The 72,089-nt window shown below is 49.0% G+C and overlaps 1 long non-coding RNA gene across 2 annotated transcripts; it reads left to right on the top strand.

Moving 5' to 3' along the window:
- Positions 1-23,912: 23,912 nt before the first annotated feature.
- Positions 23,913-44,618, top strand: LOC147124497 (uncharacterized). Of its 2 annotated transcripts, XR_015078383.1 has the most exons (3): positions 23,913-23,992; positions 27,534-27,599; positions 42,159-44,618. It is a non-coding gene; the product is annotated as an uncharacterized LOC147124497 (long non-coding RNA). The 2 variants fall into 2 exon arrangements; XR_015078382.1 differs by lacking the exon at positions 23,913-23,992 and having other exon boundaries at positions 24,624-27,599.
- The last annotated feature ends 27,471 nt before the right edge of the window (positions 44,619-72,089 follow it).

Genomic DNA, 72,089 nt, shown 5'->3' with positions numbered 1-72,089 from the left:
GTGGGGTGCTTGGGTTGATGTGCACTCCTTGCGCTTGGCGTCCATAGAAACATAGAAGATAGGAGCAGGAGTAGGCCATTAGGCCCCTCGAGCCTGTTCCGCCATTTAATGAGATCATGGCTGATCATCCAAATTCAGTACCCTGTCCCTGCTTTCTCCCCATATCCCTTGATCCCATTAGCCTTAAGAAATATATCTAACTCCTTCTTGAATATATTTAATGAATTGGCCTCAACTGCCTTCTGTGGTAGAGAATTCCACAGGTTCACCACTCTCTGGGTGAAGAAATTCCTCCTCATCTCAGTCCTAAGTGGCTTACCCCTTATCCTTAGACTGTGACCCTTGGTTCTGGACTCCCCGCCATTGGGAACATCCTTCCTGCATCTAGTCTGTCTAGTCCTGTTAGAATTTTATAAGTTTCAATGAGATCCCCTCTCATTCTTCTAAACTCTAGTGAATATAAGCCTAATCGACCCAATCTCTCTTCATACGTGATTCTTGCCATCCCAGGTATCAGTCTGGTGAATCTTCGTTGCAATCCCTCCATGGCAAGAACATCCTTCTTCAGATAAGGCGACCAAAACTGCACACAATACTCAAGGTGTGGTCTCACCAAGGCCCTGTACAACTGCAGCAAGACATCCTTGCTTCTGTACTCGAATCCTCTCGCTATGAAGGCCAACATACCATTTGCCTTCTTAACCGCCTGCTATACCTGCATGCTTACCTTCAGCGACTGGTGCACAAGGACACCCAGGTCTCGTTGCACTTCCCCTTTTCCCAATCTATTGCCATTCAGATAATAATCTGCCTTCCTGTTTTTGCCCCCAAAGTGGATAACGTCGCATTTATCCACATTATACTGCATCTGCCATGCATCTTCCCAATCACCCAACCTGTCCAAATCATACTGGAGTTTCTCTGCATCATCCTCACAGCACACACGCCCACCCAGCTTTGTGTCATCTGCAAATTTGGAGATATTACATCTAGTTACCTCGTCTAGATCATTAATATATATTGTGAATAACTGGGGTCCTAGCACCGATCTCTGCGGTACCCCACTAGTCACTGCCTGCCACTCGGAAAAAGACCCGTTTATTCCAACTCTTTGCTTCCTGTCTGCCAACCAGTTCTCTATCCAAGTCAGTCCCTTACCCCCAATCTCAAGTGCTTTAACTTTGCACGCCAATCTCTTATGCGGGACCTTATCAAAAGCCTTCTGAAAGATCAAATACACCACATCCACTGGTTCTCCCTTATCTATTCTACCAGTTACATCCTCAAAAAATTCCAGTAGATTAGTCAAGCATGATTTACCTTTTGTAAATTCATGTTGACTTTGTCCAATCCTGTCACTGTTTTCCAAGTGCTCTGCTATTACATCTTTTATAATGTACTCTAGCATTTTCCCCACTACCGATGTCATGCTTACCAGTCTATAATTCCCCATTTTTTCTCTACCACCTTTTTTAAAGAGTGGGGTTACATTAGCTACCCTCCAATCTATAGGAACTGTAACAGGACATTTGGATAATCATAATTTAATAGGACAAAGTCAGCATGGTTTTATGAAGGGGAAGTCATGTTTGACAAATTTGCTGGAGTTCTTTGAGGAAGCAACATATAGGGTGGATAGAGGGGAACCAGTGGACGTGGTGTATTTAGACTTCCAAAAGGCATTTGACAAGGTGCCACACGAAAGATTATTGCTTAAGATAAAAAAAATCACGGGATTGGGGGTAATATTCTGGCATGGATAGAGGTTTGGCTATCTAACAGAAGGCAGAGAGTTGGGATAAATGGTTCATTCTCAGACTGGCAATCAGTAACAAGTGGTGTTCCACAGGGGTCAGTGCTGGGTCCCCAACTCTTTACAATCTATATTAACGATTTGGAGGAGGGGACCGAGTGCAACATATCAAAGTTTGCAGATGATACTAAGATGGGAGGGAAAGTAATGAGTGAGGAGGACATAAAAAACCTGCAAGGGGACATAGACAGGCTAAGTAAGTGGGCAGAGATTTGGCAGATGGAATACAATACTGGAAAGTGTGAGGTTATGCACTTTGGCAGGAAAAATCGTAGAGCAAGTTATTATCTTAATGGCAAGAAACTGGAAAGTACTGAAGTACAAAGGGATCTGGGGGTCCTGGTGCACGAAACTCAAAAGATTAGTATGCAGGTGCAGCAAGTGATTAAGAAGGCCAATGGAATGTTGGCTTTCATTGCTAGGGGGATAGAATATAAAAATAGGGAGGTATTGCTTCAGTTGTACAAGGTATTGGTGAGACCGCACCTGGAATACTGCGTACAGTTTTGGTGTCCATACTTAAGAAAAGACATACTTGCTCTCGAGTCAGTACAAAGAAGGTTCACTCGGTTAATCCCGGGGATGAGGGGATGGACATATGAGGAGAGGTTGAGTAGATTGGGACTCTACTCATTGGAGTTCAGAAGAATGAGAGGCGATCTTATTGAAACATATAAGATTGTGAAGGGGTTGGATCGGGTGGATGCGGGGAGGATGTTCCTGATGATGGGTAAAACTAGAACTAGGGGGCATAGTCTTAGAATAAGGGGCTGCTCTTTCAAAACTGAGATGAGGAGGAACTACTTCGCTCAGAGGGTGGTAGGTCCATGGAATATGCTGCCCCAAAAAGCTGTAGAAGCTACATCATTACATAAATTTAAAACAGAAATAGACAGTTTCCTAGAAGTAAAGGGAATTAAGGGTTACGGGGAGCGGGCAGGAATTTGGACATGAGTCTAGGTTCGGATCGGTCATGGCCCTGTGGGTAGTGGAGCGGGCCCAGGGGCCGTGTAGCCTGATCCTGCTCCTATTTCGCGTGTCTAATTCTGTTAGATTCAGGAGGTGGTTCTGTGATAGTAGATTGGCGGTTAGGATCAGATCAGCCATGATCTTATTGAATGGCGGAGCAGGCTCGAGGGGCCGATTGGCCTACTCCTGCTTCTATTTCTTATGTTCTTATGTTCTTATGTTCCAGAGTCTATAGAATTTTGGAAGATGACCAGCAATGCATCTACTATTTCTAGGGCCACTTCCTTAAGTACCCTAGGATGTAGATTATCAGGCCCTGGGGATTTATCGGCCTTCAATCCCGTCAATTTCCCTAACATCATTTCCCTCCAAATACTGATTTCATTCAGTTCCTCCCTCTCATTAGACCCTATGTTCCCCGACATCTCTGGGAGGTTATTTGTGTCTTCCTTTGTGAAGACAGAACCAAAGTATGTATTTAATTGGTCAGCCATTTCTTTGTTCCCCATTATAAATTCCCCTCATTCTGACTGCAAGGGGCCTATGCTTGACTTCACCAATTTTTTTCTCTTAACATGTCTATAGAAGCTTTTACAGTCAGTTTTTATGTTCCCTGAAATCTTACTCTCATACTCTATTTTCCCCCTCTTAATTAATCCCTTTGTCCTCCTTTGCCGAATCCTAAACTGCTCCCAATCCTCAGTTTTGCTGCTTTTTCTGGCCAATTTATATGTCCTCTCCTTGGATCTTATGGGATCCCTAATTTCCCTTGTTAGCCACGGTTGAGTCACCTTTTTTGTTTTATTTTTATGCCAAACAGGGATGAACAAATTCTGTAGTTCATCCATGCGATCTTTGAATATTTGCCATTGCCTACCCACCATCAACCGTTTAAGTAACGTTCCCCAATCCATCCTAGCCAACTCCTGGCGAAGAGACTCAAGGTGTTTGGTGCCTTCCCGAATGCTTCTTCTCCACTTTGTGTGGTCTTGGGCCAGGGATTCACAGCAGTCAGTGGGGATGTTGCACTTTTTGAAGGAGGCTTTGAGGGTGTCCTTGAAGTGTTTCCTCTGCCCACCTGGGGCTCTCTTGCCATGTCAGAGCTTCGAGTAGAGCGCTTGTTTTGGGAGTCTCGTATCGGGCATGCAGACGATGTGACCCATCCATCGGAGCTGATCGAGCGTGGTCAAAGCTTCGATGCTGGGGTTGTTGACCTGAGCGAGAACACTGATGTTGGTGCGCCTATCCCGCCAATGGATTTGCAGGATCTTGCAGAGGCAGCATTGGTGGTACCTCTCCAGTGCTTTGAGGTGCCTGCTGTACACGGTCCATGTCTCTGAGACATACAGCAGGGCGGCTATCACTGCTGCTCTGTAGACCATGAGCTTAGTGCCGGGTTTGAGGTCCTGGTCTTCAAACACTCTCTTCCTCAGGCGACCGAAGGCTGCACTGGCACACTGAAGGCACTATCACAGCAAATAAGACATGCACTTCTGAAACTGGATACCTGTTAATAATGGATGAACTCTGTTCACCCAACAGATAGAGTTCCGATTCCAGTAAATATGTCATAAGGAACAAAGAAAGAAAAATAAACTTCAGTTATGGCCATGCAGCCACTGGCAGCGCTCCTGCTCCTCCTGGCCCCACAAAAATCATGTCAGGTTCCTACAATGGGCATAGGACGCAGTTTTAAATATTGAGATAGTGCACCTGCCTGTTTCGGGTGGGAGCTCTGGATGCCCATTTTGAGGCCTGCTAGAAAATGGAGTTGGGTTGCCAGTGGGTGGTATATTTAAAAAAAACAGTTTTTCTACTGTTCCATATTCCAGTGTAAATGGGGTGGTAGGCATACAAAGATCATCCCATATCTTTCATTTCTGTTAGACTTCAATTCAAAAGCAAAATACTGCAGATGCTGGAAATCTGAAATAAAAACAGAGAATGCTGGAAATACTCAGCAAGTCAGGCAGCATCTGTGGAGAGAGACACAGAGTTAACGTTTCAGGTTGATGACCCTTCATCAGAACTGGAAAAAGCTGGAAATGGAACAGATTTTTAAGCAAGTGCAGGGACAGGGAAAGGGGGGAGGTGAAGAAAGAACAAAAGGGAAGGTCTGTGATAGGATGGAAGGCAGGAGAGATTAAGAGACATTAAGAAAGATTAAGAGATGGTGCAAGGCAAAAGGAGATGGTAATGGGACAAGTTAAGAAACAAAAGATGGCTCTAGATGAAGTGTAAATGGCAGTGGCAGAATGAAAGACAGCTGCCATGTGGGAGAGAGAAGAAAAAAATCATTCAAGTCCGTCTCAACTTATGGAATGAAAGTTTCCATTCTCCCTGGAGCAAAATACTGGTGAACAAGAAAGAAAGGCAGAAAACAAAGTATTTTATAAGAAAATATTGAGGTATTTCAAAGGACCAGATTGTTTATGAATTTGACACCTAAAGAATCAGCAAACAGTCCACCCCTAACTTGTGTGGGTATCTCATGTATGGCATCAACGCTCTGCAGGCAACCATGAAGTATGTGGTCACCTCAATGGCCACTGCAGCTGGGCCCCATTCCTTGCAGGAATCTGTGAGACTATTAAAAACATCACGCAAGGATGCCCTTATTGGCAACAGGCAGCAAATGGATAGGGCCTCACTTGGATCATGGTTCCCCTACAGTTGCTCTCCCACAGATCAGTAGGTGTGCTGAGCCGCCGCTCGGTAACAGGAACAGTTGTGTTATGAGAATGAAACATGGTGACAGCAGTCCTGCACCCTATGTTGCTGATATCTCCTGTGGTAGCATAGATGGGCCCAGAGCCAAAGAAGTTCAGGGCTTCAGTGACCTTGACTGCAACAGGTAATATTGTGTTAGCTAATGCAGTTGGCTGCAGATCTTCTGGCAAGATGTGACACAACTCTGTCACTGCTTCCCTCAAGAATTGAAGCGTTCTTATACACTGCTCTTCAGGAAATTGCAGGTATTTTGATCTTGGCCGATCAACTCTATTGGAATGGTAGGGATTCCTCCAAGCATGTCTCCTGCTATTTACTCTCACTCCACTGCAGCACTGTTTGCTCCTTCTCATGCTTCTCCTCCTCTGATTCCAAGAAGGATCTCCATCAAGAAACAACTGTAATAGCAGAAGCCCCTTACCAGTTCAGAACCTACAATAACAATTATAAACAGTTTAAAATCCTTTCAGGGCAAAAAACATACAAAATAATTGTCTCCAAAAGTTCTATATAGTTTTACCTGAGAGAACTGAAGGACCCTTTAAATAGTGTTTAAAATTGCCACCTCAGGACTTGCATTGCCCATGGTTAGTGAAGAGGAGCAAGAAGTAACGTTAGTCAGGCAGTTAAGTTGGAAAAAGGATTGGACGGTTTCAGACGGAAGTTCTGCCCCCACGATTAATGTCCACCAGAATATCAGGCCAGTTGTAAAGGCTGCAGTAAGTGACAGGTGGACCAGACACCATGGGCTCGATTTTACCAGGCCCGAGGAGGTTGGTTTGGAGGTGTGTGAGTTGTAAAAATTGCAAAAAATGGCAGGTGGGTCCGATCCCACCTCCATCCCAACTCTGAGCAATTTTCCCACATTTGTAGTTTCAGACCCTGCTTCCATCCCGCCTCCAAGAGGCGGGACAGGCCCTTAAGGCCCTTAACAACCAGTTAATTGCCTCTATAATCCCATTTTGAGAGGCCTTTCTGATTTTAACACATTTCCCCCGTCCTGCACGTCTCCTCTGGAACATGCCAGTTAATCCTGGCGGCCTCACAAGTAGATTGATTTCTAACAGCTGCTGTTCCACCATTAAAAAGGAGTTTTCACCAATGATCATTTGCAGGTGGCAGAACTTTGTTGTCTCAGGTCTGGGGAACTTTTAACAGGCCTATTCATTGTTGTGGAAGTTTGGAGCCTGACACCCATCTCCAGTGTGACCTCCTGGGAAACCCCTCTCCCGACCTTTCCTTCCCTCCTGGGCATCAGATTCGGATGAAGACCAGCCGCAGCAGCAGCAGAACCCGCAACAACAGCACCACCAACAGCAGGAACAACAATAGGAGCGCCAAGCTGCTGCTCACCCACCTGAAGCTGCACAGGCCAGAAGGCGCCAGCGTGCGACCACATTGCTGCCCAGGATGCAAGGGACGCACTCATGTTGGCCAGATTTGCTTAGCCTGCAGAATCAAATACTTTTGCCTTGCACCTTCTTACCAGAGCATCGACAATGGACAAGAACCTACGGATTCCTATCATTATGACCACCATACTGACAATTGCAAGTCACCCTAAGCCCTCAATGTGGAAGTCCCATTTGCGAAATGACACAGGACACAACTTCAACAGGTTGCCATCAAATCTGTTTATCATCACAATTCAAGGATGGCTTGTCAAAAATCAATACAACAGAACACCCAAGTGACTACCCTTGTGACTACTTGTGCTTTATCTTCCTCTTACGCGTGCTCCTACGTGGTGCTTCCCCTGTGGCTTCAGCAGATGTGGAAGCCCCTTGCTCACTTTCTTGCTGCTCCTCTCTCAACACCTTTGGCGGGCGTCCTCTTGGGCTGCAAACCTGTGAGGGCTTGGCAACAGTCTGCTGCTCCTGCGGCTGTGCAGGGGCTGAGATGCCCATCTCAGTTGGGTGAAGACTCTGGTGGGGCTCTTACCGAGGGCTTTGAAGTGGCATGGTCGTGTGAGCACTTAGAGAGTAGCCCCCACTTCCTTGTTGTCTGCCACCAACATCCCTCTCATGGGTCAGCCCCACTTGAGAGCTAGCAAGTGGCTTGACAGCACCTTGCTGCAATTCAGGGGGGCCATGAGGACCCGTTTCTGCACTGGAAGTCCTACTCCAAAGGACTTCCATGAAGGTTTGGTTTCTATGCTCAATAGCTGACTATTGCACCTCAAGAGATGTCAGTCTATTCTGAACAATTACCATGTTTTCAATACCCTGGCGACTAAGCTCCCCCATGGCCGTAGCCATCCTCTCCTCTACCGCAGCCACCCTCTCCTCTACGGTAGCCAGCCTTACCATGGAGGTAGCCATCCTTTGCACGGAGGTTGCCATCCTTTCCTGGTGATGTGTTCATGCGCCAATGCCTCCACAAAAGCTCTGCTCATGTTCGCGATGGACTCCTCCATTCGCTCCACACTTGCAGCGACCCTGACCCTGGCGACTCCTGCACCTGTTCCTGGAGTTCCAGCACTGCTATCCTTTTGGATGGGCCCAGAGGCAGAGGATTAACATGCAGCTCAGCCGAGCTGGGAGAGTCCTGCACCCTCCGACATGGACTCTCCACTGCTGTCCCTGTCTCCACCATCTGCTGATGCTCACTTGTGATCTGTGATACACCAGGTGACAATACTACTCTATTTTGCGAAGGTCCCACCAACGTGTGAGTGTCTGCGCTGGTGCTGGGTGCGTTGAATTCTGCTGACGCTGCGCCCTCAGAGGTTGCAGCTTCCTCTGAGGAATCTTGAGGCTCAGGCTGTTCCTCCTGGACAGTGGGGACGGGGACTCTCAATGGTCCTGTGGGGGAGTAAAGGAAAGAGTTAGAGATGTGAGGTAAAGGTTGCATGCACATTGAATTGTGCAGATGATCATAAGTCAATCTGTTAGAGCATCAGAATCATTATCAGTCACTCATGCAATGTCAATGAGAGAGATGCTAAACTATTCTGTCACCAGCTTGCTGTGATGCGCCCATCTGTCCATCCCCCACTTGCGAATCATCCTCCACTCGACGATCTCCAGGGCCGCCTCCTCCGAAGTGGTGAGCTGGGCTATTGAGGGTGGCCCTCCTCCTGTCCTCACCCTTTTCCTCTTACTGTGGGCTCACTTTTCCTGCAATGAGGGACTCAAGTGGAGTTTGAGTGAGAATGAAGGAGTGAGTGTGGAGAATCTATAGCATAGATGCTTAGAAGGACACAAAGATGGAGTGAGGTCCCAAGACCAAGGGCCCTCCCTGTGTGTTGTAAGTTGTTGTCATAGCATCACAGTGATAGAGAGTGTGAGGGCTGCATTGTTGAATAGTTAAGTGAATGTGAACATACAGAGAGGGAATGGGTAAGACTGCAGGGATGTAAGGGTCAAGTGGGATGTGCAGGAGAAGGTTGACAAAGCAGAGTACTGGTGATGAGAGGCGATGGGGATCAGATTGAGGGTGAGGGGAATGTCATATGTAGGGGGTTTTGTGCCGGCATGTGTGCCCAGTCAGCTCTGCCCCTGACTGTCTCTGAGCAGTTCGAATTGCTCCACACCCCCTGGGTTCTAGACACCGGACGTAGGTACAGGCGGCGATACAGAAAATCGAGTAGACAAGTGGTTTGATGCAAGAAAACCAAAATTTTATTTAAAAAAGGCTGAATAAAACACAATACTACTGAGAATTACTGGTGGGTTGTGGGCAGGGGCTTTCGGGGGCGGGTCACAAGCTCAGTGGCATTTACTGGGATCGGGGAGTATGGGACCGCGCACACCATCAGGCTGGTATCCCACTTCATCCCCTCCCCGGCGTCTTGCCACTGCCGGTGGAAAATGATGGCTATGCCGGTGGGGCAGACCCTCTCTGACCCCCACATACAGACATAAATCCCTTGATCCGGTTCCCACCACTTGTCCCAGCACACACTTAATCCCCCGTGGGTCCCTGTAATCGTCCAATGGGTATTGTTCCCCAACCGTTCCCACTCGACTGCAGGGTTTCTCATATCCTTGCTCAGCTTTCTGAGCCACCACCACCTATCCAAAGGAATCTGTCCCTTGCACGTTAAACATACGCGTTTCCCTACGGTGACGCTAACCCTTGTGGTAACGACCTGTACCCTGGGGCACAGGAGGGAGGCCTCCCCATACGTGAACCCGGTCTGACTGGAGTACTGAAACGAATTGGACCCCAGCCACCCTGGCCACCTTCCCTCGTGGACGTAGACGGCGATCTTCTCCACGTCCCGTTCGCCACTTCCATCAGTTACTATAGGTGCTCTTTCTCCTGAGCACCCATAGATGTGGGATTCCTCCACGTCACCTCTCTTTCCAATGCTCAGTCCTATCAGGGCGAGTAGGATTACGCCCCCTTCATCCTGAAAATCATTCTGCAAAAAGATACAAGAACATATAGCCAGGTCCCGAGGAGATTCTCTGGCTTGGGTGAAGCATAGTCGGGTCTCGCGACCTCGACTCAAATACACACACTCTTAACAGATTACTACTTACTTAAAACTACCCATCACCTTGTTTAAACTTACACTAAACACCCAAACTTAAAAATACCTAAACTTGAATTACCTAAATTATATACATCCGCCGCCCGTCTCCAGGCGGCCAGCCTAATCCCTGTTAGGGCTGTGGCACACCGCTCCCTTCGGTGTGACTGCACTGTCCTGTACTTTCGGTCCCTCACAGCCTGTGGCTGCTGGCTGGGGACCTCTGTCTTCAGACCGATCCCTCACTCAAGGGGCGGCCCTTTTTAACGGGGAAGCCGGTGACCACGGTTTCCTTGGCTGGTGTGTCCGTGGGGACTTTCTAGGGACTTTGGCGGGTGGGGGTTTTCTGACTGGTGGGCCGTTAGCCCAAACCACTGCCCCCTCCGGTGCGGTCTGTGGACTTACCACTGCCGCCAGCTGGGGATCTTCTTCCTCAGGCTTCACCTCTCCCGAACCTGGGCTAGGGGCAGGTAACTCTTCGCAGCCAGTTGCTGCAGGCTGAAAGTCTCCACCCCCAGGTCCCAAACCTGGGTCCGGGGCGGGGTCTTCGCCCTCGGGTCCCTCCTCCTCTAAACCTGGGTCAGGGGCAGGGTCTTCGCCTTGGGTCCCTCATCATCTGGATCCCAGAAGAGTGGGGGAGTGTCCTAATCGATGGGCGGGATGGCTCCTCCCCTTAAACAAGCCACAACGCCTGCCTGCGCAGTCTGTGAACTTGTTCCCGCTGCAGGCTGAGGATCTCTATCCTCAGACCCTACCCCAACTGGCTGTTTACTGTTTTCGGGTTTAAACAGTTTACACTGATTAATGTAACTAGCAGCCTGCCTTAAAGTCTCGTCCGCTGCCCTGAATGGGCTTCCTATGGACTCCCCATCCTTTTGTCTTACTGGGACGGCCTTACAGACGGAATCCTAGGGGGCCTGGACCTGCTTTAGTTCCGGGGCCAAAGCTACCCCCTGTGTGCCTCCCTTGTCCTGGATTGCGGCTACCGGGCCTGCTCTACAGGGATCCCAGAACTCTTCTTCCCTGGCCCCCTACTTGGCCACCTCGTTGGTCCTTTGGTTACCCTCCCACGCGGTAAGGAGGGATCCCAAATCTATGGCCAAAGGTTTGGCCATTCCCCCAGCCTGCTCGTTCCCTGTAGATCCCATTAGGCTAAATGGGACCTTGTTAGACCTGGGTGAATTGGTCGGGTCTTCCGAATAGACCACCATGCTGGAAGCTCCAGTGTCCACTGAATATCTCCCCTGCACCGTCTCCACCCGCACCTTAACACAGGGCCTGCTCCTCTCATCGTCAAGGGGACACAGGTCGGCAGGCTGCGCCGGTTCTAGTCAGGGCCATGGGTTGGACGGGGCTGAGGGGGTCAGCGCACCTGTAGTGGCTGCTACCCTCCCTTGGCCAGTCAATATGGACCTCATGACGTCCAACACTGACTCGACCGTGGCGGGAGGGATCCCTGCCTCTACCTTTTGGGCTGGGGCTGTGGAGTTCTTTCCCTTGCTATCTTTCCAAGGGTTTTTGCACTCCTCCCTCCAATGACCATCCTTCCCACACCCGTGGCAATGAAGCTTGGTGCTGGGAGAGTTATTCCCTTCCTGATGCCACTCCTTCCTACCCTGTCCAGGTTTTACTTCATACACCTTCCCCTTAGGTGGGTGTGCATCGGTTCCCCTACCATTCTTATAGGCTAGGGTCAACTGTCCGATCACCATAAGTTCGGTGGTCAGGGGATTCCTAGGGTCAAACCAGCCTTGGCCCGGACCTGTGGCAATCTGTTTGCCACCAGGCAATGGAGCCAGTGGGCCAGTGGATCCCCATTCAGGAACGCCTGGTTAGGTGCCCCCGGCCAGGCACTCCGGTACACCGGCCATAACCTGTCTGCGAAGGCTTGCGGGGTTTCCCCTGCGAGCTGCACCGTCTTCTCCACACGGGAGAAGGGACTTCCCTCATTCATTCCCATGGACTCCAGAACTTCATCCCTGAGCTCCTCATGCCTGCACTGCCCCTTCTTACACTCAACAGAGAGGGATTGGAGGAGTCTACTCTCCAGGGAGAATAGCAGCATTTTGGCCTGCTCGGCGCCATCGCAGCCGTTGACGCTGGCTGCCTGCTCTACTTCCCTGAAGTGGATCGAGGGGTCCCCTTTATCGGAGCACTTTGGGATATGGCTCACCATAGCCCTAAGCTGTTGGGTGCTATAGGGTAATACGAACTGGTTTTGGAGGGGTCCCTCATCGTCACCATTGACGGGTGGGCCGAACCTCCGATGCTGGGCTGGGCACATCGGTCCCGGCTCCGGCCTCTCTGGCAGGGGCTGCTCCACCTCCGCTCCCACCTCTGACTCCACCCCCCCTTGCTGCCAGACCTTGCTGAAACCTGGCACTACGGGTGGTGGTCGTGAGACCTCCTGTTCCTCAACCGGGTCATCCCTGGGCACTACCAGTGATGTTTGAACTGTCCTCCCCTCATTCCCCATAAAATCCGCCTGGCCTGCCTTCGGGCTTATGAGGCACACCATGCCTTTTGCCTTCCTCAAGGCCAGGCTCAGATTTTCTATCTGCTCCTTACAAGGGCCATGATCCGAATCTTCAAACCCCTGTTCGCTCGCTAACTTGTAAGCTGCCTTTACCTCTTTTACTTTCTCCTCCTGTTCTCTCGCTTGCCTTGCTAGGCGGGCGTTCTTTTCCCGCAACCTTAACTCATTACCCTTGGCTTCGGTGACTTGGCACTATAGGTATTCCAACTGGGCCTTATGTTCTCCCATTAAATGCAACCTCTCCTGATTCAGGGCTTGCAATGCTACCAGTAACTTCTCCCCTGCTAGAGCCTTGTCCTGGATCTCCAGGGCTGACTCCTTTAACTCGGCTGCCTGTGATGCAACCAGCCTGTCCAAAAGCTGGACCTGCTTTTTGAAACACATCAGCCAGACTGCCTTCTCTAAGGACTTCTTGTGTTCCCTCCCCTCTGTCCACTTAGCTGCTGCATCTACCGGATGCCCAACCTTTAACAGAGTGGTGATCCACTTCTTTGTGATATTCACCTTGCTAAACACATAATCAGAAATCCTTTCCTCCATCATGGTTTGCTCATCCGAACCACTGTCTTCTATATCGCACCCCTGTTGCCGGAGTCCTGCCGCGGTCGCCATTTCTGTAGGGGGTTTTGTCTCGGCGTGTGTGCCCAGTCAGCTCTGCCGCTGACTGTCTCTGAGCAGTTCGAATCACTCCACACCCCCTGGATTCTAGACACCTGACTTAGGTTCAGGCGGTGATACAGAAAATCAAGTGGACAAGTGGTTTGATGCAAGAAAACCAAAATTTTATTTTTAAAAAGGCTGAAAAAAACACAATACTACTGAGACTTACTGGTATAGTTACAGGCATAAAACAATTAATACAATTATATGGGAATGAGGAACACATGGCACATCAAGGGAAAACAACTACATTAACAATCCCCTTATCCTTAATCCCACCCCTTATACCTAACTAGATTAAGCTATGAGGGGCCAGGAATTCATGCTCACCAATCCAAAACCAGTTGCTTTAATTGGGTTGGTTTTGAGGTCCGCTCTTGCTGTCCTTTGGGGTATCCCGTCGCTACGTGGTCTCAGGGCGCGGCGCTGGAGTTGTTGATGCGAAGCACCCTCCTTTTCCTCAGCTACCGTCGTCGCCGTGTCATGATGGGTTTTCTTCTTCTTCTCCCTCGGGCGGCCGTCGGCGGTAGTGTTATGGTTGGGGGTCAGTTGGCGGTTTTTACCGTCTAAATGATGTTGCTATCCATGCTTCGAATACCAGCTTATTCGTCACAACAGGATTCTACTGTCCATGCATGCAACGCCAACTTATTCACCAAATGCCAGCTTATAACTAGGCGCTTAGTTTTACCCCAATGCATCTTTCGCTGCCCTTCTCTGCTCTTATCGGTTTACCGTAATTCTTCATCTTGTTTCGTCTCGTCTGCCCGTTTGTGGCCTGTGTGTCCTGTGTGGTTTTGAACTCGGGTCTCGTTCTCCTCCCGCATTTGGCCCCGGTCTAATGGGCGTCCTTGGTTGTTGAGCGGCGCGGGGAGCGAGAAGAGAGCCCGCCACGAGGTCAGGGTGTGAGAATGAGAGGCAGCTGGCCAAAGCCACACGATAAGAGGCCAGAGCAAGAGTCAAGCAGGAAGAGCGATTGCCACTGATGGGCCTACAATTATACCCGATTCTTCATTCCTTATCTGTGCGCCAAATCAGGTCAGTCCTTTGTCTAACTTTTGGCGGGCTCGTTTAAACTGATTACAGCCATTTATTTTAACAACTTGCGGAGTGGTTGTCTCCGGGTCTAATGGCCCCGATGTCCAGGTTGTTTGTCATGGATGAAACTTAATTGTCCCCATCCTGACTTGATGGCTACTGTGAGCTGTTACCGATTAAATATGCAGAAACCTAATGGCCTCGACTTTAGGCCCATTCTGGCTCGATCTGTTTCAAGTCGAATGAATGCATATTCTGTGTTTACTTTGGCTGTCTGTCTCCACAGAGTCCTCCTCACAGATTCCTGCATTTTACGTTTCGTCTCCGGGCCTGCCTGTCTGCAGAGCCCTGTTTTAAAAATCCTGTCGGTTTTGGTCACGAGGTTACAGAAGCCATTTTGGGTTCCCTGTTTTTAATAATTTGTCGACACAGGGTCCCTTGATCCATAATTTCAGGGAACGTGGGAATTTTGAGAACCCTACACTTACTCACTTTTCCTGTGCGGAGAAGGTCATGAAACCTCAATTGCAAAATTGAGCCCTTTATTTTCCGCCTGTTACTGCCCTGTATTTGAGCGCATTGGGGTGGAAAATCATGCCCCATATAATATGAAACAGTAGGCATCAATGTCAAGCTGTAGTATAATGACATCATGAGAGTATTCACCTTGCATTAATTAATGTATATAATGCAGATGTTTTATGCAAAGATCCTGAGGGAAAAAACAGTTCATCTTATTTTCATGACAAACTCAATTAAGATACTTATGATTTATCTATGGCCAAAAGACTGCAAGATTATGGATTAGTGCTCCACTATCTAACAGGACCTTGAGTCATACATCATAAGCAAAGACAGTTCCAACAAGAGAAAGTGTATTTCACTACTGTTGAAATAAACTATTGATCTTCTCAACATACTATAACTCTGCCATGCAAAATTAGCAATGTCCTCCTATTCCATTATTCAAACATAAACTAATTTGTCAGTTTCACTCTTAATCCTGCCCTTCCCTTTGGTGAATTCAAATCATTTGCTTTCTACTTTAGTTTGTCTAATTTCGGGTTATTTCTTCTTTATTCATGTGTTTCATCTGATATTGCCTATGAAACTTGCTTCTGAAGCAATTTTACACCTTTTAAGGCTTGTGTGGTCTTCTGAGAGCTGAAAAATGCAATAAATATGGAAATATATTTTCTTAGTTTGGCATAAGCGCTATTAATGCGAGGCACAGATTAATTTTCTTTCTTGTCTGGGGTGTTAGACAGGGCTACAGTTACTGTCTAATTGGATATCAGTGGCATGTTAAATCGAGACTGCTAATATTCCTCCTAGGTATTATTTGAATCTGTGTCCAACTCAACTTCAACAATCTGCTTTTAAAGGGACATTTTTGCTTGCTTAAATAACATATGGCCTTCTCCACACCAGAAGTGGTTTACCAAGCTTATATTCACAAAGCAAGAAGGTGTCACTGTGCAACAGTATCTTGAAGGTCACATCTTTGCAACAGTTAAAAAAGGTCATTATTATTATAAAATAAGACTCCATTACTGGCTACCATTTTGAATATCCTTCAATTAGGCATAGAAATGCCTTGAAAATCTTACTATAAGGCTTTCTCACTTACATAGAATCATGTGAATTGATCTTGGTTGGTCTAACTTGATATTTATGGTTAATCTGTCAGTGATTAATAGTGGTGTGGGGGGGGGGGGGGCAGGGAGGTCCGGAGGCGTTTCCGATTGTGAAGAAGGAGGAAAGCACTCCTACCACAAGGAAACCTGAAATTTTTTTCAAGACTTACTTTTGCGGGCTTCTTTTTGCCCCACTCCTGCATGCTGCCAGCTTTCACTGGCAGCTCCAGCACAGGGCATCACTGCCCTGATCTGTAGATAAAAGTGTGTTGGAGTACGAATGACATCATCAGACCCTGAGATTTAAACATGAGGCCCCCGCCATGACTGCAGCAGGTAGCTCCGATGTTGCAGAAAACCTGGCAGTTAAAATTGTGGCAGGTGCGAATGTCGGGAATGTAATGGGAAGTGCCCAGCTGCCATTTTATTCATACGCCACCCCATTTCTGCCAAGCAGGAAGATTAAAATTGGCCCTATAGAGTTCCGTGGTGAATGGATTAAAACTAAACTTAGCTTCAGTTAGGGCTAACAGTACTAAAGGCAATCATGGGGAATATAGAAAGTATACATGGATACATTAGCCTAGTGGTTATGTTAATGGACTAGCAACTTAGATGTCGTGAGTTCAAATTTCACTGTGGTAAATTATGAATCTGAATTCAATAACTATGGTAATACATGTATACACATACATACATATATATAAATATATATATATATATAGCCATGCATAGTTCTCAACTCCTGTGCCCAACAGAAGAACTTTTCTGACTTCAATTTATCTATACCTGTGAGAATATTAATGACCTTTATCAAGGCTCACTCGTATCCTTCTCCAGAGAGTAAAGTACTAGGGTAGACAGTCTTTCCTCATAACATAGCCCTCTAATTTTAGGAATCAGCCTTTTCATCCTCCTCTGTACTCCCTCCAATAGTTGTATATCCTTTCTGTAGTATGGAGATCAAGAGGTGTGCAAGAACCTTTGAAAAACCACAAAAGTAAGGTAAGAGAAATAGTTGTAAAAGGACCGAGAGATCCCATATACCGGAATGCTATTTTAATGCAAGTGATCTGTTGCAAACGCAACATGAACCAATATGGTGTGACATTTTAAATTAATTATCAAAAGTTCCACAAAAAAGTGCTGTCAGGATACATGGGGGGAAAATCAACCTGCCTGCCACTGTAAGGAAACCATTAAAGGAAGCCTTTAAAGTTTCTCAGGAAATGGAGAATGTTCATATCAATACAATTGCACATATGCCTACCGCAATTCACATCCTGTGCTTGAAATGTGAATGAATAGGTATGCCCTATGTTGTGTTTGGTATGATTGATCATTAATGATATATGTTTTTCTGTAAATCTAAAGTGCTATCTCCAACTCGCCTTAAGACATGGGTTGGTAACTGGTTGGGAGGTAGGAGACTGATAGTGGGGATAAAGGGAGCATTCTCTGATTGGTGGGTTCCCCAGGGATTTGTGCTGGGGCCACAGCTTTTCACCATATATATTAATGACTTGGATGAAGGAATAGAGAATGTACATCCAAGTTGGCAGATGACAGTAAGTTAGGAGGCACAGTAAGATGTGTACATGGGAGCAGGAAGTTACAAAGGGTCATAGACAAATTTAAGTGAGTGGGAAAACCTATGGCAGATCAAGTTCAATGTGGGGAAGTGTGAGGTCATTCACTTTGGATGTGAGAAAGACAAATCAGAATATTTTCTTAATGATAAGAGACTAGGAGCTGTTAGATAGCAAAGGGATTATGTGTCCACGTACACAAATCACTAAAAACTAGTGCACAGGTACAAAAAGTAATCAAAAAGGCTAATGGAATGCTGGCTTTTATCTCGGGGACCATGGGGGGGTGGGGGGGGGAGAGGTTGGAATTCAAAAGTGAGGAAGTGACGCTTCAGTTGTTCAAAGCCTTTGTCATAGCTTATCTGGAGTACTGCGTTCAGTTATGGGCACCGAACTTCAGGAAAGATATATTGACCTTGGATGCGGTACAGCAAATATCCAGAATGATATGCTTAAAATGGGCTTAAAAGATTGATTTATGAGGCTCCCTCTTACCCTGGATGATCTGTCCTCAGCAAGGTTCTCATCTTCCTCCCCCATCACAAGGAATTCTGAACTTGACATGATGCTGAGCTTTTCTTCTGCTGCCTCTGTCTCTGTGGGGTTTTTCGGCTGGAGTTCACTCCCCTTGTGCATCTGACCCTATGTCCTCCCTTCAGTCTTCACTATCCATATGGCCCCCTTCTCCTATCCTCTTGCCCTCTCTCAAAAATGTCATCAAAACCTGCCACCATGATATCAGCCATCTCAGTTTCTCTACTCTTATTTAGTTAAACTCTCTCTGAACTTGCAGTAATCTGTTTCATCAGATCAACATCAATGAACCTGCTGACAAAAATGGTACCATTGTTAATTGACAGACAGACATCTACTTCACTGAATTTTATTAACTATGCTTCCAATTTCCAGCCATTCCTCACCTTCACATGGTTCATCATTGATTTCTCCCTTCCCTTTCTGGACTTTCCTCTCTCTAACTCCAGTGATGGGTTTTCCGCTGATATACAATACAAGCCAATGGACTCCCACAAATACCTGGAGTATGTTTCTTCCCACCTCATGTCCTGCAAAGACTGTATTCCATTCTCCCAGTTTCTCTGTTTCCATTGAATCTGCTCTGACTCGACTTTCAGGCTACAGACCGACCCTTTACAGGAACCAATACAAAAACAAAAAGCAACCTAACTCAAAGTTGCGCGTGCCCCTTTAAGTAGCACTGGTGGAAGGTCCGTCGTGCAGCTGAACACACGTTCAGCTGTGTGTGCTTTGGAGGGTGCGTACAGTTGAATGGCGATGTTGAAAATAGCAGGTCGTGCGTCAAATCACATCACGATCTGCCTCATTACCATACTTTTGGCAAACGCAGGCAGTGGCCATACTACCAGCCTGCACAAAATGGTGGCTACCGTGGCCCATGCCGGAAGTTGGGGGATGTGAGAGGGCCGCCATTTTTTGCCGAAACCGTCCTTAACAACTGGTGCTAAGATGCCGAATTTCCCTGCCTCTGCGACTCAGATTATTCAACATTTGGGAATTGCCACCATAGAATCTCAATCAATGTCTGAGGAGCTTACACAGAATCATAGAATGGTTACAGTGTAGCGATTCGTGTAGATCGCCACTAAATAAGAGAGTTTGACTTCGATGAACTATTAACAAGTTGTTTATTTACAGGAACAGACTAATTACATCAGGTAAGATGGCAGGTAAGATGGCTGACTGTAGGAGCACCGTGGTATAGGTCTTGTCCCAGCGGGGACTCCACGAGGACTGACTAGAAGTTTCCCAGCTCAACTGCCAGCAGGTTCCGAACCCAACTGCCAGCAGGTTCCGAACCCAACCGCCAGCAGGTTCCGAGCCCAACCGCCAGCAGGTTCCGAGCCCAACTGCCAGCAGGTTCCGAGCTCTACTGTTGGAAGGTTCCGAGCTCTGATGTCATGACGCCAGAGTACAGGAGAGAAGCCTGAGTATAGTAATAGACACATACAGTAAGGTAAGTTAAAGGGAATTATGTATCTCAATGTAAGGGACAACCGGTGGTACCGCCACATAGGCCCCCCCAGAATTCGCTTTAACGAAAGTCCAAGGATGAGATGGTCTGACGAGCTGGTGGTCTTGGCGGTCGTGCTGTCTTGGCTTGGCGAGCGAGTTCCAAAGATGCTGCTCGTGAGCGGATCCTTACGCACGTCATGGTGAATAAAACGTATCCGTCAGGCGAAGGACCATAGAGACGTGCGAAACAGCAGGCCTTATCAGAGTGACGGGCAGATTGGGCGGACGCGGGCGATGTCTCCGTTGACTGGTGAGCGAAACCTTCAGGAGGCTGGAATGCACGGAACAGTGCGTGCCATAATGCTACGACATTAACAGAACGGAGGGTGAAAAGTTGCTGTGTTGATCTGTGATCAGAGCAACTTCCACGTGTTGATCGCGGCCGCAGGATGCCCGTTGGACCCGTCCTCGATGTATACAGCTTCAATAGACATTTGCATTTGTTAAAAGGGAAAACTGGAGAAAGGGCGGCAACGGTCCAGGTTGTTGTTGCTTTCAGGAGGGGTTAACTCTGCCTGGAGGGCGGCAACACTTGTAACAGTTGTAGATTTAGGAGAAAACAGCCGGGAGGGCGGCACGCTTTTGTTCACGCCGAATCGTGTAGTAGGTAACACAACCAGCAAGCTGAAGGGCTGGTGCGTCGTCGGCGGAGAAGGAGTCGTCGGTGTTCACGAGGGATGGGTTCTCGTGGTTCGCGAGGGATGGGTCCTCGTGCGCGAGGAGTGCGTCCTCGTGTTTTGCGGGGGTGAGTCCTCGTGGTATCTCCGCAGGGCATGCTCCGATTTTGTGGACCCGAACATGCTGTACCCCACGCTTGGAGAGATGTATACTTGCTGTTGCTTTGGACGTAGAGGCGGACGATCCGTGTGGCGGTAGGAAAGACGAGTACGGGGACCGTAAGCAAGTGCGTGGTCGGGGCCGCATCGATGTTCTCGTCGAACGGGGCTTCTACCTTTATAAAGCACGAGGGAGACTGTGGCTCCCTGGATTGCGGTAGCGACAGCAAAACGGCTGGTGCTTCCATGGCGTGCTTCTTTTGTGAAAATTGCTCACAAAAAAACGGGGTCCGGTTCAGTTTTGTCCGTGTCAAACGGGATCTGCTCCAGACTGCGCTTACCTTGCGAATACGTTCGCAAAGACGGGGTCGCCTTTGGAGGAATTGGTGTTAGGCGGTTGCTGTTCTGTGGTTGTTCGTCGGTCGTCTTCTGTGAAGACGAGGGTCAGGCCGCGCGTTGCTACCGTGAAAATCGTTCACGGATACGGGTTCACCAATTGTAGCGTTGGAATTGATGAGCTCCCGTACTCACGTCGTGGGGTCACCAATGTAGCGATTCGTGTAGATCGCCACTAAATAAGAGAGTTTGACTTCGATGAACTATTAACAAGTTGTTTATTTACAGGAACAGACTAATTACATCAGGTAAGATGGCAGGTAAGATGGCTGACTGTAGGAGCACCGTGGTGTAGGTCTTGTCCCAGCGGGGACTCCACGAGGACTGACTAGAAGTTTCCCAGCTCAACTGCCAGCAGGTTCCGAACCCAACTGCCAGCAGGTTCCGAACCCAACTGCCAGCAGGTTCCGAGCCCAACTGCCAGCAGGTTCCGAACCCAACTGCCAGCAGGTTCCGAGCCCAACTGCCAGCAGGTTCCGAGCCCAACTGCCAGCAGGTTCCAAGCCCAACTGCCAGCAGGCTCCGAGCTCTACTGTTGGAAGGTTCCGAGCTCTGATGTCATGACGCCAGAGTACAGGAGAGAAGCCTGAGTATAGTAATAGACACATACAGTAAGGTAAGTTAAAGGGAATTATGTATCTCAATGTAAGGGACAACCGGTGGTACCGCCACAACAGCACAGAAGGAGGCCATTCTCTGCAAGAGCACTTCAGCTATTCCCACTCCCCCCGCCCTTTCCCTATAACTCTGCAATTTTTTTCCCTTCAGGTACTTATCCAATTACCTTTTGAAAGCCATGATTGAATCTGCCTCCACCACGCTTTCAGGCAGTGCATTCCAGATCCTAACCACTCGCTGTGTAAAACGTTTTTCCTCATGTCGCCTTTGGTTCTTCTGCCAATCAACTTAAATCACCAATCATCTTCTGCACAGACTACAGAAGAGAAGGCCAACAGGTCACTTCAGTTGAAGGCCTTTCCACATGATAACCTTGCAAAAAGGAAAAGCTACTCTCATTTATACCTGTATAGCAAAGAGGACAAAATCAGCCACAAGGTGCACAATTTGTTCCTTCAACACTCTTAACCCATACCCTTGAGGTAAAAAGAGGGGATACTGATGATTCAGCATATCAAAATACATAACTACTGTTGTGTCAAATGCTTTTTTGTGCAACCTCATACTTTTAATTAAATAGATTCATTTTCTCCCCCTTGCCCTCTGTTTCTTCTGTTATAGCATCTGAACATTAACTAAAGCCATCTCTGAGTCTTCATGATATCATTGATTGGCAAGGGGAATTACAACTGAACTTGCATGGTAATGAGGCAAGAAAGCATGTAATCACAGGGAAATAATGTGCTTTGTGGACCTATGTTTAATGTATATTTTAGTTTCTATAACTACAATTTTATGCATTTGTGCTACAGAATATATAATCAGGTATAAACAATTGAGGATTAACTTTTTTCCCCACATTGAGAAAGTAGTAGTCAAGCGACTAATTCTTATATATCTGAGCTAAAGACTTGTTCAATATTACTTTTGTAATGTTTCCTACATTACAACAGTGGATACACTTCAAAAGTACTTCATTGGCTGTAAAAATGCTTTGGGACATGAAAGATGTTATAGAAATGCTAGTTCTTTCTATCTTTCTAACAATGAGTTATTGAGCCCATTCTTCCCACAAGTACCACTCAGAGCTATGACAATTGATTAATAGCATTAGGTACATAGAGGTATTAATATCTGGGTATGAATGACATATACCTATTGATACTGGATATTACATGTATATATTAATGCTTTCCTCTCTAAAGTCCATACATCAAAGAGCAACACCCACAATCATGAGTTGAAGAGTAATAATAGAATCAGAATCTTACAGCACAGAAGGAGGCCATTGGGCCTGTCATGCCTGTGTTGGCTCTTTGAAAGAGCTGTCCAATTTAGTCCAAGACTGCAGCTTTTTCCCCATAACCCTGAAAATTAGTCCTCTTCAAGTACATTTTAAATTTATAACCTCTCGATACCAACCCACTTGCCAGAAGAAACAGTTTCTCCCTACTCACTCTATCAAAACCCCTCATAACTTTGACAGGTCGCTATTAGGTCTCCCCTTAACCTTCTCTGCTCTAAGGAGAACAATCCCAGTTTCTCCAACCTCTCCACATAACTGAAGTCCCTCAGCTCTTGTATCACCCTGGTAAACCTCCGCTGTACCCGCTCCAGGGCCTTGACACCCTTCCCAAAGTGTGGTGCCAGAATTGTACATAATCCTCCAGCTGAGACCTAACCAAAGATTTGTGAAGGTTTAGCAAGACTTCCTTGTTTTTGTATTCAATGCCCCTATTTACAAAGCCAAGATTCATATGCTTCTTAACCACTTATCAGCTTGCACTGCCACTTTCCAAGATTTGTGAAAATGCACCCCCAGGTCCCCCTGCTCTTGCTCCCTCCTCAAAATAATATCATTTAGATTGTACTGGCACTCCATGTTGTTTCTCCCAAAGTGCATGACTTCACACTTTACTGCATTTAATTGCAGCTACCATGTGCCTGCTCATTTCACCAGTCCCTCTATGTCCTCCGGAAGCCTGTTACTCTCATGCTCACTATTTACTACATTGCCAAGTTTTGTATCATCCGCAAACTTTGCAATTGTACTCCCTATACCCAGGTCCAGGTCATTTATATATAACAAGAAAAGCAATGGTCCTAATACCAACCCCTGGGCAACCCCACTGCATACTTCACTCCAGTCAGAAAAACATCCGTTCAACACTACTCTCTGCCTCCAATCCCTTAACTAATTTCATTCCCAAGTTACCACCGTCCCTTAATACCATGTGCTTCTATTTTCTATTGCTAAACAATTTTTTGCTATCAGTTCTATCTTGTGCAGTTCAATCACAGTATATTGCACTCCGAAATTCAGTTCTGCTGCTATTTTCTCTGATCATAGCTCCACTCCCTCCAACATTTATTTTAATATTTTCCCTTACTGACACAATGGGTTGAATCTTAACTCCTAAAACCTGTGGGTTGGGGTCCAGTCAGAGGCTAAAATTCAAAGCATCTGCAACAGGAACCCAACCTGCCTCGAACCCACCCACTTCCAGTTTAAACAGAGGCAGGACGAGGAGCGGACGACCAATCTGGTCGCAGGAGGTGGGTTGGTCATAAAAATATTATAATGAGGCTGCGTGCCATCATTTTAACAGTCATTCTATTTTTAATTCACGTCGGCTGGGTTTCCTAGGCCTTGGAAACCCGGCAAGTGAAAAGAGGCGAGAAAGGCTGAATCCATGAGGTAAGTGCCTTTACAGCACCACTGCTTGTGGGCTAGGAGGAGCAGGAGTGTTTCCACCAAGCCCATCAGGCTTACCAGTAAAGCAACCCCCGTGATCTGTCTGCACCGACACCCCCCCCCATCGGACACCCTACGACCACAATCGGACCCACTCCCCAGCATCAGAATCCCCGACCACCATCTTCTCCCCCCTGACCACCATTGGGCCCCCCGCCCCCTCAATCAGACCGCCCCTATAATCTGACCCAGCCCCCGTGATCAGAATCAACCCCCCTCGTGATCGGAATCCCCTGCGATCGGAACCCCCACCACGATTGGGACCCCGCTGCGATCGGAACTAACCCCTTGCGATCGGAGGGGAGGATTTTCCTACGGGAAACCCAGAAGCATGGGTTTCCCGCAGGTCCTGCCAAATTTAACAGCAGGACCTATTTTAAATATTTTCAACAGGCTTCCCTCCCGACAGCCAGCCAGATTAACGGAAAGCAGGGGGGAAAGCAGCCGGTAGCGGATGTCAGGTAAGTCCGACATTGCGGTGGGGGCGGGTGAGTTGGACATTACAGGGGGTGAATGGGACATCGTGCGGGGGGGGGGGTGCGTGGCGAACATAGCGGGGGTGGAATCGGCTGATTGCGGGCGTCCCATCGTGGGGCGTTTGAAAGGTAAGCTTGGTGTGCCATGGGAAGCACGCCTGCTCCTCCTGGCCCACAAGCAGTGCAATAAAGGCACTTACCTCATGGATCAAGTCCTTCTTGCTTCCCTCCATCTGCTGGGATCCCCAAGGCACAGGAATCCTGGCCTGTAGGTGTTAAAAATAAAACTTGAGTTAAAGTGGAGGCACGCAGCTCCTTAAAAGATTTTAGTGACCAACCCGCCTTCTGAGAGAAGATTGGTCGCCCACCCCGTCCCGTTTCCATTAAATCCGGAAATGGGAAAGAATGAGTAGGCACGTTGAAGGCAGGTTTGGGTTGGGCTTCCTGTTTATTTTCATTTGTAACCCCCCACTGCCTCTTCTCCACTCACCCTGAGGGGTTAAAATTACCCCAATATAACTAAAAACATGATACGGGTGAATGTCAGCATGTATTCTTCCAATCGGCTGTTATAACTTTGGCAGAAGGGCCCCGGAAGCCCTGTAAAAATGGCATAACTACTGTTACAATCAACAAGTGGGAGAACCCCCGCGGGAAATTGCCCACTAATATTTAGACTGAGTTTACATGTTAATGAAGGATTCTACCAATACTTACAGGCAGAAAAACATTTTAAAATGGCATAAAATGTGACATGATGCTGCTGTAGTGCTGCCAAGTTCCAACATAGGCCAACGTGGGACCTACACCTTAGCACACAAGTAATCATAACTTCATGCATGCATGAATACAAACAACTTTCAGGGCATTTTGGGGAAGGCTTAGCCTGGGATGTTGGAGGCACTGAAAAAGCAGACTTTATTCAGGAAACGCTGATGCTTAGACAGCACAGGCACCAAAGTTGTCTACATAAAAGTGGCAACTATGTAGCTTCTGTGTTCAGGGCTCCAGTCTGGTGCTAAAATAACAGTTGGATTGAATAGCTATGCATTGAGTGCCAAATATACCTGGCAAAATATTGTTAAAGACTGGTTATGTTTGACAAATTTTAATAGAAGTGACTGTTTGGATAGTTAAATGGAATGCATTAGATGCAGTTTATATGGGTTTTCAGAAGACATTCAATAAGGTGTCTTACAAGAGGCTGTTAGAAAAATTCAGGCATTTGTTACATGAGGAAATATAGCAGCATAGATAGAAACTTGGTTGACTGAAAAGAAACAAAGAGTTAGGGCAAATGTTTATTGCTTGGACTGGAGGAGGGTTGAAAGTGGTGTACCTCAAGGGTCAGAACTGGATCCACTTTTGTTCTCGATACATATAGATTATTTGGAATTGGAAAGAGGGAGCAATTTTTTGATATTTGCTGGCAGCACAAAAATAGGAGTGGTGACAAACGGTGAGGAGAACTGTAAAAGACATAAGAAAGTCAGGTTAGTTGAACGGGCAGAATTTTTTGCTCCAGACATGGGCATAAGTTCTGATTAACAGAGGAGAGGAGAAAGTAGCTCAACTTCGAGACAGCATTTGACAATATATGATACTAAGGAGGCTTAGCAAAACTGAGGTCAATGGGGAGAGGGGGTTGGGCAAAAAGAAAACCATTCAGTGGCTCCATCTAACACAAAGGAACATGGTCGTGGTTGTCAGAGGCCAATTATCGAAGCCCCAGAACATTGCTGAAGAAGTTCTTGAGTGCAGTATCCTCAGCCCAACTATCTTCATCTGGTTCATTAATGATCTTCTCTCCATCATTAGGCAGGAGTGGGACTGTTTCATAATGATTCTGTAGTGTTCAACTTCACTCACAACACCTCTGATAATGAAACAGCCCATGCCAGCTCACAGCAGAATTGGGACAATCATGCAGGCTTGGGCTAATTAGAGGCAGGTAACATTTGCACCACATAGTTGCCAGGTAATGACCATCTTAAAGAAGGAATAGCCCAACCACCTCCCCCAAACTTAAACAAGAAATAGCCCAACCACCTCCTCCAAACTTAAACAAGAAATAGGCCAACCACCTCCCCCAAACTTAAACAAGGAATAGCCCAACCACCTCCCCCAAACTTAAACAAGGAATAGCCCAACCACCTCCCCCAAACTTAAACAGCACCACCATCACCAAGTTACTCAGCATCAACACCCTGGGGTCACCAACAACCAGGAGCCTAACTGGACCAGCCTTATCAACATGGTGCCTATAAAAGCAGGGCAGAGACTGGGTACTATTTGATAAGTGGCTTACTTCCTGACTCCTCAAATGCTCCCCACCATCTAAAATAATGAAGTCTGGAGTGTAATGGAATCAATGAGCGCAACAACACTCAAGAAACTCAAAACCATCCAAAGCAGTCTGCTTGATGAGTGCTGAAGAGATCTCAAAGTCTCTGTTTGAAGAATGGACTCAGTCGAGAATATTTTTGTGGACTCTATGGGCTGAGGGTGTTTTCCCTGTGGTGGGATCACCCTGTGCAAATGCGTGGGATACTGGTTTGTTAAAACTCCAGAGAATGCATGGCAGTTGGCTGTGACAAAAGAACTGTCAGTCATCCAGAATGTATGGGTTTGCCTGACAGTCCTGGAAAAAGGAAGGGGGCCATTGAACTTGAACTTATTAGAAAGGCCACTCTAATATGCAAAGCACTTCTCACCTCCATCTCAGAAGAGAAGCAGAACAATGAACCCACTGGCCTCAGCCAGCCGAAAAGGGGCCAGTTTTTTACCCAACACAAAGACCGAAAGATATGTTCCAGACTTAGGGCCATTAATCCGATCACGGAATACCCATGGGTCCGAGGACAACCCATCACTGATTAAGCACCGGAGTGCTTAGAAACAAAAGGATTTTAAAGATTGGCAGGAAAGATAGGGGTAGCCAGACTCCTATAAAAGATAGATTCTTTTCCACCATTCTCTCTCTCTCTCTCACTCCCTGCTCCAACAAGATCGAACTAACAAGAAGTACCAGAGAAGCCGACGAGCGGAGTGATCGAAACCGACCGCGTGTGGGGGTAAGCACAGTCTTGAGTGTCCCAAGCCGGTAACCCGTGAGCTGTAAGGGCTCAGAGTTTTCTCAGAAGTGAAGTTTTGGGCTATTCTGAGGGTGGGAGCTTCATTTGGTTCAGCCAGGCGAAGGGGTTTATGCGACTGGGTAATTCGTTCGTAGGGGTGGAATTAGAGTCCACCATAGCAACAAGGGAATTACTGCTTGTTATAGTCCCCAGTTTTGTACTGTATGTATGTTGTTTGTAACCTGGATTTTATTCTCCACAGAGACACTGATTTTGTTTAGTAGTGCATGTTTTAGCCAGTGTATGTTAGACCAAATAAATAGAAGTTTGATTTTTCACCGAAGCATTCCTGTCCGTGACTTATTTCATTTACACTCTGAATAATAATTCCTGGGTATAGAACTTTCGTAAGGCGGGGGCGATTCGAACTGTCCATCTAATAATTGGGCTAAGATCAAAAACCGTTTACATCTCTTGGTGATCAGCGGCAGAACTTGGGTTAAAGGAGCGTAGATCAGTCATGGACAGCGCTTCTGGCGAAAGATCCCAAATGGAGGAAAGGATTTCTTCATATGTGTTTAAGAAGGTTAATGTCGCTAAGAAGTGGGTGCTAGGCTTGTTGCGTGCTGAGCGTCCGGTGGACGCAGCCGCAGAATGGACGGAGGGCAAGGAACATAGGCGCAGCATTGAAAAGGCGATATGGCTCGTCTGTCTACAAAGGCAAGTGCAACTGCTAGATAAGCAGGTTGCTAAGTTAGAGGCTGAGCTCAGGGAGTCTGATGCACAGTCAGACACAAGGGCTGTAGTAGGGAGCAGGTTATGCACGGAGCTAAGGGATGAGAAGCAGGGAAGAATAAGCCAGGAGGAAACCTTCCATAACCATAAGAAGTTCCTGCAATGCCAGGTAACTGAGGCAAAGGGGAACGAGAGGATGGTTAGGGGGGAGAACGCTCGCTTGTCGAGTGAGGTAAAGGTGCTGGGAGAGCAGTTGAAGGATATTCAGGTGGCATACAGAGTCGCCAGCACTGGAGGGTTTGATATGGGTAATCATGGTCCTTGCCAGGAGCAGATCCGGAATGTGACCGATGCTCTATCTAAGGCCAAAGGGATGGTCTGCTTGGTAGCTCCGGGAGTGGCCCGGGTAGATGAGGAAGAGCAGGAGGGAGATAAGGAGGATTGTGAGGCAGAGGAGAACGCTCGACCACCGCCCGAAGTGCCGGGACCAGGACCCATGTGCCCTGTCCGGCAGCGGAAATACAGTGCGCCCATAGACAGTCAAGAGCAAGGAGCACTGCAGAGTGACTTCATGGTCCCGTATACAACCCCCCAGCTGCAGGCAATGGTCTCTAACCTGACCAAACTGACCAGCACAGGGGGCCCATCTGTCCATTTTACGGATGTGGGGCAGGTGGGGGGATCAATAATTGTAACGAAGCTGAGACAGCCAAATTACTTTTATTTTCCCTGGATAGTAGGTTGTACCAGTCGCTCTCAGCGGGTAGCAAGAGGGGACGGGGTATGTTAGAGGGGATAAAGGATGACATCCTAGAGGCTATGGGCCTCAATGATGGAAGTCCCTTCTCCCGAGTAGAAAGGACACCGCAGTCAGCTGGGGAGGCACCGCAGGCTTTCGCGGACAGGCTTTGGCCCGTCTACCGGAGTGCCTGTGCGGGGGTGCCCGACCGGGCGCAGCTGCAGGGGGAGCTTAGGGCTCATTGGCTGAGGACCCTGGTGGCGAACAGCCTGCCCAGGATCAAGGCCAAAGCAGAGGGGTGGTTCAGTTCCAGGGATCCCCATACCACAGAAGAGAGTGTGATCAGGCAGTTAACTCTTTCTTTTAAGAATGGTAGGGGTGAGGATGACAAACCAAAGGGCAGAGTACACGAGTTAAAGCCTAGCAGAGGCAACGTTAGAAGAGAGTGGCGCCAGGAAGGGGGTAGCTCAGGGAAGAAGCAGGGTTGTTATGGGTATGGGAGTAAAGGGCACTGGAGGAAAGACTGCCCGGTCTCTGACAAAAGGAGCGGGAAAGGGGATCCTCCAGCGCCAGTGTACAAAGCCGCAGCTGTGGCAGGAAGCAGCACTGATCTGTTTGCGGTATTAGTGGCTGCTCTCCGCGCAGCCTTTCCGGCAGGGCAGGGTAGGGTGGACGCGGCAGCAGGCAGCGTACTCTCATCCGCCCCGAACAATCCCGACCCATGACTAGGGGCTTCTCAGCCCGTTTACCTGTTCCCACTAAGTTATGATGCTTGGAAGAGACCGTGCGTGAAGATGGGGGTGGAGAAGGTGCAAGGGACCTATCTGCTGGACACTGGAGCTTCAAGCACCATTGTCTATGCGGATAACCCGACCACATCACCTCTATCGCACGGGGTCCCATATAACTTAGTAGGGTTCACCGGGAACGAACAGGCTGGGTCTTTCTCCATACCGCTAGCCATCGATCTGGGTACACTCCATACGGAGTGGAAATGTGTCCTGATGTGGTGGGAGTGGGAGGGAATAGGCATTTTGGGGGCAGACTTCATACTGGCCCACAAGATATTGGTATATTTCCGAATCACTGTCTTTGGGGGGCAGTATGCACGGGAAAGGAGGAGGTGGTAGTTATACCAGGGAAGCAAGGCAAGGGAACCGTGTGCACGATGAAGCCCAAGGGTAGTTATGACCTTGAACTTTTGGTCACTTCTACCCTGGCGGAGTACATAGCAGATGTGCGAGCCAACCTCGCGACATTCACTACACACAAGCACGACTGTGGGAGGGTGATAGGGGTGGAGGTCAGAGTAGAAGGAGACCCTGTGGCCCGACCACAGAAACAGTACAACTTCCCCAGAGAGGCAGAGGCAGATTTAGAGATGGCAGTGGGATCACTGGTTGAGCAGGGTGTGTTGAGACCCATAGCGACCCATATGAACTCACCGATTTGGCCAGTTAGGAAACCGGACAATTCGTGGTGAGCCACTGTAGACTATCGGGTTCTTAACAACAACATCCCAGTCTGTCCCCACTGTCGCAGCCGTAGCTGACCTGATCGGGAGTATCCCAGCATCTGCGAAAACATTCACGGCACTGGACATTTTGAACGGATTCTGGTCTATCCCTCTTAAAAGGTAGGACCAATATAAGTTCGTATTCACTTTCAAGGGTCAGCAGTACACATGGACCTGCCTTTCCCAAGGGTTTCACAACAGTCCTTCTATTTTCCACCAATGTATGGTTTAAAAGGGTTCAGCAGACCAGAGCAGCTTGTGCAGTACGTGGACGACCTGCTTTTGTTCTCCAACGAGGGGGAGGAGCATGGCCCACTGCTGGCTGAACTGCTGAGTCTGTTAAAGGAAGCTGGGTTCAAGGTTAAGCCCAAGAAAGCACAGATCAGCCAGCAGGAAGTAAAATTCCTCGGGCTGACCGTGCGTGCTGGGGAGAGGGCCATCGATGTGGCGAGGAGGAAGGCAGTACAGGAGCTACATGCCCCGACCACTGTAATGGGGGTAAGATCCTTCCTGGGACTCACAGGGTGTGATGAAATATTTCCATTCATCACTGCCTGTGACTGAGATCGGTTTCACTGTCATTTCCCTTCCCCCAGGCCTCATTGTATTGTGTACTGGAATGTGCTGTATTGTATACTGGAATGTGCTGTGTGTAGGGCTCCGCCCATACCTGGCCCCGTTTGTAAGCTAGCTTCAGTCTAGCCCCAGTCTCCAGAAGGATGACATCTCTCTCACTTACGTGTTTCATTCTAAGTTAATAAAAGCCTTGTTTTGTTCTGCTACCTTCGAGTCTCGGAATTATTGAGGCACATCAATTTTATTAACTTATTTTTCAACACTATGGATCAACTCCTGAAACCCGAACGTTTGGATTTGGATCAACATGCTCCGGACGCATCAGCACGCTTCGGACACTGGTTTGAGTGTATGGAATTCTTCCTGGACAATTCCGCAGCCGTCAAAGACGCTACGGACGCTGCAAGGATGAGACTCAGAATTCTGCGGAATTGGGTAAGCCACCGGGTTTACCCCCTCATCCAAGACACCGAGACGTACCTGGCCGCCTGCGACATCTTAAAGGCGCATTACCAGCAGCCGACGAATGAGGTGTATGCTAGGCACCTGCTCGCCACCCGCGCACAGCGACCTGGGGAATCGGTGGAGGAGTTCCTAAGCACCCTGAAAATGCTTGGCAAAGACTGCAAGTGCCGAGATGTAAAAGCCGCAGTGTACACTGACGAGCTTGTTCGCGATGCCTTCATCACAGGCCTCAGCTCCACTTACATCCGGCAAAGACTGCTGGAAAAAACGGGGTTGGACCTGAAACAGGCTGCGGACACCGCGCGATCCCTGGATGTGGCCCAGAGAAACTCGGACGCCTACTCTTCAGCCCGCGCCGTCCACGCCGCCACGTGTGCACCGAGGGCGCCGCCATCTTGGAAGGCATCTTCCCCGCCCGACAGCCCGACACCGGCTGGGCCCCGCTCTCCCCCCAGAAGCCCTACGACAGCCGCGACGCGTCAGGGACCCAACTGCTACTTCTGCGGGCAGCCAAAGCACACCAGAAACCTGTGCCCGGCGAAAGGCACCACCTGCTTTAAGTGCGGTAAGAAGGGGCACTTCGGGAAGGTGTGCCGAGGGAACACTGCCGGAAAACCAACCGCCGGAAAACCCGCCACCGCCGCGTGTGCGCCGTGGGAGCGGCCATCTTGGACGCCATCTTGCCCGACCTCGTGGGGTCCGCCATCTTGTGAGCAGACAGCGTGGACGCCATCTTGTATCGATCAGGGCCCTACAGTGGCATCGGTCACAGTGGACCAGACCAGGCCGCACCCGCTATCCAGATCAATGGTGGACATCGAGGTAAACGGGTGCCGGGTTAAATGCTTAATTGACAGTGGAAGCACGGAGAGCTTTATCCACCCAGAACTGGCACAACAACTCTCCCTAAAGGTGGTCCCTACTCAGGGTACCATCTCTATGGCTGACAAAACCCAGACATCGACCATTCTGGGTTACTGCACGGTACAATTGTGCGTTAACGGAACTGTATATGATAATTTTAAAGTATTAATCATGAAGAACCTATGTGCGAGCGTGATCTTGGGCCTGGATTTCCAGTGCAACCACCAAAGCATCACGCTCAAGTACGGTGGGTCCCAGCCGCCCCTCACAGTGTGCGGTCTGGCTACCCTGAAGGTAAAGCCACCTTCGCTATTCGCGAACCTTACCCCTAACTGCCGGCCAATAGCGACCAAAAGCAGGAGGTACAGCTGGGAGGACAGGCGGTTTATCGCGACCGAGGTAGACAGGCTCCTGAAAGAGCGCATTATTGAACGCAGCAACAGCCCGTGGCGCGCCCAAGTGGTAGTGGTAAGGGGTAGCGAGAAGAAACGGATGGTGATCGACTATAGTCAAACGATCAACAGGTACACCCTACTAGACGCCTACCCGCTACCCCGCATATCAGAAATGGTGAACCAAATCGCCCAACACCGGGTGTTCTCCACCATCGACCTCAAGTCAGCGTACCACCAGCTCCCTATCAGACCAGAGGACCGCCCGTACACCGCCTTCGAGGCGAACGAACGCCTCTACCAATTCCTCAGAGTCCCCTTTGGGGTGACGAATGCGGTCTCGGTCTTCCAGAGGGAGATGGACCGCATGGTCGATGACCACCACTTGCAGGCAACCTTCCCCTACCTCGACAACGTCACCATCTGTGGTCACAACCAGCAGGATCATGACTCGAACCTCGAGAGGTTCCTGAAAACCGCACAAAAACTCAACCTCACCTACAACGAGGACAAGTGCGTTTACAACACCACGCGCCTCTGCATACTAGGCAGCATGGTGGAGAATGGGGAAATCGGACCAGACCCCGACCGATTGCGCCCCCTACGGGAGCTGTCCCTGCCCAACACTCCCAAAGCCCTGAAAAGGTGCCTGGGGTTATTTTCTTATTATTCCCAATGGGTCCCCAACTACTCCGACAAAGCCCGCCCCCTCTTGAAAGCATCCTCTTTCCCGCTCTCTGCTGAGGCCCACGCCGCCTTCAAAAGCATTAAGCAGGATATTGAGCGGGCCACGCTACAGGCAGTGGACGAGAACACTCCATTTCAAGTGGAAAGTGATGCGTCTGACTTCGCCTTGGCGGCCACCCTCAACCAGGCGGGGTGGCCTGTAGCTTTCTTCTCGAGGACCCTCCAAGGGCCCGAGATCAGACACTCCTCCGTGGAAAAGGAGGCCCAAGCCATCGTGGAGGCAGTGCGCCACTGGCGCCACTACCTAGCCGGCAAACGCTTCACCCTACTTACCGACCAGCGGTCGGTAGCGTTTATGTTCAATAATAAACAGAGGGGGAAGATTAAAAATGATAAGATTCTTAGGTGGCGGATCGAGCTCTCCACCTTCGAGTACGACATCATTTACCGGCCAGGGGCCCTTAACGAATCCCCTGACGCCCTCTCACGAGGGATGTGTGCCAGCGCCACCGGGGATCGGCTACAGACCCTCCACAACGACCTCTGCCACCCAGGGGTCACGCGGCTGTTCCACTTCATAAAGTCCCGTAACTTACCCTACTCGATTGAGGAAGTTCGGTCCCTGACCAGGAACTGCCGCACTTGCGCTGAGTGCAAGCCTCGGTTCTACCGCCCAGATAGAGCCCACTTAATCAAAACTACACGGCCCTTTGAGCGGCTCAGCTTAGATTTCAAGGGCCCCCTCCCGTCCGTCGACCGCAATGTTTACTTCCTGAACATTGTGGACGAATACTCCCGGTTCCCATTCGCCTTTCCCTGCCCAGACATGACCAGCGCCACGGTCATTAAATGCCTCAACAGCCTGTTCTGCCTGTTCGGTATGCCGAGCTACATCCATACGGATAGGGGGGCGTCCTTCATGAGTGAAGAGCTACGCCAGTACATGCTGTCCAGGGGGATCGCCACGAGCCGTACCACCAGCTACAACCCCCGGGGTAACGGCCAAGTGGAGCGAGAGAACGGGACAGTATGGAAAGCAGTCACTCTAGCTCTAAGGACCAAGGGCCTCCCTATCTCCCGCTGGCAGGAAGTCCTCTCAGATGTGCTCCATTCGATACGGTCGCTATTGTGTACGGCCACTAATACCACGCCTCATGAACGAATGTTTGTCTTTCCCCGGAAATCCACCTCAGGCGTATCCATGCCATCATGGCACTCCACCCCAGGTCCGGTACTCGTGCGAAGGCATGTGAGGGGCCACAAGACGGACTCTCTCGTGGAGCCAGTACACCTACTCCACGCCAACCCCCAATACGCATATGTCCGGCACGCCGATGGAAGGGAGGACACCGTGTCCATAAAAGACGTCGCCCCAGCCGGCATCGACAACAACCACGGCAATAGCGGCAACGACGATCACAGCAACTCTTACCCACCCACTACTCTTTCATCACCCCCGGAAGAACACCGACCAACGGCACCCCCACCAACTACCCCTTCAACAACCCTGGCGGCACCCCCGGCAGAGACCCAGGAGGCTACCGGGGACACCCAGCCGACACCCGCGGCACCGCAACAGCCACGTCGGTCGCAGAGGACTATCAAACCCCCGAACAGACTAAATCTATAGAAGGGGTGAATGTGATGAAATATTTCCATTCATCACTGCCTGTGACTGAGATCGGTTTCAGTGTCATTTCCCTTCCCCCAGACCTCATTGTATTGTGTACTGGAATGTGCTGTATTGTATACTGGAATGTGCTGGAATGTGCTGTGTGTAGGGCTCCGCCCATACCTGGCCCCGTTTGTAAGCTAGCTTCAGTCTAGCCCCAGTCTCCAGAAGGACGACATCTCTCTCGCTTACGTGTTTCGTTCTAAGTTAATAAAATCCTTGTTTTGTTCTGCTACCTTCGAGTTTCGGATTTATTGAGGCACATCACAGGGTACTGCAGGGATTTCATAGGGGACTATGCCGCTACGGCAGCTCCTCTACTCTGGCTCCTCCACAAGGGAGTGGGTTGGGAGTGGGATGAGGACTGCATGGCAGCTTTTAGTCGTCTGAAGGGAGATCTGCAGACTGCATCGGCTTTAGGAGCGATTGTTGGGAGAAAGGAGTTATTTTTGGAGGTAGTTGCCACAGGGGACAGTTTGAGCGCAGTGCTGCTCCAGGAGCGGCATGGCAAGCCGAGGCCTGTGGTATACTCATCAAGAATCCTCACAGATATAGAGAGGGGGTACTCCAATTGTGAGAGGCACCTGCTTGCCACACATTGGGCCGTGAGGAGATCACAAATCTTCATGGAGGCGTCCCCGGTAACTCTCTTAACTCATCATATGCTCACTCAGATGCTTCTGGATGGGAGGATAAAGGACGGCACAGTGAGCAGTGCACGCATTGCTCACTGGACTTTATTGCTCTCTCAGATGAATTTGAGTGTGAAAGGCCTCTGTGAGCCCAAGCTCGCCGCAAATTTGATCTACTCAGGGGTGGCCCACAAATGTTCTGTTGAAGGGGTGTGAGACGTAGGCATAGGGTTTCGGGCTGCGATCCATCCCACGGGCCGCGAGATCTATGTAGACGGGTCCAGTACAGTGGTGGCCGGGGAGCGGCTCACTGGATGCGAGATTTTTGACCCAAAGGCAGGCATTGCCAAGGCCATTAAACTCCCGAGCACCATGAGCGCCCAGCACGCTGAAATGTCAGCGGTGGTGTATGTGGTTACCCACTCCGAAGAGTTCCCTACACCCTACATGATTTGCTCAGACAGCATGTTCACTTGCAATTCGTGTACAGAATATTTAGCCATTTGGTCTCGTCGCGGGTTCACATTTGCAGACGTGAAACCCCTAGCAACCAAGCCATTGTTGCAGCAGATCCTAACAGCGATAGGAACCCAGGGTGATTTCTATATCCACAAAGTCAAGGCCCATTCTAAGACAGAACCCCGTGCACAGGGCAATCAGCAGGCTGACGTGCTGGCCAAAGAGGGTGCTCGAACGGGCACGTTTTGGGATCCATATAGGTCGAGTCTGGTAGCAGTGATCAGAGACAGGCGTGGGACCCAAGGGAGTGCAGGGGTAGCATTGGCCCCAGACCTAAAGATGGTCCAGGCATGGGATCCCCCGGACGGTTTGCACCTGGGCAGGTCCGGGACCGATGTCCCAGGGGGAGTGTTTGCTAGTGCTCTGGGGGAGGGTTTAAACTAAAATGGCAGGGGGTTGGGAACCTGAGCAGGGAGACAGAGGGAAGGGAAAACAGGATAGAAGCAAAAGAAAGGAAGGAGAAAAACAAAGGCGGCAGTCAGAGAAATCAAGGGTTTAAATCAAACATGGCCACAGTAAATAAAAATTCTAAAAGGTGTAAGAGCGTTAAAAAAACAAGCCTGAAGGCCTTGTGTCTTAATGTGAGGAGCATTCGTAATAAGGTGGATGAATTAGCTGCACAAATAGAGGTAAATGAATATGATATGATTGGGATTACACAAACATGGCTCCAGGGTGACCAAGGCTGGGAACTCAACATCCAGGGGTATTCAATATTCAGGAAGGATAGGCAAAAAAGGAAAAGGGGTGGGGTAGCATTGCTGGTTAAAGAGGGGATTAACACAATTGAAAGGAAGGATATTAGCTCTGAAGATGTGGAATCTGTATGGGTAGAACTGAGATATACCAAGGGGCAGAAAACGTTAGTGGCAGTGGTATACAGACCTCCAAACAGTAATGCGGAGGTTGGGGATGGCATTAAATGGGAAATTAGAGACGCGTGCAATAAGGGCACTGCAGTTATCATGGGTGACTTTAATCTACATATAGATTGGGCTAACCAAATTAGTAACAATACTGTGGAGGAGGAATTCCTGGAGTGTATATGAAATGGTTTCCTGGACCAATATATCGAGGAACCAACTAGAGATCAGGCCATCTTAGACTGGGTATTATGTAATGAGAAAGGATTAATTAGCAATCTTGGTGTGCGAGGCCCATTGGGTCGGAGTGATCATAATATGATAGAATTCTTCATTAAGATGGAGAGTGAAGTAGTTGACTCAAAGACTAGGGTCCTGAATTTAAATCAAGGAAACTACGATGGTATGAGGCGTGAGTTGGGTAGGATTGATTGGGGAATGTCACTCAAAGGGTTGACGGTGGATAGGCAATGGCAAACATTCAAAGATCGCGTGGATGAACTACAGAATTTGTTCATCCCTGTTTGGCATAAAAATAAATCAAAAAAGTTGACTCAACAGTGGCTAACAAGGGAAATTAGGGATAGCATAAGATCCAAGGAGAAGACATATAAATTGGCCAGAAAAAGCAGTAAACCTGAGGATTGGGAGTATTTTTGGATTCAGCAAAGGAGGACAAAGGGATTAATTAAGAGGGGGAAAATAGGGTACGAGAGTAAGCTTGCAGGAAACATAAAAATTGACTGTAAAAGCTTTTATAGATATGTGAAGAGAAAAAGATTGGTGAAGTCAAGTGTAGGTCCCTTGCAGTCAGAATCAGGGGAATTTATAATGGGGAACAAAGAAATGGCTGACCAATTAAATACAAACTTTGGCTCTGTCTTCAAAAAGGAGGTTACAAATAACCTCCCAGAGATGTCGGGGAACATAGGTTCTAATGAGAGGGAGGAACTGAAAGAAATCAGTATTTGTAGGGAAATGGTGTTAGGGAAATTGACGGGATTGAAGGCCGATAAATCCCCAGGGCCTGATAATCTACATCCTAGGGTACTTAAGGAAGTGGCCCTAGAAATAGTAGATGCATTGCTGGTCATCTTCCAAAATTCGATAGACTCTGGAACAGTTCCCATTGATTGGAGGGTAGCTAATGTTACACCACTATTCAAAAAAGGTGGTAGAGAGAAAACGGGGAATTATAGACCGGTAAGCCTGACATCAGTAGTGGGGAAAATGCTAGAATCCATTATAAAAGATGTAATAGCAGAGCACTTGGAAAACAGTGACAGGATCGGACAAAGTCAACATGGATTTACAAAAGGTAAATCGTGCTTGACTAATCTACTGGAATTTTTTGAGGATGTAACTGGTAGAATAGATAAGGGAGAACCAGTGGATGTGGTGTATTTGGACTTTCAGAAGGCTTTCAATAAGGTCCTGCATAAGAGATTGGCGTGTAAAGTTAAGGCACATGGGATTGGGGGCAAGGTACTGACTTGGATAAAGAACTGGTTGGCAGACAGGAAGCAAACAGTTGGAATAAATGGCTCTATTTCCGAATGGCAGGCAGTGACTAGTGGGGTACCGCAGGGATCGGTCCTAGGACCCCAGCTATTCACAATATATATTAATGATCTAGACAAGGGAACTAGATGTAATATCTCCAAGTTTGCAGATGACACAAAGCTGGGTGGGCGTGTGTGCTGTGAGGAGGATGCAGAGAAACTCCAGTATGATTTGGACAGGTTGGGTGATTGGGCAGAATCATGGCAGATGCAGTATAACGTGGATAAATGCGAGGTTATCCACTTTGGTGGCAAAAACAGGAAGGCAGATTATTATCTGAACAGCAATAGATTGGGAGAAGGGGAAGTGCAACGAGACCCGGCTGTCCTTGTGCACCAGTCGCTGAAGTTAAGCATGCAGGTGCAGCAGGCGGTTAAGAAGGCAAATGGTATGTTGGCCTTTGTAGCAAGAGGGTTCGAGTACAAGAACAAGGATGTCTTGCTGCAGTTGTACAGGGCCTTGGTGAGACCACACCTTGAGTATTGTGTGCAGTTTTGGTCGCCTTATCTGAGGAAGGATGTTCTTGCCATGGAGGGAGTGCAGCGAAGATTCACCAGACTGATACCTGGGATGGCAGGAATGACGTATGAGACGAGATTGCGTCGATTGGGCTTATGCTCGCTGAAGTTTAGAAGAATGAGAGGGGACCTCATTGAAACTTATAAAATTCTAACAGGACTGGACAGACTGGATGCAGGAAGGATGTTCCCGATGGCCAGGGAGTCCAGAACCAGGGGTCACATTCTAAGGATAAGGGATAAGCCATTTAGGTCAGAGATGAGGCGGAATTTCTTCACCCAGAGAGTGGTGAACCTGTGGAATTCTCTACCACAGAAGGCAGTGGAGGCCAATTCATTAAATATATTCAAGAAGGAGTTGGATATATTTCTTAAGGCTAAAGGAATCAAGGGATATGGGGAGAAGGCAGGGACAGGGTACTGAATTTGTATGATCAGCCATGATCTCATTGAATGGTGGAGCAGAATCGAGGGGCCAAATGGCCTACTCCTGCTCCTATCTTCTATGTTTCTATGTTTTTATCCCGCCCTAAAGACTGTTCTGGAGATGCTGGCTAAGGGAGATACGGTAGAGGGTCCATACGGAGTGGCAGGTATTACTGTAATGGAAGGGATGGCTTTCAGAGGGGTACAGTGGGTAGTTCCGCAGCAGCACTGGAGGGAATTCCTTCAGTTGGCCCATGAGGGTCCAGGAGCGGGGCACCCCAGGCCGGAGACCACCTGGCAATGGGTGCAACAGGCAGGGTGGTGGCCGCAACTGAGGGAGGACATCCGCGACTTCTGCACAGATTGCTTGGTGTGTGCTGTAAACAACCCTGACCCCAGAAAAGGAAGGTATCCATGGGACACACTAGGAGAGTGAAGAGACCATGGCAGTCCATACAGGTCGATTATATCGGACCGCTGCCCACCGCTGAGGGGGGTTACAAGCACTGCCTGGTCCTGGTAGATGTGTTCTCTAAATGGGTAGAAGCCTTCCCATGCTGAACAGCCACAGCTTTGGGGACCACAAGGATTCTAGTGAGAGAAGTGTTCTCTAGGTGGAGGCTACCACAGTATGTGGAGTCCGATCAGGGGAGTCACTTCACAGGGGCAGTCATGCAGGCGATTCTGAAGATGCTATGTGTAGAGGGTAAATGGCATGTCACACCCAACCCTCAGTCATCGGGGATTGTGGAGCAGATGAATAGGACCATCAAGGAAAGGTTACGGAAGGAGACGGGAGATTCGCCTAGAAAATGGGCAGAGGTCTTGCCGTTAGTTCTGATGGGGGTCTGAGCCAGCCCATCTAGAAGCACAGGGTATTCCCCGCATGAGCTCGTGACCAGCAGGATCATGAGAACGCCCAGCCATGTACTGGCCCCGGTTCACACGGAAGGTCAGTTGAGAGAGGTGAACTGGGACAGGTTTGTTAAGAATTTGCTTGAGCATCTCAGACAGATCCATTGGCAGGCTGCCAGTAACATGGGGAAGCAACATCATAGAAATCGTTTATTGCTTCAGCCTCAGAGGCACCACGAGTGGAATGTCGGAGATCAAGTAATGGTTAGAAACTTCGTCAGGGTAGGGACTTTTGAACTGCTATACATGGGACCATACAATATCGTGGATAGGGCAAGTCCAATGTTATATGCCGTCAAAATGCCCCGACGCACTAAGTGGTTCCATATCAATCAGTGCAAGCTTTTTAACCCTGGGGAAAGAGCTGATAAGAGGAGGAAACAGCAGGGAGTGGTGTCCCATAATCTGGGACTGTGAGGAGCCCACAGAGGGACCAGTTGTTCCACCTGTGGGGGCAGGAGTGAGAAGGAGTGCCAGGGTGCCACGGCCGAGGGTGCCGTGAACGCCTCCTTACACATCAGTGAACGAAGGAAGCCGGAGTCATAAGAGGCCCAGGGTCGAGGAGACCTAGTGTGGCCACCCGGAGATGGGTGGTGCTGTACATAACTTCTTTCTCTCCTGTCTGTGGCCTTAGCTTGTCTGTATAGTTTGGATTTTAATTGTGTGTAGCTGTGTCTGGATAGGTGAGGCATCATCCAAGGACAACGTTGCATTCTGTGTGTTTTCAGTGAATGCCTAAGCCAGCACGAGTCACAGGGGCGACACCGAGGAATCGGTTGTCTTCGGCTGCACCAGCGGAGACGGACCAACCATGACCACAGTAGATGGCTCGAAGGATGGGGCGAGCATCAGTTTCCACGAGGGCAGATAGCCTGGATGGCTGGGGTCGAATTCCACCTGTTATTCCAGCCATGACGAGTTCACCTATGGTGAAGCGCCCATCTCATGCCCGAGAATAGGGGTTACCACCTCCCGGGCTAGGGTAACAGAGGGTAAATAGGTATGCCTTAGCTGTAGGGGACACATTCCACTGGGAAGGTGGTGGTGGCTCAGGAAACTGAGCACGGATACAGGGGACCAGACAGCTGACTGGGAAAGACTAAGTAACGACACGTACTGGACGATCACGGGTTCTCAGGGAGGAGTGAAGGTGTGTTGGGATACGTGGTGGAAATCCGAGGAAGGAATTTATGTGTGTATGTGGGGGTTGGAAAAGATCTGCCCAGCGGGTGTGTCGATCGTGTTTAGCAGGCGATGGCAGGACGTCGGGGGTGGGATCGGTTGGGATCAGAGTGTGGACTCCTGTGTAATCCCAAAACCCCTGAACACCATCAATGCCACAGAGCTCATCGCATACACCAGGAAGCCCCCGCCCAGAGCCCCGATGGTACAGACAACTGTAGATGGGTGTCCCACCACCACCAGGGGTCCAGGGAATAGGTTGGTGTTAATCCATACTGACAAAGTGTTGTTTCAGAACGTGCACCATGCTGTGGCATCCGTGATCCTGAACCTGACTGAAGTCCATCTACCTGTATGATGTCCAAGGAAGACGGAGAAGCTTTATGAAGCTCTGCTAAAAGTGATGTTTCAGGAATTTTATGAACTGGACTATGGAAATGTAGAGAAAGAACAGCTTTATAATCTGAATGTTGGGGATAGTGTGGGGTCCGGGAGGCAGAGAAGAGGGACCTGGAATGATGTAGCCACAGCGTTCAGTACAGGAACGGGTATTGTTAATAGTATGGATGATGCACAACTCCAGATGCAGATCACTGGGTTAAAGAACCAACTGCGTAAGATTCTAGGGGAAGAGAATACAGTGGTGGGTTCAGAGCTTCATGAGGACCAGGCAATGACTGTTCATTTAAAGGAGGTCATTGCGGAGCTGGAGAGGCACGCAAAAACTGTTAATGATTTAATACGGGAGGACAGGAACGACTCGGAGCAGGCTGCATGGAATGAGGTGTGTGTGCTGTATAGAGCATGGTTGCTGGGCGAGGGCCGCAGTAACCTGGAGGACCTGAGGCAAGGTCGCGTTCCTTCATGGTTAAGCAACAAGCATCTCGCCGCGCTGCACCCATATAGCAATTTGTTGATCCCGTGCCAGCTTCGTTTAGCCCCTGAAGCCTACCCTGTCCCTGTAGATTGCGGACGGTCCAATCATACTATGTGGAGCATTTCGGGTACCCAATTCCTTTTCTGCTGGAACACCTCACTGAGTTAATAAAAACCGTTGAGCTCTCCCAGAAACATTTTTACACTTTAGAACAAAAGACAGTAGAAGTGGGGGAGGAGATCAAGGGGATTGTCTCGTCACCATGGTGGGACATCGGTCTGAGTATAGAGATTCCCCCCTGGATTCGCATTGGTTCCCATGCATTAGTTATCATACAATTGTTGCTTGTAAGCTACTTGTTTTAGACCAGCTGCAGGCGACGGAGCCAGATGCTCCTAGCGCGGTGGCAAGGGGTGTTAGATCGATCCGAAAAGGTTTCATTGATTTATGTTGATGATGATGGTTTTCTCTCTGCCAAAGCTTGTAACGTACCAAAGTTCTGTAAGCAAGTGTATTGTATTCTGTTTATAGTTTTACATTCTGTATTGCGCGATGTGCGCTGTTGCATTTTTGTAATGTGTTACCACCTGTCAATGCTGTACTGTGTGATGTGCGCAGTGACTTTTTGGTAACATTCTGTGGATCTTATTAATGTTCTGTATTTTGACTTGAAGTTTGTCGGTGGGAATTGGAACCCAGCCATTTGAATGTGTCAAGAAGCCGTTTTGCTGATGTTTTGCCTTGGTAGAAGGGAACTATGACACACAGTAAGGGGTACAGTTCTGGGGTTTTTAAAACATAAAAACAGGGAAACAGCTTCACTTGTGGGAGACTTTGGCCTTTGCTCTCTCGTCGAGTGATGCTTTGTGGAAAGAAAAGCATCAAACAGGGGACTGAAGAGATCGCAAATTCTCTGTTTGAAGAATGGACTCAGTCGAGAATATTTTTGTGGACTCCATGGGCTGAGGGTGTTTTCCCTGTGGTGGGATCACCCTGTGCAAATGCGTGGGGTACTGGTTTGTTAAAACTCCAGAGAACGCAAGGCAGTTGGCTGTGACAAAAGAACTGTCAGTCAACCAGAATGTATGGGTTTGCCCGACAGTCCTGGAAAAAGGGAGCCATTGAACTTGAACTTATTAGAAAGGCCACTCTAATATGCAAAGCACTTCTCACCTCCATCTCAGAAGAGAAGCAGAACAATGAACCCACTGGCCTCAGCCAGCCAAAAAGGAGCCAGTTTTTTTCCCAACACAAAGACCGAAAGATATGTCCCAGACTTAAGGCCATTAATCTGATCACAGAATACCCATGGGTCCGAGGACGACCCATCACTGATTAAGCACCGAAGTGCTTAGAAACAAAAGGATTTTAAAGATTGGCAGGAAAGATAGGGGTAGCCAGACTCCAATAAAAGATAGATTCTTTTCCACTATTCTCTCTCTCTCTCTCTCGCTCCCTGCTCCAACAAGATCGAACTAACAAGAAGTACCAGAGAAGCCGACGAGCGGAGCGATCGAAACCGACTGTGTGTTGGGGTAAGCACAGTCTTGAGTGTCCCAAGCCGGTAACCCGTGAGCTGTAAGGGCTCAGAGTTTTCTCAGAAGTGAAGTTTTGGCTATTCCGAGGGTGGGAGCTTCGTTTGGTTCAGCCAGGCGAAGGGGTTTATGCGACTGGGTAATTCATTGGCAGGGGTGGAATTAGAGTCCACCATAGCAACAAGGGAATTACTGCTTGTGATAGTCCCCAGTTTTGTACTGTATGTATGTTGTTTGTAACCTGGATTTTATTCTCCACAGAGACAGTGATTTTGTTTAGTAGTGCATGTTTTAGCCAGTGTATGTTAGACCAAATAAATATAAGTTTCATTTTTCACCGAAACATTGCTGTCCGTCACTTATTTCATTTACACTCTGTATAATAATTCCCAGGTATAGAACTTTGGTAAGGCGGGGGTGATTCGAACCGTCCGTCTAACAATTGGGCTAGGATCAATAACCGCTTACTGGACTCAATATCCACCCCCTCCATGGTCTACTGTGACTGCAGTATGTACGATCTGCAAGATTCACTGCAGCAACTCACCAAGCTTACTTCAGCAGCATGTCCCTCCTCCGTGACCTCTATCGTCAAGAAGGACAAGAACAATAATGCTGTGGGAACGCCATCACTTCCAATTTCTCCTGCATTTGGATTTTTGCTACCATTGCTTCATTGTCACCAGGTTAAATTCCTGGAATCCATTTTGAATACCATTGTAGGCGCACCACCACCATAAAAACTGCAGTGGTTCAAGCAAAAATCTGACCATCACATCCTCAGGGCTCCCAGGAATGCGTAATTGTACAAGCTTGACAGCAGCACCCACGTCCCCGAGAACAAATTTAAAAAATGAAAAATTATGGGACTCAATTCTATTAATGGAGGCGGGCTGAGTGCGGGCCCGCTGCTCGCCGGCTTTCCGACTCGCTCCCGTCAGCCGCCTGTAGGGGGTGGCACATGAGCCCAGTCAGTTATGCCTCTGACTGCCCGTGAGCGGTTCGAATCGCTCCCACGCCCCTGAGATTCTCGACACCGGACTTAGATACAGGTAGTGATGCAGAAAATACTTGAGTAGACAGGTGGTTTGGATGTAAGCAAAACTCAGGATTTTATTAAACAGGAAAAGTTAATATAGTCTTAAGAGAAATTACCAGTATATATAATTACAGCAAATACAAATAACTATGCTTATACAGGGAATGGGGAACACATAGCACATCGAAGGAAAACAATTATCTTAACAATCCCCTTATCCTTATCCCACCCCCTATACCTAACTAGGTTAAGCTATGAGGGGCCAGAATTTATGCTCACCAATCAAAAGGGTTTGTTGGACTCAAAACAGCGGTGGGGTTCGGGGTTTGCTCTTGGTGCTCTCTGGAGCCTGCCGTCGTCACGTGGTCTCCAGGCGCTGAAAGGGCATTGTCCAGGTTCGAGTACCCCAAAGTTAAAGTCTCTGTTTGGGTACTTTACCTTGCAGGGATGATTCCTCTTCCTTGGCCGACAGTTTGAGTTTGTGTGAAGAGAGTCGCAGGTTGGCTGAGGCTGAAGGCCCGATGATTCGAAGCCTACCCTCAGTTCGTCTTCCTCAGTTGGTCTTCCTCAGTTGGTCTTCCTCAGTTGGTCTTCCTCCTCCCCTCGTTGCGTCCCGCCTCGCCTGGCCTGAATTGTCCATGTCCGCCTGATGCAGTGCCAGGGCGATTTCCAGATGGAGTGGGGAAAGGCATGGGCAAAGGCCAGGGGGTAAGCGCGGGATGGGGAAAGAGCGACAACCATGAGGGCGAGGGGCAGAAGAGCCTAGCAGAGAGCAGAGAGAAGAGCAGAAGAGAGCGAGATTGCTACCCGGGACCTTCAATTATACTCTTTTCGAAAACCCTTATCTGCACGCCAAATCAGGTTAGTTCTTTGTCTTAATCTTGACGGGCTATTTTAAATAATGGTAGCAATCTATACTAACTGTTTTTAGATGGCCGGTAATCGCATCTTCCAGCCCGATAATTGACTTGTTTTGTCATGAATGTTCCTTGACGGGCCTGTCCAGCCTCGATGGCTTTCTTAATCTGTTTCCGATTATATATGTAAGCTGCTTGATGGCCTTAACTATAGGCCTAACTGAATTTAGATTTGTCTCCAATTCGGTCTAATACATAATTCAAAGTCCTGTCTGGTTTCAAAATACAAAGTCTCTCTTCACAGAAACGGCAGCTTTGGTTTCGATCCACAAGCTGTCTGCGTTGCAGAGTCCAGTTTTAAAATCTCACAGGCTTTTTGCCACGAGGCACAGACGCCATCTTGGGTACCTTTTTTGATTTAAAATGTCCACGCAGGGTCCCGTTTATTAATAATAACCTTCAGGGAAATGTAGAAATTTTGCAAATCTTACACTCCCCCCGTGATACTTAAACTTCCTTGAAGTATCATACTTTTAAGGTGAGCATAATTTTTCTGACCCTCCATAGTCAACCTTCCCCTGTAATTACCTATCTAATATACCCACGACACATGCACTTCCCATTCCACGAAAATGTAGTGTACATCAGCATACAGAGAGTAAAATTACAGACTTTACACACACATCCAAGCATGGAGGGGGTCCAACACCCCTGCACCACTTGGTACACATATCTTTATTAAACCGCATCGCAAAAAAAAAGAAAAACCTTTATTACAAATAACAAACACAAAGAAACAAAAATCTTTAATCAAAATACAGGGGAAAAGACTTAAACCGGCGTATCTCCCTCCAACTTTACATAGTATTCCTTCCAAATCCTCTGGTTTCAGAATTCCGACCACCGACCTTTTCCCTTACACTGAATACAAACTAAATACAACACTATCCCTAACTGACAAACCACGAGAATGTGGGAAGCCAGTCTGATCCATGAAGGGACCTCTATATTATTGAAAATGTTCCACCAGGGTGGAGTCACAATATCCAATATCTTAGTCCCTATCTCTACTGTTTTCTGTTCGAGAGTGTAAAAATGTTTCTGCGAAACTATAACGGCTTTGATTATTTTGGCAAGGTTTTCAGGGAGAGGGGGAACCTCGTAGCCAAAGTGCGCTACGTACTTCTGCAAATTCGTAAAATTCTCCTTCACACTGAGGTGAACAGTGGAGGGTTCAGGAATGGGGACAATTCGCTCCTGGGCCACTTGAACTTCGGCCTCGGGTTTAAAACAGAAACTGCTGCCACTAACCAGACACCAGCTATGCTGTCCATGCTGGTAGTGGGACGCGCCGGTGGTGACACAATATGTCCCACCTCCTATATATGCTACCTGCAGGGGAACATGGCCTTGTGCCATTGCCTCCATGGTGCAATTTATAGGCTTTGCGCCAGCAGTTCTGAACCCACACTGCCATTTTGAATAGGCAGTCAAGTGCTGGGGACACAGGATTATGTGTGCTCCCCGGCTCCGGCACCCTGAGAGGTCAGTACCTGTCATAGCGTGCTCCCACTTTATGATGTAAGGTGGGACCGCTGTGAAACGAATGTGTGCACCCCCTTGAATGACTCCAATGTTCTCAACCCTGTATACCGGTGCGGGTCGGGCCGTCCTACCCATGACCGGCATCCTAACCATTACTGTGGTTGGACCGTCCACAATCCACGGGGACTGTGTAGGCTTCGGAGGCTCGCCGGAGTTGGCACGGGCTCAATGCATTCTCAAATGGGTGGAGGGCTGCGAGGTGCTTGTTGCTAATCCAGGAGGGGACCAAACCCTGTTTTAAATCCTCCCGATAACTGCGGCCCTTGCCCAGTAACCACGCCCCATATAACACGCACACCTCATTCTGCGCAGCCTGTTCAGAAGCATTTCTGTCCTCCCTTATGAGAGCATTTACCATCTTTGCATGCTTTTCCAACTCGGCTATGATCTCCTTAAAATGGACCGTCATGGCCTGGTCCTCATGCAACTCCAAGCCCACTACCTCGTTCTCATCCAGTGATATCATTTTTAACTGTGTTTTTAAACCGTTTATCTGGGTCTGCAGCTCTATGTCATCCAAGCTGTTGATGACAGAGGACCCAGTATTAAACGCAGTAAAAACATCATTCCATACTCCCCTTCTTTGTCCCCCTGCATTACCCAAAAATTCTCGGTGTGTGGTGTACAGTTCGGTCTTGTCCACGTGGGCAAAATCGAACTCGTAAAACCTTTTGAACATGTCCTTTAATAGGGCCTGGTAAAGCTGCTCTGTTTGTTTGGAGCACCACTCCGGTAAATGTACCTCAGTGAGATTTAAAATCACGGAGGCTACTGCGTAATGTACCCCCTGGTACAGCATCTGATCGGTGAGGACTAGTACCAACCCATTCCCTGGTCCCTTGGTGGCGGTGGGGCAGCCTTGCCTGGATAACCTCGCTGCCTGCGCCCTGGGCAGGGGCTTACGGGGTCGGGTTACCAGCTCAGTGGCATTGACTGGGATCTGGGAGTATGGGACCGCACACACCTTCCGGCTGGCATCCCACCTTATCCCCTTCCCGGTGTCGTGCCACTGCTGGTGGAAAATAATGGATATGCCTGCGGGGCAGACCGTCTCTGACCCCCATATACAGATATAAATCCCTTGATCCGGTTCCCACCACTTGTCCCAACAAACACTTAGTCCTCCATGAGTCCCGGTAATTCTCCGATGGGTATTGTTTCCAAACCGTTCCCACACGACTTCGGGGTTCCTCATGTCCTTGCTCAACTTTCTAAGCCACCACCACCTATCCAGTGGAATGTGTCCTTTACATGTCAAACATATTCGCTTTCCAACAGTGACGTTGACCCTTGTGGTAACGACTCGTACCCTGGGGCACCGGAGGGAGGTCTCCCCGTACGTGAATCCGGTTTGGCTGGAGTACTGAGACGAATTGGACCTCAACCATCCTGGCCACCTGCCCTCGTGGACGTAAATGGCGGTTTCCTCCGCATCTCGTTCACCGCTCCCATCGATCGCCAGGGGCGCTCTGTCTCCCGAACACCCGTAGATGTGGGAGTCTTGGACATCACCCTGTCTTCCTGCTCTCATCCCAATCAGGGCGAATAGGATCACAATCCCTTCCATCCCGAAAGTCTTTCTGCAAAAAGATGCAAAAGAACATGCAGCCAGGTCACCAAGAGATTCTCTGGCTTGGTGAAGCATGGTCGGGTCCCGCGACCTCGACCCACAGATACACTCTTAACAGATTACTTAACTTAAAACTACCCATCACCTTATTTAACTTAAACTAAAACACCCAAACTTAAGCTAAATAATTACACTTTACTTAAAACTCAACTTAAACTAAAACTATATACATCTGTCGCCCGTCTCTGGGCGGCCAGGCTAATCCCTGGTCAGACTGCGGCTCGCCTCTACCCCTGGCGTGACCGCACCGTCCTTCGCTGTTGGTCCCTCACAGCCCGTGGCTGCTGGCTGAGGACCTGTGTCCTTGGACCTCTCCCTGACTCGAGGGGCGGCCCTTGGTAACTGGAGGGCTGGTGACCATGGCTTTCTCAGCTGGGGCGTCCGTGGGGACCTTCTAGGGGCTTTGACAGGTGGGCCTTTCTTGCCGATGGGCCTTTAGCCTGAACCGCTGCTCCCCCAGGCTTGACCCCTCCCGAACCTGGGCTGGGGGCAGGTAACTTTTTGCAGCCTGCTGCTGCGAGCTGACAGTCTCTGCCCCCAGATCCCACGGCTGGGTCCGGGGCGGGGTTTTCGCCCTCTGGTCCCTCCCTCTTTACACCTGGGTTAGGGGCAAGGTTTTCGCCCTCAGGTCCCTCCCCCTCGTTTGGATCCCAGAAGAGTGGGGGAGTGTCCCAATCGATGGGCGGGATGGCCCCTCCCTTCAAGCAAGCCACAGCGCCTGCCTGTGCAGTCTGTGAACTCGCTCCTGCTGCAGGCTGAGGATCTTTATCCCCGGACCTTTCCCCATCTAGCTGCTTTCCGCTTTCCGGTGTAAACAGCTTACACTGGTTGATATGGAACCATTTTGTACGCCGCAGCATCTTCACGGCGTATACCATGGGGCTAGCTTTATCTACAATACTGTAGAGCCCCATGTACAATGGCTCCAAACTACCTACTCGGGCATAATTCCTCACCATAACCTGATCTTCTATCTTCCACTCGTGGTGCTTTCTCGGTTCGAGCAGCAATCGGTTACTCCGATGCTGCCTTCCCATGTTCCCAGCTGCCTGCTCATGGACCTGCTTCAGGTGCTCAAAGAGGTTTCGGGTAAACCTCTCCCGGTTTACCTCCCTGAGCTGACCCTCCGTGAGCAACGGGGCTAGTACATGGGTGGGGTCCGCATAACCCTGCCAGTCATTAGCTCATACGGGGAATACCCCGTGCTTTTAGACTGGCTGGCCCGAATCCCCATCAAAACCAATGGTAGGACCTCGGCCCATTTACGGGGCGAGTCCACCGTTTCCTTTCTTAACCTTTCTTTCAGGGTCCGATTCATGCGTTCTAAAATCCCCGATGACTGGGGGTTGTGGGCTACGTGTCATTTCCCCTCAATGCCTAGCAGCATCAGGGTGTTCTGCATCACCTGTCCGGTGAAGTGACTCCCTTGGTCGGGCTCCACATACTGTGGTAGTCTCCACCGCGAGAACACTTCCCGGACCAGGATCCTGGCAGTACCCAGAGCTGTGGCAGTTCTGCAGGGAAAGGCCTCTACCCACTTGGTAAACACATCCACCAGGACTAGGCAGTACTTATAGCCTCCCTGGACGGTGGGCAGGGGCCCGATGTTGTCGACTTGTATCGACTGCCATGGTCTCTCTACCCTCCTGAAATGTCCCATAGGGACCTTCCTTTTGTGGGGGTCAGGGTTGTTCGCAGCGCACACAAGACAGCCTGCGCAGAAATCGCGGACATCATCCCTGAGTCCCGGCCACCGTCCCGCCTGTTCCACCCGTTGCCAGGTGGCCTCAGGTCCGGGGTGTCCCGCTCCTGGACCCTCATGAGCCAGTTGAAGGAATTCCCTCCAGTGCTGCTGCGGCACAACCCACTGTTCCCCCCGGAACAGCATGTCCTCTTTAACGGAGAGGGTCGCTGTGCCGTACAGACCTTCAACACCCTTTCCCTCATCTACAGCGCTGAGGACTGCTTTGAGGACGGGGTCTTGGGCTTGGACTGTCTTAAAGTCTGGAGCTAATGCTACCCCTACACTTCCTTGGGTACCGTCCCTACCTCTGACCGACGCCATGGGTCTGGACCCAAATGGGTCCCAGAAAGTGCCTGCGTGGGCACCCTCCTTGGCGAGCAAGTCAGCCTGCTGGTTGCCTTGGCCGCGGGGTTCTGCAGAGGAATGGGCTTTCACCTTGTGGATGAAAACCTCCCCTTCCTCCCCCACTGCTGCCAGGATCTTTTCCAGCAGGGGTTTTACTGTGAGGGGTCTCCCGTCAGCGGATGTATATCCGCGGCGGGACCAGATGGCCAGGTACTCCGTACACGAATTGCATGTAAACATGCTGTCCGAGCAAATCGTGTAGGGGGTGGGGAAGATTTCGGGGTTTGCAACAACGTACACCACCGCGGACAGTTCAGCCTGCTGGGCGCTCATGGTGCTGGGGAGCTTAATCGCCAGGGCAATGTTTGCCACTGGGTCGTAAACTCCACACCCCATGAGACGCTCGCCAGCAGATACCGTGCTGGAACCGTCTACACAGATTTCGCGGCCTGTGGGATGTATCCTGGCCCGTAAACCTATGTTTACTTCCCAAACCCCTTCAATGGAACACCGATGGGCTGTTCCAGGATATACCATGTTGGCTGTGAGCTTTGGCTCACAGAGACCCTTCACCCTCAGATCCATCTGTGAGAGGAGCAAGGCCCAGCGGGCAATGCGGGCACTGCTCACTGTCCCATCCTTGATCCTCCCGTCCAGAAGCATCTGGGTGGGTGTGTGATGGGTGAGGAGGGTGATGGGAGAGGTGCCTGTGAAGATCAATGATCTTTTCACAGCCCAATGTGTGGCCAAAAGGTGCCGCACACAGTTGGAGTAGCTCGTTTCCACATCTGTGAGTATCCTGGAGGAGTAGACCACCGGCCGCAGCCGGCCGTGCCGCTCTTGGAGCAGCACAGCACTGAGGCTGTCCCTGCTGGCTGCTACCTCCAGGAAAAACTCTTTCCCCCCATCTATGGCCCCTAAAGCTGGCACGGTCTGCAAGTCCTTCTTGAGCCTGACAAATGCTGCCTGGCAACCCTCATCCCAAAACCACTCCACTCCCTTGTGTAGGAGTCGGAGCAGAGGGGCTGCGGTGGCTGCATAGTCCTCGATGAAGTCTCTACAGTACCCAATTAGCCCTAGGACCGACCTCACACCCGTTACTGTGTTGGGGACCGATAGTTCTTGTACCGCCTCCCTCCTAGCCTTATCTATGGCCCTTTCTCCAGCGCGCACGGTCAGACCGAGGAATTTCACCTCCTGCTGGCCGATCTGTGCTTTCCTGGGATTTACGTTGAAACCCTTCTGTCCTAACAGCTCCAGCAGTTCGACCAATAGTGGGCCACGCTCCTCTTTCGAATCAGTGAACAGGAGCAGGTCATCCACATATTGAACCAACTGTCTGGGCTGGCTAAAATCCTTCAAACTGTCGGCCATGCACTGATGGAAAATGCTGGGGCTGTTGTGGAAGCCCTGTGGCAAACAGTTCCATGTGTACTGTTGCCCTTTAAACGTAAAGGCAAACTTGTACTGATCCTCCCTCCTTACAGGGATGGACCCAAACCCATTTGAAATATCCAGCACCGTGAAAGTGGTCGCGGATGCTGGAATACTCCCGATGAGGTCGGCAACTGCTGCTACTGTGGGTGTACAGGCTGGGATGTTACTATTGAGCACCCGATAGTCCACCGTGGCCCTCCAGGAATTGTCCGGCTTTCTGACTGGCCATAACGGAGAATTCACGTGGGTAGCTATCGGTCTCAGAACTCCCTGCTGCACTAACGAGGACATGGCTGCTTCCATGTCCGGCTTTGCTTCCCTGGGGAAGTTATACTGTTTCTGTGGTCGGGCCATGGGGTCCCCGTCTACACTGACCTCAAACCCTGTGACCCTCCCGCAGTCGTGTTTGTGAGTGGCAAATGTGGCCAGGTGGGCCTGCACAAATGCCTGGAACTCTGGTGGGGTGTTGCTGACCATGAGCCCGAGGTTATAATCCTCTTTGGGCTTCATGGTGCAGAGGGTCCCCTTCCCTTCCTTTCCCAGGATTACTATGACTTCACCGTTCTTTACTCTACCTGCCTCCCAAAGGCAGTGATTCCTCAAATCCACTAGGATCCCGTGACCTACGATAAAGTCGGCCCCCAGGACCCCTCTTCCACCCTCCATGTCCCATTTCATCAGGACACACGTCCACTTGGAGTGGAGCGGTCCTATCTGAATGGCGAGCGGGATTGAAAACGAGCCGGCCTGTTCCCTACCTAAGAACCCCGATAAACTGTATGGGACCCCGCTGGAGAGAGGTGAGGCAATGGGGTTAGCTGAGTAGACCACAGTACATGATGCCCCCGTGTCTAACAGGTAGGTCCTCATCACCTTTTCCACCTCCATCTCCAAAAGGGTTCTTTTCCACTCATCATATCGGAGCGAACACAGATAAACAGGCTGCGCTGGCTCTAGTCAGGGCTGCGGGTTGGATGGGGCTGAGGGGGTCAGAGCACCGGTAGCGGCTGCTACTCTCCCCTGGCCAGTCAGTAAGGACCTCATGGCGTCCAAATGTGACTCGACCTCTGCGGAAGGGGTCCCTGCTCCCGCCTTTTGTGCTGGGGCTGTGGGTTGCTTTCCCTTGTTATCCTTCCAAGGGTTTTTGCACTCCTTCCGCCAGTGAGCATCCTTCCCACACCCGTAACAATTGGTCTTTGTGTTGGGGGGGTTACTCCCTTCCTGGTGCCACCCTTTCCTACCCGGTCCGGGTTTTATCTCATGCACCTTCCCCTTGGGTGGGTGTGCATCAGCTCCCCTACCATTTTTGTAAGCCAGAGTGAGCATCCTAATTACTGTGAGTTCTGTGGTCTGGGAATCTTTGGGATCGAACCAGGCTTTTGCCTTGGCCTGGACCTGTGGCAGGCTGTTCGCCACCAGGCAATGGAGCCAATGCGTCAGGGAATCCCCGTTCAGGAACGCCCGGCCCGGCGTCCCCAGGCAAGCCTTCCGGTACACCGGCCACAGCCGGTCCGCAAGAGCGTGCGGGGTTTCCCCAGAAAGCTGGATCGTCTTCTCCATGCGGGAGAAGGGACTTCCCTCATCCATCCCCATGGCCTCGAGAACCGCATCTTTTAGCTGCTCGTACCCGCTCTGCCCCCTTTTACACTCGTCAGAGAGGGATTGGAGGAGATTACTCTCCAGGGAGAATAGCAGCATCTTGGCCTTCTCAGCATCATCGCAGTCATTGACGCTGGCGGTCTGCACTATTTCCCTGAAGTGGATCGATGGTCTCCCTTTGCAGAAAGCTTCGGGATATGGTTGACCATAACCCTGAGCTGTTGGGTATTAAAGAGTAATACGAACTCATTTTGGAGGGGCCCCTCATTGTCGCCATTGGCGGGTGAGCTGAACCTCCGATGCCGCGCTAGGCACATCGGTCCCGGCTCCGGCCTCTCGTGCGGGGTTTGCTCTACCTCCGCCTCCACCTCTGGCTCCACTTCGGGTTCCACCCCCGGTTCCACCTCCCCTTGCTGCCAAACCTCACTGAAACTTGGCGCTACGGGTGGTGGCCGTGAGGTCTCCTCTCTCTCAATCGGGTCGTCCCTAGGCACCACCGGTGATGTTGGAACTGTCCTCCCCTCGTTCCCCAATCTGCCTTGCCAAGCGGGCGTTTTTCTCCCACAACCTTAACTCATTTCCCTTGGCCTCGATGACTTGGTGCCGTAGGTATTCCAACTGGGCCTTGTGTTCTCCCACTAAATGCACTCCTTCTTGGTTCAAAGCCTGCAAAGCTACTAATAACTTCTCCCCTGCGAGAGCCTTATCCTGGATCTCCAGGGCTGGCACCCTTAACTCGACTGCCTGTGTTGCAATGAGCCTGTCCAAAAGCTGGACCTGCTTTTTAAAGCACATCAGCCAAACTGCCTTCTCTAAGGACTTCTTGTGTTCCTTTCCCTCTGTCCACTTAGTTGCTGTATCTACCGGACGCCCAGCCTTTAACAGAGTGGCGATCCACTTCTTAGTGATATTCACCTTGTTAAACACGTAATCAGAAATCCTTTCCTCCATCGTGGTTCGCTCAGCCGAACCATTGTCTACTGTATCGCAACCCTGTTGCTGGTGTCCTGCAGCGGTCGCCATTCTGTAGGGGGTGGCACGTGGGCCCAGTCAGTTATGCCTCTGACTGCCCGTGAGTGGTTTGAATCGCTCCCACACCCCTGAGATTCTCGACACCAGACTTAGGTACAGGTAGCGATACAGAAAAGACTCAAGTAGACAGGTGGTTTGGATGTAAGCAAAACTCAGGATTTTATTAAACAGGAAAAGTTAATACAGCCTTAAGAGAAATTACCAGTATATATAATTACAGGCAAATGCATATATAGCGATACTTATACAGGGAATGGGGAACACACGGCACATCGAGGGAAAACAACTATCATAACAATCCCCTTATCCTTATCCCACCCCCTATATCTAACTAGGTTAAGCTATGAGGGGCCAGAATTTATGCTCACCAATCAAAAGGGTTTGTTGGACTCAAAACAGCGGTGGGGTTCGGGGTTCGCTCTTGGTGCTCGCTGGAGCCTGCCGTCATCACGTGGTCTCCAGGCGCTGCAAGGGCGTTGTCCAGGTTTGAGTACCCCAAAGTTAAGGTCTCTGTTTGGGTACTTTACCTTGCAGGGATGATTCCTCTTCCTCGGCCGACAGTTTGAGTTTGTGTGAAGATAGTCGCAGGTTGGCTGAGGCTGAAGGCACGATGATTCGAAGCCTACCCTCAGTTCGTCTCCTCAGTTCGTCTTCCTCAGTTGGTCTTCCTCAGTTGGTCTTCCTCCTCCCCTCGTCGCGTCCCGCCTTGCCTGGCCTGAGTTGTCTGTGTCCGCCGGATGCAGTGCCTGAGCGATTTCCAGATGGAGTGGGGAAAGGCACGGGCAAAGGCCAGGGGTTAAGCACGGGATGGGGAAAAAGCGACAGCCTCGAGGGTGAGGGGCAGAAGAGCCAAGCAGAGAGAAGAGCAGAAGAGAGCGAGATTGCTACCCGGGGCCTTCAATTATACTCTTTTCGAAAACCCTTATCTGCACGCCAAATCAGGTTAGTTCTTTGTCTTAATCTTGACGGGCTATTTTAAATAATGTTAGCAATGTATTCTAACTGTTTTTAGATGGCCGGTAATCGCCTGATAATTGACTTGTTTTGTCATGAATGTTCCTTGATGGGCCTGTCCAGCCTCGATGGCTTTCTTAACCTGTTTCCGATTATATATGTAAACTGCTTGGTGGCCTTAACTATAGGCCTAACTGAATTTAGATTTGTCTCCAATTCGGTCGAATACATAATTCAAAGTCCTGTCTGGTTTCAAAATACAAAGTCTCTCTTCACAGAAACGGCAGCTTTGGTTTCGATCCACAAGCTGTCTGCGTTGCAGAGTCCAGTTTTAAAATCTCACAGGCTTTCTGCCACGAGGCATGGACGCCATCTTGGGTACCCTTTTTGATTAAAAATGTCCACGCAGGGTCCCGTTTATTAATAATAACCTTCGGGGAAATGTAGAAATTTTGCAAATCTTACACGCCTCCCATCAGTTACTATTTTGGTTTGATTGGCCTCATTACGCCCGATGTGCGGGTCCCTCCAGGCAATTACTTGGAGGCTGTCAGTTTCTCACGTCTGATGATGTGTTGTTTGAATGAAAATTTAAAGGGGCCATGTCCCCTTTGGAAAAATTGTCAATGGGATGGATTGGTGCTGTATTATGTAGAAAGGGGAATTGACAGTGTCTGTTCTGAACAAAATTTAAGGAATGAAATTGCTGATCATATTATTCCAGAAAGATATCTATGATTTTTTTACATTTCAATTTATTATCTGTCTATGAAATTAAAAAGATGCCAGATTTGTTCCAATCATTTGCTTAGTAATAGTAATGCTTTTTTCTCTGAAAGGTGCTGGCTGCTGCAGGAACTAAGGCTGCACCCAGGTTCAATGAAGGCACCCTCCATGCTCTTGTTGAGGGAGTTAGAGGGCGTCAGGAGCTCCTCTTCCTTGGAAACGGAAGGAGGAGACCTCCTCAGCAAACCAAGGCAGCTTGGCTGCAAATTGCTGAGGAGGTGAGCTCGAGGTCTGTGTGCAGACGCACATGGGTTCAGTGTGGAAAAAGGTTTAATGATCTGCTGAGATCACCTAAAGTGTGGCCTCTGTGTTCTGGGAAATGGAAGCTCAAGAGTGAGGACTCAGGGCGAATTCCATGTAGAATGTTGGTGGTGACACTGAGCGCAAACCATCGTTTATTGGACAGATGATGCCTGGGGTTTGAGAATTTGGGACTTATATTCATCTCCATGTGCCAGCCACCTGTGGTTGAAGCATAGGCTTATGCAAATCTGGCATGGATGAGTGCATCACTTGCCTGACGGCCAGCAATGTGATTGCCTGCTGCTGGATTGGCCACAACCGGCTCCACAAGGCGTCACTCCCCATCCTCCTACTCGGCCTCTTCCCCGTCCTCCTCCTCGTCCTCTTCATCTTCCTCCAAGGAGGCAGTGTGCTGAGCCACTTGTTCATCCTGCAGCACTAAGCCGCGCTGCTCTTCCTCCGAACCTGACGACCAGGATGAGAGGATGTAAATGGTTCCCATCCCGTTGTTATAGATTTCAGTTGAGGCAAGAAGCTTGCAAGCGCACACTCAAAGTGGCCTGAAATTATTCCCAATCAGGTCACACAGCAGATGTGTGTCAGCTTGACCAGTCACAAGGTCAGTAGATTTGCAAAATCTTATCTCAAACCTCCAACAACAAAGTTGTTGCATTTGAATGCCAGCCATGTTACAGGAGTGCTTTTAAAGTTCTGCACCAATAATGACTACAGATTATGTCCTCCACCAACTCGTCTCCTTGCAGCTGGACTGTTTCTGACACGACGGGAAACAGGAGCCAGAGGCCCAAAAATGGGAAACCTCTATCAAAATAGGATTATCAAGGCAGTTAACAAGCTCATAACTGCCTTAACTACCTGTCCCACCAGTTGGAGTCAGGTCAGTTTGGGAGCAGCTAAACAGACACTCAGGAAAATCGGGTGGGGGCAGGTTGGGTGTCTGAAGCCATTTTTTCGCAGCAGACCCACCTCCAAACCTGCCTCCTCAGGGCTATTAAAATCGAGCCACTGGTTTCCTCCATTATTCAGATTGTCTTTTACATTACAGACAACATGCTTCTTTTCTGTGAAAATAGGCATTATAAATGCAAACGGATACATAATTCACACATGCATATGTTTAAAAGTGATGATTAGAAGAAAGGATCTGTTAAAATCCATCGATTAATTGGAGCTGAAAAATTAAAATCCATCTGTATACACTCACAGACATAGAGTTAATCTCAATGTACTTTTCCAGCTGTTTCATTCAGTAAGGAACTGCTGCATTGACCCAGCAGTGTTTGACAGTTAAATATAATGTTCTGTTCTTGTGGAAATCCTATAAAGAAAGCCAAAAGCATTATAATCTCCAATGTCTAAATTGTGAGGCATTTTCGTCAACATGTCTGCTCGATAGATGGAGACTGAGCAAATGAAACAGTTCACTGATTAGCTAGAGGGAGGCTTTATTGAATTTGAAGACCTAATTATTCAATGATTGAACAGCAGAACATATCCTATGACCTGATTTAAGAGTGCCATGTAGAGAGAGAAATTTTCTTTGTTCATTGAACTAACCTGTTCAGGATGCTTTTATAGTTTTATTTGAGTTAAAGACTTAAAATGAGCCTTTTGTTTCATTCTACTTTGCCATAGCTTGAGGTATTGCAAATCAATCTAATCAAAGGAGAAAGTTGTACAAACAACAACGATCAACATCACCTCCTTCACGGGCTTAAACAAGGGGCTGTACTGTCTGGTAAATTTCAAAAAAATCACTGAATTTCCCCCCCGTACATATCTCAAGGTAGGAGTGAAAATAAAAGATTAAAAAATGTAGTTTATATAATAGAAGTTATAACAATCCAGAGCTTTCACTGTGGCGATTTACTGACTTGATATGGATAGCCCTGGGAATAAGAGTTTTCAGTCTAATTTTCTTGTCCTCCCCTTTCACATCAATCTCTTCCAACTCACTGAACCAGATCCTCCTGGAGTGATCTCTTCCCCTGTCTAGCTTCATGTCAATTGTTTTCAATCAGAAATATTTTGCCATATCTGTTGTGTATTTCTAATTTGAATTAATATGAAAAATTGTTCCAGCCTGCTTTCAACTATGTTTTGCACAGTATAATGCGCCTATATTGCAACTGTGAAATCTATTAAAGCTGTCTATATGATATATTTTATTAACACATTGGGGGTAATTTTAACCCCTAAAAATGGGTGGGTTTGGGTTGGGTGGGAAGTTACATTGTTTTAAATTTTAAAAATCCGTCTTGAACTCGCACACTTGTGGTTTTAACAGAGGCGGGATGGGGGGCGGGTGACCAAACCACTCTCAGGAGGTGGGTCCCTAATTTAAATATTTTAATAGGGCTACGGGCCTGAGATTTTTTCTCTGTTCCAGCTTTAACGCTGGCATACGAGTTTCTCAGGCCTTGGGAAAAACGGCAGCGAGGACTGCTGGATGGTCGAGGTAAGTGCCTTTTCAGCACTGTTTGTGGTCCAGGAGGAGCAGGAGTGCTTCCCCCCACTAACCCCAGCACTCCAAACAAACCTGTTAATCTGCCCAGCAATCGGACCCAACCCCCACCCCCGTGATCTGATGCCCTCTTGATGTCCTCCCCGGCCCGTGATCTCCTCCCCAACCCCTCCATGTCCTCCATGGCCCCGCACCCACCACCGCAATCTCCTCCATGGGCCCCACACGATCTTCTACCCTCCACCCCTGATCTCCCTGCCCGCCCCCCCCCCATCGATGCCCCATCGACCCCCGAACTCCCCTGGCCCCCCCCCCATCAATGTCCTCCCCCGACTCCCGATCTCTCTCTCCCTTCCTCCTCCAAGCTCCCTGGCGGTGGCCTGGTGCTGCAGGCCTACCAGCCCGACAACCAGCCAGCCACTTAATCTGGCTGCGGGTGGGAAACGGATTCCAGAAATGGTAATCAGGCCTTGCCATTAAATTTGGCAGGACCTGAGGGAAACCTGTTCTTCTGGGTTTCCTGACTGCTAAACTGTCCCATCCCACTCCCTCCTTACCTCCCCATAAATATCAAGGCCACTGATTCTGTGAATTCCTATTAAGACTAGTAGGGGCACCAAACAGCAGTCAAGAAATAATGCATTGGGCCAACTATACAGTCACTCAAATTTATTATTTAATCTCTGTGAGAGTGTCTAACTCATCACTGCAGTTGATCATAATATACATACAACAACAACTTGCACTTATATAGCATCTTTAATGTAGTAAAATGTCCCATGGCATTATTAGACAAAATTTGACACTGAGCTACATAAAGAGATATTAGGACAGGTGACCAAATCCTTGAGAAAGAGGTAGGTTTTAAGAAGAGATTTAAAGGAAGAGAGAAAGGTAGAGAGACAGAGAGGTTTAGGGAGGGAATTCTAGAGCTTAGGTCCTAGGCAGCTGAAAGCACAGCTGCCAATGGTGGAACAATAGAAATCAGAGATGCACAAGAGGAGCACCGAGATCTCAGAGGCCATGGAAGAATTTGAGCACAAGGACGAGAATTTTAAAATTGAGGCATTGCCAGACCGGGAGCCAATGCAGGTCAGTGAGCACAGGGGTGATGGGTGAACGGGATTTGGTGTCAATTAGGATACAAGCAAATGAGTTTTGGATGACCTCAAGTTTACAGAAAGTGGGTGGCTGGTCAGGAGTGCATTGGAATAGTTGAATCTGGAGGTACGAAAAGCATGGATGAGGGTTTCAGCAGCAGATGGACTGAGGCAGAGAGGGGTGCTATTACGGAAGTGGAAGTAGGCGGGTTTCACTGAGTGGCTAGTGTAGTGTATGTAACTGTTCTACCTTTAAGAGAACTATTGTATGTAACCGTTCACCTTTAAGAGAACTATTTTAGGTGTGGCACTACTTTATCTTGGCTGCTGTATACTGTAATACCGACGGTGACCACACCGGTATATAAGTGCTGTGTCAGGATTTATTGGGCAGATTCGCCCTGACCTTCGAATAGTAAAGTCCTGTTAAAGTTACTCTTGTAGTCTGTGTATTAATTCGCCATAATACCTACAGACTTTACAGTGGCGACGAGTTCGATCTTACCCTGCGGCAACAATACTTCCGAAGCAGTTAACGAGCGTCGAGAAGAGGCACCCGCCCTCGTCGTCCTGCTGAGAGAAAACTCGAGTCTGCAGAGCAAGGAAGAAGGAAGAATTCAGACATGAAGCCTTCCATCAGCAACAGGCACTGATTGTCCCTTCTGCCACGGTGGTGAGTGAGCCGATCAGCACGAGAAGCAAGTCGGCCACGGTGACTGTGAGTAAAGGGAAAATAAAAAAATAAACGGAGGATAAGGGCGGTGAACTCGACCACGGTCGGGGGAAAGGAGCCGGACAGAAGTCGGGCCCAGAGGCGCTGAGACTGGGGCAGCGTGGAGCACGGAAGCCGCGGTACAAGCGGGCTGGGAGACGCAACGGCGTCGTGAGACAGCTAGACCGCGACCGGTGAAAAAGGCCGGGCAGCTACCGAGGCCACGAGGCGCTGCGACCGGGATCGTAAGGCGCGGGAAGATATAAAAATAAATAAACCGCGGGGAACTCAGCCGCAGCCGGGGAGGAAAGCACCGGACTGCGAGAGGGCTGGGAGGCGCGATTGGAGTGAAAAAGGCCGGGCAGCGACCGAGGCCACGAAGCGCTGCGACCGGGATCGTAAGGCGCGGGAAGATATAAAAATAAATAAATCACGGAGAACTCAGCCGCAGCCGGGGAGGAAAGCACCGGACTGCGAGAGGGCTGGGAGGCGCGATTGGAAGCCGCTGAGGGAGAGACAGAGCCCGAGCGAGCGGGAGAGACAGAGCCCGAGCGAGGGAGACTGAGCGAGATCCAGCCCAGCGGCTGAAACTGTTCGCCGTCAACGGGTTGTACCCAGCGCCGGTTGCCCTGCCAAGAAAAGGGAACAACAGAGCCCGAGCGAGGGAGACTGAGCGAGATCCAGCCCAGCGGCTGAAACTGTTCGCCGTCAACGGGTTGTACCCAGCGCCGGTTGCCCTGCCGAGAAAACGGAACAAGGAACGCACTGAAGCTGACGCGCAGGCTGCGAACCCCGAAATCCAGCGGTCATCGCCCGAGGGAAAAGCTTACCCCTCCCGCCAGGGGAAGAAACGCGGGAAGCCGCCAGTAGGCGGGGAAGACGACAGAAGCGGGAAACCGCCATTTTGAAAGTGGGCGGGGGAAGAAGACAAGCGCGGGAAACCGCCATTTTGAAAAAAAAAAGTTAAAGAAAAATTTCGTGTTTGTTTCGCAGAAAGATAGTGAGAGATAGTGAAGATGCCTAAGCATGGTAACGTCAACAACTTCGATTCCGAGGTGGAAGATTGGGCCACATACGTAGAACGTATCGAGATATATTGTGAGGCCAATAAGATAGCAGATGATGATAAAGCTCTCACCTTATTAAACGCAATGGGGACAAAGACATACGGGCTATTGAAGCATCTTCTATCACCAGCTAAACCGACGGATCAGACTTTCGCTAATATTGTTGCTGCCCTGAAGGATCATTTGAACCCCACACCACTGACGTTGGCGGAATGATTCAAATTCTATGCGAGAACGCAACGGAAAGAGGAAAGCAACGCGGAATACTTGGTCGACCTGCGTAGACTAGCGAAATACTGCCAGTTTGGGGAAAATCTGACAGAGGCATTGAGAGACAAGTTCGTGTGCGGGTTGTCGAAGGAAGGAACACAAAAGCGTCTGCTAGAAGAGAATGATCTCACACTTGATAAGGCTGTCCTTATTGCAGCATCGCACGAAGCCGCAGCGAGAGGCACAGCGGAAATGCAGCTGAAGGCAGCGGTACTCAGTGTGGATCAAATTACTTCGGGTACATCGAAATGTTATCGTTGTGGGAAGACAACACACGACCAGAACCAATGCTGGTTTAAAAACCAGGAATGTAGAAAATGTGGCAAACTTGGTCACATAGCTAAGGTATGCCGGTCAGGAAAGAAGACCAACAACAACAACAAAAAAGTCACCGCAGGAAAAGTACAATAAGGTACACAAGGTGGCTGAGAAGAGTTCAGATGCACAGAATTCGGATTCAGACCCAACCGTTCAGGAACTGGGTAGTCTGAGAATTCACAATGTGAGTAAGGAAGCTGACCTGCAAACTATCTGGGTCATGCTAAAAATAGCCGGAGTCCAAGTGAAAATGGAATTGGACACAGGATCAGCCCTATCAGTCATAAATCGAAGGGATTACAACCGGCTATTCTCACACATACCCTTGAGAGATACCAAGATCGTATTGCAGACATACACGGGGCAGAAAGTATACCCCATGGGAAAGATAAAAGTCAAGGTGAGAGACAGGGGCAAAGAACACCAAGGAATGTATTTATATGTACTACCTGAGGGAGGTCCACCACTTCTGGGACGGGAGTGGATCTGGGAAATAAACATGGAATGGCACTATTTAAAAGCAATAATGAATGAGAACTCGGTGAAGACAATCAGCTCAGACTCTGAAACGGATGACGATAAGACCAGCCCAGGTGCGAAAGATAAGTTTAAAATGGACTTGGTGACTAAGGTTGGAAAAACGAAGGAGGGCATAAATGCTTATGCTTCAGAGGAGAACAAAGTTTCAGAACAGAATTCCACTGAACAACAACAACATAGTTTGACAGAGAATTCTGAGTCTGTCCAGTTTACAGATATGCACAATTCTGAGGAACACCGGGCTCGAACTCAACTCCATTTCAAATTACAACAGCAATTAGAACAATTGAGTTGCCGTCTCGAACAAGAGATGAAAGCAATGAAAAAGTTCTGTGACACAGAGTGGGAGAACCTGGAAAGACAACAGAAACAGCTGGTGGAGAAAAAGGAGCAGGAGCACACAAACCGTCGGGGCAAGGAGGCCAAACAAATCAAAGCTGATTCGGTTTCAGAAGGTGCGTGCTTTAATCTGGTGGAGCAAGAGGTTCAGCAACTGAAAGCGCTTGTTAGCGGATTGCAGGCAGAAAAGACTGATTTGGTCACCATGAACTCCGAGCTCCTACTGAAGTTGGGTGCAGCATCACCGGACGATTCAAGTGGGGAAATTCGAATGGTGGAGGCTGCGGATGATGGCAAAGTAGAAACAGCAAAGGAGCCCCAGGGCAAGGTTATAAACAGCCCTGCAGCTACTGGGAAACGTATGAGGTCAGAAGAGTTAACGGTCAGCCAACTCTTTCATATGCTGAAGGACAAGACTCTGAAATGGGAACAAATTGAACATGAGTTTAAATCTTCAAAGGAGAGGGGTTTGGAGTTAACGGTCAGCCAACTCCTTCATATGCTGAAGGACAAGACTCTGAAATGGGAACAAATTGAACAGGAGTTTAAATCTTCAAAGGAGAGGGGTTTGGAGCTCCCAAAAGTTATTGAAATAGCTGAGGTTGCAACACAGACTGAGAAGATGGCAGCAGAGCAACCCTTGGATGTCAAAAGTACGCTGACTCACGTCAATGTTGAACAACAGAAGGTTGAAACAGCTGCTGCAGTAGAGGGATTGAATAGTCCGATCAACCAATCTCCGAATGAAGTTGAAGTATTGAAATCACAAATGACGTCATTAGTAAAAGACTTGCAGGAAGCCCAGAAAAAGCTGGATGAAGCTGAACGCCTGAAGAAGTCTCTTCAGGAAAGATATCTGGATTTGGAACAAAAGCTGGCTAATGTCCAGCTGGGTATGGAGGAAATAGAAGACCCTCTCACTGGCCTAGCTCAAGATGACACCGAATATTACCATGACCTGTTGGACGACATTGAATATTACGATGACCTGTTCTGCCCAGCTTGTGATGAAAACTCCCAAAGTGCAGAAACCATGAAGAATCACAAAAAGTCTAAGGAACATCGGGAGATGGTGGCGCGACTACGGAAAAAGGAGGACGAGAAGGAGGAACTGTGCATGCAGCTGGCAGCTGACAGTGGAGCCCAGAGAGTCTCCAAGAAGCAGAAAAGGAAAAGACGAAGCAGAAGATGATGATCATCTGGACCATCATCATCACTACTAGATCACGCACGGGGTCCCTTCGAACGGAGCCAAATCAGTTTGGAAGTAGAAAAACTTCAAGTACTCAAGTTTTTACAAGCCAACAATGCTGGTTCAGAAGGACGGAAGTTCAAGCTGTTAAGTCCAGTGAAGGACTATTGGATGAGTCACTCCAGCAACGTGAACTGACTACACCACAGGGAACTGCTACACCACTGAGGTGTTGTCAGGATCGAGTCAAGAAGCACGGAAGGCGCATCCACCGAGATTGAATCTGTGAACTGTTTTCCGCAGAGACTGAATCTATGAACTGTTTCCCGCAGAGACTGAATCTGTGAACTGTTTCCGCAGAGACTACATCTGTGAACTGTTTTAACATGAAGTTGGATATATGTTATGATGTTATGTTTAATGGGGAATAAGTATGTTGTAAGCTAAAAAGGGAGGATTGTAGTGTATGTAACTGTTCTACCTTTAAGAGAACTATTGTATGTAACCGTTCACCTTTAAGAGAACTATTTTAGGTGTGGCACTACTTTATCTTGGCTGCTGTATACTGTAATACCGACGGTGACCACACCGGTATATAAGTGCTGTGTCAGGATTTATTGGGCAGATTCGCCCTGACCTTCGAATAGTAAAGTCCTGTTAAAGTTACTCTTGTAGTCTGTGTATTAATTCGCCATAATACCTACAGACTTTACAGCTAGGGAACGAAGTTTGTGGTGGTGACCGAAGACTATGGCCGGAATTTTCTCAAGGGAGACAGGTTGGAGCCGGGGGGGCTTCTGATGTGGGCGGGAAATCCGGGAGGCCAGGTTTCCCGCAAGCCCTGCCGACTTTAATGGCAGTGCCTGATTTAAATGTGAGGCCTCGGATTCCTGCCCGCAGCCAGCCAGATTGAGAGGCTGGCTGGCTGTGGGCGGCTAGGCCTCGGAAGCGAGGGGCCGGTCCGGGGGTGGGATCGTGGGAGGGAAGTCGGCAATCGGCCTGGGTTGGGGATCGGGGGGAAGGAGAGGATCAGCCAGGGTCGAGGACTGGGGAAATGGGGAGAGGATCAGCCGGGGTCGGGGATTGGCGGGGTTGGGGGGAGTCAGGGGGGAGAGGATTGGCCGGGGTCGGGGGGAGAGGTTCGGCCGGGGTTGGGGGAAGGGGGAGAGGATTAGCTGTGGTTGGGGATTGGGGGAGGGGGGGGCAGAGGATCGGCCGGGGTCGGGGGAGGGGGGAGAGGATCGGCTGTGGTCGGGGATCGGGTGAGAGCATCGGCAGGGGTCGGGGATCAGGGTGGGGGGGTCAGCCAGGGACTGCAGGGGGGGCAGCGGTTAGTCAGCCAAGGATGGTGAGGGGGGTGTCGGCTGGGGATCAGCAGGGGTGGAGAGAGGATCGGGGCCGGTCACCAGAGGACTGTGGCCAGCCTCATCATCATCATTGTGGGAGTGGGGGGGAGGCCGGGGGACCTGGATGGGGGGAGGCCAGGGTGGGTGATCAGAGGCCTTGTAGGGGGGCTTCCAATCATGGGGGCTGGGTTAGGTAGGGACCCTGGATCCACGAGTTAGGTATAAAGTCACTTACCTCCTGGATGCAACAGTCCCCGCCACTGTTTAACAGCCGGGTTTCACAAATTGTGTAAAACCCATCCACAGGCAGTTAAACACAAAATGGAGGGGGAAAAATGAGGCTTCCAGCCTTATTACAATATTTAAATTGAGGTAACGCCCCCTGGGAACGGGTTGGTCGCCCACCCCGCCTCCGGCAAAACTGGAAATGGGCGGGCTGGAGGCAGGATCAGGTTGGGAATCCGATTTTTATCACTTCAACTGCCCCCACCCTCCAAACCTACACGTTTTTTTAAGGGAAAATTCCGGCTTATGGCTTTGGCCTTCCCTATATTTAATTGGAGGTGATTTCTGCTCATCCAATACCGGATGTCGGACAAGCAGCATGAAAATCATATGAAAGCATGTGTATGATGCCTGTATTACATGTGTATCATACAAGAGTGGAATACTTTTTTTTTCCTCTTTCAATTTTCTCCCTGTCTCTGTTAAATGTGGTAACTCATATTGGGATGCAGTTCCACGGCACTGGTGTCTTCATGTGTGTTGCAAATTGTGAAATTAATGAGGAGCAATTTTCATGAGGGGGCGAGTGGAGCTCAGCCTGCACCTACAGTGCCTGTTGCTGAGATTTTACTGAGGCGGGAGGGGTTGTTCCTGGCGTCCTACTTTATTTTCCTGCTGCAATGTTCGTAGGGTGTCCAAGTGCAGAGGCGCTCAGTGAAACCCGCTGCTGTGACCTGCCCTAGACCCCTGCCTACCAAACGGTATGTGGAAGACCCGGGGCAGCCCGAAGAAATTTGAGTCAGTGTTAGTTTTTACATTTTTTAGAGCCCTGCCGAATTTGTAGTTTTAATCTGGGCTTTCTGCCTCAATCGATCAGCAACCAAAGGCCCCAATCTTAGTGAGCCGACATGCACCTGCAGGCCTGAGAGGACAATAGCTGCGTTTACATTATTTACTCCACCTGCGGCTGCGAGGCTATACCTAGGGATGGGCCATTGTTGAATGCACCTCTGGGCCTTACAAATGGCCCAGGACAAGAAATCTCAGATCTCCTGGGGCTAGACAGAAGTCATGTGCTTCAGGCGCTCTGCTCCTGTCCACTACCGAGGCAGAGGGGAGGGGGCAAAAAATAATTGCCCTATGGTGCGTTAATGTTATAAGAGAATCCTTGCAGTATTTTTCAAAATAAGTGTTAAAAGCCAATAACATTGTTTTTATTACTTCAAGGGTTTTTTTTTGCTTTTGGGAAATTAACTTAGTTTAATTTGGTTAATGTGCTAAATGTAAGTGCCAGTTCTTGTGCTTTGCATACATTAATGGATGGAACTTTGTAAATTGATTCCAGCCATTCAATTAGAACCAGGAATTGTTTTTTTATAGATTTCATCATTGTCTTAATGTCAGATTCAAATGTGGTTGATTGTCGCAGGTCACTGCCTATTTAAACTGGCAATCTGACATGGATGAAAGGGCTATGTCTGAAAGCTATGATGTGTCTTTTAAATTCATTTGATTTCTTTCTTCAAAGAAATTCAAAAGATAAAAGCTGCCTCCATCTGCAGGTTCTTTCGTTTTAACTGGATCTGAAGACTGTTGAATAAAAAAGCTCCTTGACTGTGTAGCTCACATATTTCATGTGAAATTTCCAACCTGAGTTATACATCTTGAGGCAACACCTGTTACTGGGGAACAAGAGGAGACTGGATTATTAGCAGTCACCATTCCAGAACTCAGGACTTTGTTTTGTTCAGAGAGACCGTAACCTACAAGGCTAAGGACCAAGAGCTGGAAAGTGGGATTAGGCTGGATAGCTCTTTTTCGGCCAACACAGACATGATGAGCCGAATGGCTTCCTTCTGTGCCATCAATTTCTATGATTCTATGATTCTCTGATATGTGCAATGAGTAAAGGACATAGGGCTAGAAATTCGGCTCCTTTGCGCCTGCCATTAGCGCCTCCGGGGGTGTTAATGGGACGCAAAGGGCTTAGCACCTGGGTGGGGCAAAAAAAGCTCCTCCCGAGAAATTCAGCGAGGCATTGGTGAGGCGCTACCCGATAGTGCCGTGCCCCCACAGTAGCACCCCGGGCCACTGCATCGCTGGCGATGACGTCATCGCTGTGCGCCATGACCCCTTAGCCTTACCGCGCAGTGGCAGAAATTTGGCTGTGCCCCGTGAGGATGCCGCAGGTGGTGTCAGCACCAGCCTCGCGGGTCATGAGCCAGGATGACCTCTGCTCACAGGGCGTTATTTAAAGGGGAGGTGCGGCCGCGACCCGAGCTGCCATTTTTTTTTTTGGCCAACCTCCAAGTCGGCCCTCTGTGGTGTGCTGTGGCGTGGTCCTGGCCACCTTCGCACAGCTCGGCACCGCATCTCAGCACCGGTCTGCGGCCATGGCACCATACCACCCGGGTGGCCTAGTGTGGGCCATCGGAGGCCTTGCAGAGTGCACAGCAGCCCTCCCCTTTAACTGAAGGGGAGGGGTGTTGAAACGCGGCAGTGCTCCAGGGAGCCTCCGTGAAGCGCTGCCGATCGTGTCCTGGCAACGCATCGGTTACCACCCCACCAGGAAGTGGAGAGCCCAAGATTGCGCTCCATTTCCTGTGTGGGGCGGTAAGCCGAATTTAGCAGCTGGGGCAATACTTCCGCACCGGGCGCTAAATGCCTGACCTTAACTCGGTTACCGCCCCCAAACAGAGCATAACCTAATTTCGCGCCCATGGAATATTAATCATGGGAGACTTTTCCCCAAATAAACTGGCAGAAAGATGTAGTGAAAGGTATACAGTGAATAGAGTTTCTACAATGTGTGCAGGATTCCTTTCTTACCAGTATGTAAAAAGCCCAACAAGAGAGGGAGCACTGCTGGATCTAGTAATGGGAAATGAACCAGAACAGAGAAGAGAAGTAAGCACAGAGGAATATCTGGGCAATAGCGATCATAACTTAATAAGGATTTAGAGAAAGATTGACAAGGATATAAGTAAGACAAAGACCAAAGTAAAAGAAAGAAAAGAAAGACTTGCATTTATATAGCACCCTTCACCACCACCAGACGTATCAAAGCGCATTAGAGTCGATGAAATACTTTTGGAGTGTAGTCACTGTTGTAATGTGGGAAACGCGGCAGCCAATTTGTGCACAGCAAGCTCCCACAAACAGCAATATGATAATGACCAGATAATCTGTTTTTTGTTATGTTGGTTGAGGGATAAATATTGGCCAGGACACCAGGGATAACTCCCCTAAGTAATAAAAGCTGATTTATTGGGATATAAGAATGGAACGAGGGAAAATAAATTGGACACATTTACTGACAAACAAAGAAATAGAACAACCATGGGAAACATTTAAAACGGTGATCAATAGAGTCCAGGAGAAAAATACCCCACCAAAGAACAATCTAGCCAGTAATGAAACATCATGGATGAATAAAGAAATAAGGGCAAAAATGGGAGTAAAGAAAAATGCCTACACTAATGTTAGATCCGTGTGTTAATGGAGACACGGAATGCAGGAGTTGATTTAACAAGTGTTTACTGAACAAAGTCTGGAGGTGAACTAACTACACAAGACGCTACACAGGCTTATATACCCGAGTGGTCACTACTGGTACTACAGTATACAGGGGCTTCAAAAACATAGTTCCTCTTAAAGGTACATACACTACAATTCCTCCCCTTTTAGATAAATAGTACATAACATTTTAAGTAATCATTAAATAACATTTTTACAAGAACAATAATATACACTTTTGCTGAAGTTAATCAATTACAAATTCAGTCTCTCTGGAGGCTTCCTGACTCGGTCCGGCTAACACCTCAGTGGTGTAGTAGGTTCTTTTGGCAAGGTCGATTCGGCTTCAATGCCAGTGTCGGGTTCATCTGGTTCCAGTATCACCGGATCGGAGGTAGATACTATGGGTATCTCTACTTCATCACTAGGCGTATAGAGTTGTGGTGTAGGTTGTCCTTTTTCGGATGACTCTATGATCTGGTCAGCATGGCGCATTATTATGCTTTCTCCAATGTCCACGCTATACATCAGCAGTCCTAGTCATGTGCAAATAGTTCCAGGCTGCCATTTCTCGGTACAGTAGCCCGGGCCAAAACTGGTTGACCTATCTGGAAGGTTCTAGTTGGGCTTTCATTCATGCTTTGAAATTGTCGGTTCTCTACATCCCTTCTGACGTTTGGCTTGACCAAATCCAGCCGGCATCTTAGTCTTCTATTGAAAAACATCATGGCGGGGGTTTGGTTTGTAACCACATGTATTGCATTCCTGTACGCAAACAAGAAGTTATCTACCTTATGTTGTAGATTTATGTCTTCATTACCCATGGCCTTTATGGCCTTCTTGAAGGTCTGGACAAACCATTCAGACAATCCATTGGTGGCGGGATGGTATGGGGCGGACGTGTAGTGCTTAACCCCATTGTTTTTTAAGAACTTCCTGAATTCTTCGGACACAAATTGCGGTCCATTATCAGAACAGATCTGTTCAGGCAGCCCATTCCTGGCGAATATGGTCCTTAATACTGTGATGGTTTTTTCCGTGGTGGTGGAGGACATCTTTATTACCTCCGGCCACTTGGAGTGTGCATCCACCGCGATTAAGAACATTGAGTCCATAAATGGACCAGCAAAGTCGATATGTACCCTTTTCCATGGAGATGAGGGCCACTCCCATGGATATAGAGGGGCTTGTGGTGGGGCATTTTGGACCTTCTGGCATCCTAGACAGCTCTTGGTCATTTCTTCGATGTCTCCATAGATATCTGGCCACCACACAAACACTCTGGCTAAGTTCTTCATTTTCACTCCACCCAGATGCCCCTCCTTTAGCACTCTATCCTTGAGTTTGGGTGGAATCACCACTCTGGATCCACACATCAAGGTTCCTCGGCACACTGACAGCTGTTCTCTTCTTTGCGAGAATGCTGGCAACAG

This window comes from Somniosus microcephalus, chromosome 1 (assembly GCF_052327205.1).
Source record: "Somniosus microcephalus isolate GS21.2 chromosome 1, FLI_Smic_1.0, whole genome shotgun sequence".
Taxonomy (NCBI): domain Eukaryota; kingdom Metazoa; phylum Chordata; class Chondrichthyes; order Squaliformes; family Somniosidae; genus Somniosus; species Somniosus microcephalus.
The sequence above is the reverse complement of the archived record's forward strand: the minus strand, read 5'-3'. Positions and strand labels throughout refer to the sequence as shown.